We start from the raw sequence: 72,089 nt of genomic DNA, 5'->3' as shown, positions 1-72,089 counted from the left end.
ACTCCTTTTGGAGGAACTAATTTCTACTTCAGAGTAGGGTCTAAACCAGCACTATAGGAACTACCAGTAACGTTAGTGTTCGCTGATTGGCCGAACACACACAAAACACCAGCACCCGCCATTTTTTAAAAAGGCTGTGAAAACACACAGATTATAGCCTATATATTTACTCCAGAAACTAACTCTACGAACATGGAAAACAGTGATAGATGGACCTCTTAACCTTTACACTGAGGAGAAAATCTAACGCGACTTTGAGGGGACCAAGCCAAACATGATTATGTATTTCTGCACAGCAACACTGGACATCTACCACACGACATATGCTACTAACTTTTCATTACTGTCTACTTTCGATGTATACCATTTCTATCTAATAACGTATTAGACAGGACTTTTAGACAGATCGTAAACTAATGAACACGGAGAATGCGAGCACTGTGTTCAGGCTGGTGTTCAGTGCCGTCAAAAACAAGGTCCGCCGCTCCATCAAAATATAAGTCACAACAACAAGCGTGGCTTACGTCACTTCAGAGTTCCTACTGGCGGTGCGAATGCAACTAGGAAAACGTTCCTAAGGGAACCTTTAGTTCTCAGGGAACCACCCTCGTGGCTAGTTCCTAGAACTACCCGGTGCGAAAGCCCTTTATGTATTCAATCCAGATATTTTCAAAGCGTTCACAAACGTATTTTCCACATAAATAAAAATAGTCTCACATCAGACTTGTCTAGAGTGTCGTCGGTGTAATAAAAAATCTTTTGCCATCACAATTAAATTGTCTGTGAAGGTGATTTTTGAAAGTGCTCCTTTTTCTGCACTTTCTTTTCAGAATGAGTTTGCAAATGACATTTCAGTTCTGCTCGATATGTGAAACTCTTCTCACACTGAAGACACATGAAAGGCTTCTCTCCAGTGTGAGATCTTATGTGCGTCTTAAGGCTTTGTTTAACAGTGAAACTCTTTCCACACTGAGGACAGGTGAAAGGCTTCTCTCCAGTGTGAACTTTCACGTGAACATTAAGGTTTGATTTGTTTGAGCAAGTTTTTCCACAATGATGACACATAAAAGGGTTTTCTCCAGTGTGAGTTTTTACATGATTCTTAAGGTGATTGCTGTCTTTGAAACTCATTCCACACTGATGACAAATAAAACAATCCCCTCTTGAGTGAATCCTCCTGTGGGAATTAAGGGCGACTCTTTGTCTGAAACTCTTTCCACACTGATCACAATTGAAAGGCCTCTCTCCAGTGTGAATCCTCATATGGGATTTAATTGTTGCTATATGTGAAAAACACTTTCCACATTGAGGGCATGTGAAAGGCTTCTCTCCAGTGTGAATTCTCATATGGATTTTAAGGCTTGCTTTTCTAATGAAAAATTTTCCACACTCTTGGCAGGTGAAAAGGTTCTCTCCAGTGTGAACTCTCATGTGGGCTTTAAGTCTGTATTTTTGAGTAAAACTTTTTTCGCACTGTTGGCAGGGGAAAGGGTCCTCTACATCGTGAACTCTCTTATGTTTATTAAGGTTTCCTTTTTCAGCAAAACTTTTTCCACACTGTAGGCAGGAGAAAGGCTTCTCTCCAGTGTGAATTCTCATGTGGACTTTTAGGTTTACATGTTGATTGAAACTCTTTCCACATTCTTGGCAGGTGAAATTACTTCTAGCTCTCGAATTTTGTGAGGAAGTATTTTCAGTCTGTGAGCAACTAAAAGATTTTTTTCCAGTTATGAAATTAGGATTTTTATACTGATCTTTCTCTTCCTTTTCATTCAGTTCTTGACTCTCTTCATTCAGGGCCATCAGGTCTAGGGTGAAAAAAGACAAATGAATGTGTTTAATGGCTCAAAGCAACAGACATCAAAACATTTAGACATTTAAAGCATTAAAACCAACAGAAAGCAACCAAACCTACAATATGTATGCTAAATCCTATACCAACTAAGCTACCAGAAGAGGTGTTATCTGAAATCTCAGAACGACTTTATATACACATATACCTCTGAATCAAATAAAATCGTATCATGTTTTACACTGTTTTACATGTTTTGAGGTATATATAAATACTGAATCACTGGCTATTAGAATCAATGTTGGATTGTATCATGTGATTTACACCTCTAAATTGAATCTATGCCCCCCTTGGTGCCGGCCCTGTGCTTATGTCACGGTTAAAGCAGTTCCTGTTTCCTCTAAAATGTTTTAAAAAAGTTTTTTTGTGCTCAATGTAATTTATTTGATATGATGTAAGTTCTATATTGCATTGTGGATACCTTATATCTGTAATTTGAGTGAAAATAACAAATCATTCAAATATAAATAAGAGTTTTAGTGCAAACAAGCCATTAGATTGCAAAATAATATACCGAATGTAATAATAACTAACACCGCATGCTTGCTAGATAGCCATGGAAGAATACATTTGACGTAATCTTCTTTTTCAGAACCCTAAACCGAGTGCAACATTGGGAGACTTGGATTCTTGGGTCCTAAACAACATACTTGGCTGGCTGAATTTTTTTTTTACTCAAAAGAGCATCTAAAAGATACGGAGCCCCCGAGGGGACCTTTGCAAAAAAAAACAGACTTTCACGTGCTCACAAGAAAGTTTCGCATGCACAAGAGAAAACTATCGCATGCTCATGCGTTACAATTTCCAGTTTGCGTTATAGTGTCATTACTACAAATGTGGGAAAAGGGATGAGATGAGAGTATATGGATACAATTGGATGCATAAAAGCCACTATTAGACAAGCCTGCAACCTTCAGCCAAAAAAAGGAAAGGAGACCAGAGTCTGTTTTTGTTTTTTTAATGGATATCTGTGGAGATGGAGAAGAGGCTTCACAGAACCGTTTTTGTGAGGAAATAGCTTATTTAATGAATCGACTGCCTGTCCACTAATCTTCAACACGTTTTGCGCTAAACAATACTTTTGTTGGGAATGATAGGCTATGTAGATTTTACTATGATAATGCAAAGAAGGGAATGTCGTGACAGGAAGGATCCATTTGCGACATTACCATAGTATTTAATAGTAGCCTAATATTGAGTGATATTGTATATGGTCTAAAAAAGAAAGTATAAAATACAGATGTTTTCTTTCTTTCACTTTCAGGTTTTACCAGTTATGATAAGACTTGAATTGTAACTGATGTATGCATATGACACTGATATTATGCATTTTAATGAATAAAGACAACATGAATTTAATTATAAATATTTGTATGTTGTTTAATTAAAATAAAACATTAAGTTTTGTGTCAACTGCTGTGTGCTTAATGATGATGATATAATGCTTAGTCATGAATGATGGTATACAAATATTTGTAATGAATTAAATATGTATTAAATTACAATTACATTTTTAGTGTAATCTTAAATGTAGTTTTTTTGTGGCCTGCAATGATTTGTACTTTGCTTTACTGTAGGAAAAAAAGCATGAATATCTCTGTTAGCTGCACAGTCCAAAAACAGTGCAGTCCTACTGTACCTTTACTAGCGATATAACACCAAATTTATTCACAAGACCAACGCGCTAATATTCCACAAGAAACTGACTGTCATAAAACTTTGAACTGCGTGCACTGACGTCACTGCCATTACATATAGGCTGAGGTGCCTTGTTTATTTGTTTATTTGTTTATTTAAAAGGATCCCCATTAGCTGACGCCAAGACGACAGCTAGTCTTCCTGGGGTCCAAACAATACATACAAAACCCAATAATTACAATCACAATTACTTCCAAATATATCATATATAAATACACATAAAAGAACAAGAAAAAAATAACAATACAAAAAGTACTAATTAAAATAATAATAAAATAATGAAAAACAACATAGCACATGATACAACCTCGCTCAACCCATCCAGACGATATTATGATGTTGAAAACAAATACAGTCTTAGTCTTTTTTTAAAACCAGTTTTTCCCTTGATTTCACGAACCCCAACTGGAAGATTGTTCCAAAACACAATTGACCTATAAAACACGGTCCTCTTCATAGAATCAGATTTAGGTAGGGGTAAAGAAATCGGTCGACTATTCGCCCCTCTTGTGTAATGTGAATGCATATCTGAATAGTAAATTATATTATCATAAAGAAATTTAGGAGTCCTAGTGTTAATAATTCTATGAAAGTATGTGTGGATATATTGTGTGATCCATGTAAGCAGAACGCTTTCTCCGATGGTAAGAGACACCCTCTCATTAGAGCTAGATTCTCTGCCCGAGCCCGAACTTGACCCTCGGGCCGGGTCGGGCCGATATTTCCCGCCACTATCCTCTGGCTGGGCCGGGCCAGGCCCTTGATCAAGCATTTGTGTTACAAAATGCAACACGTCACGTGTCATCTGCAGCATTTCATCCACTCGGGGCCCGGGATAATAGGCTTTAAAAATATTTATTTTGTTTAAAAAATATTCTATATTCTAAAACCTTGTTGAATTATATTAGAGTAGTAGCCTAGGCCTACTCCTCCTAGGCCATCCAAAGTTCATTCTTGTTCATTTTCTGTGTTCCTCATTGTTCACTTTTTTTTTCAAAGAATGTTTCTTCATTCGGATCCATTTGCGATCCATTCCATTCTGAATAAACAAACAACGCAGTTTACATGCTTCATCCTTGTTGCATTATTCATTAAGATAATAGGCCTAATTAATAAATGTACGCACAATTATCCGTGAACTTGATAAATGTTGCAGATATGCACAAACAAATGCCTTTCAACTTATGTGTGCAAAATTCAGAATTAAATGAATGTGCATGCAGCAATTTGTACAAATAGAGAGTCTGTAGGCCTACTATACGTGTTGTAGCCATTAAATAAGCGCATTTAGTTTCATATTTGTTAAAATATTATAATGTTATTTTTTTCCATCTATGTTGAATATGAAAAGTTAACAGCACGAGTAAGATAGGATGCGCAATATATCGAGAGACATGGAGTGGGTCAGACATGATTTTGACCACATCATTAAGTTTTGTTTTGTAGAAAACCTTTCTTTAAAGTGAATTTCGTTTGGTATAAATTGTATCTTAATTTTAATAAATTTTTCATCAACCAATTGCCTGTATTTAATAAATAAGAAGTAAATATAGCAGATAATATAATCATAGAGGCGCCGGCGCACCGCGATCACTTGCATTGCATTGCATTGCACGTGAACTGGAGCGCATCTCATGATAAATTAACCAAAACTCAGTGTATGCCTCACAGACATGAGAAATACATCTGAAGAAAGCTTGAAATGTCTTTAAACGAAACAATTCAAAACGAAAAGAAATAGGCTACTCTCTGATTATGTAATCCATGATGTGGGACCTGATATTCATTTATGTTATATTCATGCTTTTTTTCCTACAGTAAAGCACAGTCCACAAACAATCTCAAATGCAAACTCCCTATAATAAGACAAATCTCTGGAGGCATGCTCCAAGCACACTCTCATCTCATCCCTTTTCCCACATTTGTAGTAATGACACTATAACGCAAACTGGAAATTGTAACGCGTGAGCACGCGATAGTTTTCTCGTGCTCAAGCAAAAGTTTCTCGTGAGCACGCAATAGTTTCTCGTGAGCACGCGAAAGTCTGTATTTTTGTTTTGTTGCAAAGGTCCCCTCAGGGGCTCCGTAAAAAGAATTCCATTTACTTTTCTTTATTTTTTTATTTCAAAGTTGATAAAGAATTGATAAATGTTTGGTAAATGAGATCTCTGATTGTAGTCATTTTATTCCTTAAAGCAGGGGTCGGCATGTAACTTTGGCCGCGGGCCAATATTTTTTTTAGCCAGTAGATGGCGGGCCAGCTACACAGAGTTGGCCTATGGATACAAATTAAATATTCTTATATAGGCCTATAATCGCGGAATATGATGGGTCCTTCACCGTCCGTGGACCATTCGTTCAATCGTTTTTTCAAATTAAAACCAAAAATAAAAAGATGAAAAACGACTTGTTTTTTCATTATTTATTTCCTGAACTAAAATGAAAAAACTAATAACGACGGGTTTTCTGATTTTCTGATTGTGCTCAGATCAAAAATAGAAAAAAATGATTACTGGATTAGACAAATTTTTATTTTGATTTTTAATTTTTAATTTAACACCTTAGGCATATATCAAGGAAATATCAAGGAAAATACAGACCAAGTAGGCTACTCAACAGTATTTTAAGCGGTTGCTGAATAGAACCTATTTCCATAATCTCACATTCAAATATCTCTAACGAAAAGAAGGAGATTAAGTTGCCTATAATACATTTACATTTACATTTATTCATTTAGCTGACGCTTCTATCCAAAGCGACTTACAATTGCTATATATGTCAGAGGTCGCACGCCTCTGGAGCAACTAGGGGTTAAGTGTCTTGCTCAGGGACACATTGGTGTCTCACAGTGGATTCGAACTCGGGTCTCTCACACCAAAGGCATGTGTCTTATCCATTGCGCCACCACCCCTATAATATATAGGGGTAATAATAATTATAAATGCTATACAAAAAACTGTTCGTGTCAATATTAGGCTATTTTAACATTGTAGCCTACTGTCAGCAGAGAAAAAAAATGCCACAGAAAAGAATTATGAAATATGAATAACATAAATTAAATAGGACAAAGCCTATCACTCAAATTTCTAAGCAACATAAACGAAAATCATATTGCCCTACTGACAAATGAAGCAGGCTATTTTCTGCCGAACTATTTCAAACATCCTTGCAAAAAAAGAATGTTGTTGACTGACAATGGTTTCCAAACAGCTCCTCAGAGATAGGTGTACAGGTGGTCAGAATTAAGTGCGGATACGCTGTCAAAAGATGTCGGGAGTGGGCTATTGTCAGTCAGACCGCCCGCTCCGTCCAAAGTACACCAGAGTTCTGACCGCTAACGTCTTTTGACGCGCGAATGGATACAAAGTGGTCAAGCGTATAACTAGACGCGGCAGGCGCGAATTTGACGCGCTATTCGCGTCCGGTGTGAACGCACCGTTATACTTTAAAATGTAATCCCGCGCCGCATGATTCCCTAAGGGCGTTTCACACAGTGAGTATGCGGCGGTGAAATCGCCGCGCGACTATGGCTTTTCTCAAGTAGTGGAAGAGTTTTGTGCAGCATTTAGGACTACCAAAATAATCCGGCGGGCCAGAAAATATTGCTGGCGGGCCAGTTTTGGCCCGCGGGCCGCCAGTTGTCATTCCCTGCCTTAAAGTCATTTATACATTATTTTGTTATACAGTATCTGTACGAACCCTGGTTTGAGCTAAATTCTGCCGTTCCTCTGGATTTGAGGAACCCTGTTCAACCACTGATGGTTACCAAACAGAAAAGATTGGATTCTAAAGTTAGAATCTTTCTAAAATTTGTAGGCCAAAACCTGGAAATGAGTTACCATTTTAGCACTTCCATTTCCATCGTACCAAAGTTAAAGGTGCATTGCGCAAGTCTCTGAGTTTTTGCAGAACTATGCCCCCTCTGGCGGCAAGCGAAACTGCAACAACAAAAGTTTTCCTTTTTTTTTTTATCTTACGTGGAGTTTGCGTTGGTGTTTGAAATGAACTACAAGCCGGTCTCTTAGAATCCATCTTCTACGGAGAATGGCGGCGAATACACAAACCTGCCAGACATAAGCCCCGTTCACACTGCCAGCGACACGCAGCGACAAAGCGACATGATCCCATTCATTTCAATGGAGCGCTGGCGACTTCCGGCGACAGTGACCGTTGGCGACAGAATGTGGGCGTGTCAAGCGACACGAGACGCGCGACAAAAGTTCAGAAATTTCAACTTTATGCAAATGAGAAGCGATTTTCGCGAGCGACAACCAATAGGAAAGAAGACTTTCAGAGGAGCTCAGCTCACGTCACCGTCTCGAGTGCAGGCAAGACAGAAGAGTTCGAGGGCGATTTCACTGTTTTATATGATTTGACTGTAACCACATACATGGATATAATAAAATGATGCATGGAAAAGAAACTGTCGACAGTCTCAGTGAGTTTAATTCACACATTTAGTTCGAGTGTTGTAATTATGATGCAAGTTTAGCACTGCTGCAGATCATTTTACAGTTTCCCCTGCATTATGTTGACTATTAGGGACAAGAAAATTGATTATTTGTCAAATTCGAATGACGTTTTAGTAATTTATGACAGTATGAGTTAATCTGTTGATTGATCGATCGTTAATCCAGTAGGCTAAATTATTTAATCCACTGAACACTGCTGTGGTAATATAAAAACACTCTCCCAACAGCATACTGTTTCTTTTGAGCCTAAATCCTAGTCAAATTAAAATGATATAGTTGTATATATCACTTGTGATGGTATTTTGTATAGATATGGCCAGACGTGCCGTCTACCAGTCATATTAGAGCGACAGCACTATGAACGCCCACAAGCGACTTCACAGTACAGAGACTAGCGACATACAGCGACAAAATCGCTGGCAGTGTGAACGGGGCTATAGCCAGGTGAGCGTGCCGTGAACGCGCTTGACGTCACGCCCAGTCTCAAATTCTGACCCGAATCCCTCTTATTTATTTTACTGTACAGGATTATAGAGACAATCGCAGTGATCAGAGAAGGGCTCATTCAGCCCATCAGGCAATTGTTTAAGCATGTATGGGTTAGAAAACGGGTATTTTTAACATGAAAAGTTGCGCAATGCACCTTTAATGGGTTTTTGTTTATATGACTGAAAAAAGCTGTGGTAACACAAGCTCAAGATATCTTAAAATACATAAAATACATCAGTATTACCCCGGAAAGGTTGTTGGAAACTTAGTGATGGTTGAAGTCGTTGGACCGTGGTGTAGTTCGTTTATAGCCCACCTTTAGCTTTTTACTTCTGGCGACTGTATTTAGGCTTCAAATTTCATAAAAGTCGTGTTCATCTGTGATTCTTAATGGACAAAACGTGCAAGTATCATAAACTTTTGTTGATCACAGAGGTTTTTGTCGAGGGAACCAGTTTGATGCAAACTGCCGGTCGGCCTACAAATGTACCTTTTACCTGCACCACTCTATAGAGCTAATCATTTAAACCACACACCACTGACCATTTATCTGCTCTGCCCAGAATATAAGTTTCATGCGATTACTTTTCGTCATGGTAACAGTTCAGTAGTAGTATTCAGATATTTTAGTCAGGTATCATTTCAAAGTCATAATTTTGGCATCGTAACAACATTAATGTAAAAAGTATGATTTTGTTAAATACTGATGCATAATTAAAGGCATACTCCACTTTAAAATGAAAATTCTGTCATCATATACTCACCCTCATGTTGTTTCAAACCTGTATGAATTTCTTTCTTCTGCTGAACAAAAAGTAAGATATTTAGAAGAATGTCAGTAACCAGACCGTTTCTGGTACCATTGACTTCCATAGTAGGAAAAAATATATACTATCTAAGTCAATGTTACCAGAAACTGTCTAGTTACTGACATTCTTCTAAATATCTTACTTTCTGTTCAGCAGAAGAAAGAAATTCATACAGGTTTGAAACAACATGAGGGTGAGTATATGATGACAGAATTTTCATTTTAAAGTGGAGTATCCCTTTAAGAAATGAATGGTTTTCATTAAAGTAATTGTGTTTAAAGACACACAAATACTAATTTTGTTTAGGCTGCTACCATATTTTTCCAACTTGAATGAGTGAATGTATGTTCCCAACTTGGAGTAAGGAGCTTCTCAAGTGCACTTGAAGCAAGGTGTTTAGCTGGTCATGTGATCTCAACATGCCTCAACATTATTATTCCAAAGAGCTCAAAAATATTATTAATGAGGATCAAATGACTGAGTTCCGCTTTGAGAATGAAACCAACCTGTGTGTTTCTCTGTATCTTCTTGTTTCACTCTGAATGTATCTTCAATCTTCCTTTCGTCACTCTTCTCTTTAATAATCACCATCATTGTTTGTTCCTCAGTATCTTCTTGTTTTACTCTGAATCTTTCTTCAATCTTCATGTCTTCACTCTCCTCTTTAATAAAAGCCATCTTTATAGTGTGTCACGTGGACCTCAGTCGCTTCACCAGATTTTCTTTTTGTGTGTTTGGACAACCTGTCATGATTAAGATGAGAATAAATAACAGAAAGAAAAATAAATCCAAACGAAATCTCTGGATGTGTCTCAATCAGCTCTAGTTCAGTAGTCAGTGCACTGGCAAGAAAAAACACGCAAACAAGCCCTTCAAATTATTAAAAGAACACAAATTATAGACACTTATGGTGTTATGATTTATAATAGCTACATAATGGTGTTAAATAATGTTTCATAGATTACACGTTAATCAAAACATTTGCTAATTGTGTTTGTGTTCTTGTTGTATTTCTGTTTTGACCAGCAGGTCTCGTCTGAATGCGGCGATTCGAATCACTGAATCATTTTGCGTAGTAATTGATTCAGTTGACTCCTGAGTTTCAAAAAGATCCGTTTCTCCATCTCTACTTGTCAGTGATCGAATTCGTGTTCATGATTATTCATTCATATTCATTCACTATGTAAGAGGCGAAATGAGACGCACCTTTTCTGTTTCTCACGTGTGGATGCGCTATAATCACGAAACAATAACGTTCATAAATGTTAAATAACGCATTTAAAATTTACATTCAATAATTAAACATTAGTTTAAAAATATTAAACTATAAAACTATCTGAACGGTTTTTAAATAAACATTTTAAATACATACCTTTCTCCAGCCGAATCTCAGACGCAGGAGCGCGGCGCAGCTTTGTGACGTCACATCACCCCTACAAAATAAAAGTCCTGTTCACGCGCTAAACTCAGATATGTGTATAGGAAATTCACATACAAATAATACAACATATATCAGAGGCATTCGGAGTTGAATTATTGGTGAAATATATATTTAAATGCATGTTGGTTGATAATGTGCTGAGAATAACTACCAATTAAAAACCCTTTGAACCTCATATATGAGATTCTGTCTAAATGGCTAAACACTAGTGTTTGTATGCAGAAACCATTTATACAAGTGATCAGGAACTTTTTTCAGTAACAAACTAATTTTTGTTCAAAGCAAATTTTTTTTTGAGAACTTAATTTTTTACTATTTTACAGTAAACAAGGGTTGTCAATACAATGAAACCTTTATTAGGGCCACAGACAAAAAACAAACAAACAAACAAAAATAAATATTCAACAATCAATAGGTAACAGTTTGCAATTTAAATGTTAATTTAAGGTCTGCCATCACAACGCAGTAATTTCCATACACATAGTTGATCACAATTTGTGGGCTTCTGCTTGTCCACTAGCCTTTTGAGGTCTGATGAACACAGGTTCTCTATAGCAGGGTTTCCCAACCACGATCCACGTTCTAGTTTTCAGACGTATTGCTGTTTTTTTCTTTCCCTGTGTGGGGATGTATTCAGATTCGTGATCTGTAAATTTAGTAAATTCTTTCGCTTCCTTCTTTCGTTAAGAGTCCTCATTTTTACTTTTGTCCCTATAGTGTTTATAGTGTTCATTTAGTTTCTTTATTGTGGCAGTTGAGTGGTCCTTTTTCTGAAAATATTGTATATACTTAATAGGGGTTATGTGCAACTTCTGTATTCACATTTCACATTTAGATATTTAAATAGAATGAAACGCCAATAATAAAGTGAACTGTTAGTTTAGCTGATTACCTTAAAAGTCCATAGATATCGGTGTCAGTTCATACTGCTGTTAACACTTTCTCTGACAAGTGGATGCCATGAGACCAGGGTTCCGGTTTGGTCATGAAATGTTTGACTTATACCCTATACTGACGCGGTAGGGGTCAATATAGGGTATAAGGGTATAACAATGTACAGTATAGGGTATAACAATGGTTGTGTGCCATTTTGTTTTTTGTATATATCTTTTCTCTTGTGTTTGATTTAGCCAGGGAGTTAGGTGACACCACTGTTTTTTTTTTTTTGTTTTTTTTTACAGGGTTTATTATTCAGTGTCCGTTTTGTATTGTTTCTGCCTTGCCCAACCTTGAAGACTTTTCTTTATTTTTGATGAAACTGAAAGAAAAAGAAACGCTTCAGAATGCAGTTTCCCTTTTTTCACCAGCAGAAAAAAATGTATAGCCTAAAACATTTAACTTGCAATATTGTTACATCCAAGGTTCACCCTTAATTGGTCATATTCAAGACGTACCCCCGGGATTGGCGGACTGGAGTGGAGCGTCCTTTGAAATATGCTGTGGATGGTGATGTGGAAGAGATGATTTTGTTGGCGTGTTGTACTGAGAGTATTACAGTGGTGTTTTTTTGTGATCAGTGATCTGTAAATTTTGTATATTCTTTCACTTGCTAATAATAATAATAATACTAATAATACTACTAATAATTTAAGCATATTCTTCACATTCTTTCAGCTTAAATTCAAATCAACTCAAACTCAACTTCAAATCAAATTTCATGCATAACCCTTTCAATTCTTCTCAAAATATCTTACATTGGGTGTCTTTGCCAAACTCTTTTGGAAAAATAATATACCATGGTATTTCATGACACTTGCCACTAGATGGTCTTATAGCTCTATATAGAGTAAATGAGCCATTTCCCATGGGTCCTAAAGTCAGTTCTTTTCGGTATGCATTCAGATACACATGTAGACATTATGAAATACATTTTTTTGGTAAAGTTTTAGCATTTTTAGTTTGAAATTTGAGCATTTTTAGTTTTTTCTATGTGTACTGAAGCATTTCTCGCATTCCATTCATTCCTTTGGGGGTCAAATTGAACTGCGAGGGAAGGATTTGTTACTGTTTTAAATTTCAACCACAAAACTCTTCTAAGTCCATTTTTTTTCTGTGTGTATTCATAGTTAAACAATTTTTTTTCTTTTTTTTTTTACAAAATTAATTTCAGCCCAAAATGACCCGAGTCAAGTCAAGTCACATTTATTTATATAGCGCTTTTTACAATACAGATTGTTTTAAAGCAGCTTTACAGAGATAACAGGAAAATAATGCAAAAAAGTTTGTTTCCAGAAGAAAATACAGTCACAGTCCAGCTTAAGTAAATTCAATGATGTTTCATTTTTGTTTTAAAAAAGTTATTATATATATATATATATATATATATATATATATATATATTGCTTAAGTAAATTCAATGATGTTTCATTTTTGTTTTAAAAAAGTTATTATATATATATATATATATATATATATATATATATATATATATATATATATATAGCCGCTCTGGAGTAAACCGTGATGTCATCGTCCAGCTCAGTTCAGTTCTTGTATAATAGTGTCAATGAAGGCAGATCAATATTATTTAATGTGGTCATGTCTAGGCGCAGGTCCACCATCTGATCTGGATCCGGCTGATTACAGTGAACCTCGGAATAAGCAGAAAGACTAACATTAGCATAGATGCCATTCTTCTTATGATGTAACGAGTACATCGGGTGTTATAGGAAGTGTTCCCTGTTCCGGCTGACCTAATTTATGCAGCCTAATAATCATTTAACTGATTTGAATAATAGGAATGTATCATTGTCGATGTGTATGCCAGGTTATAGAGATGTGTTTTTAGTCTAGATTTAAACTGACCGAGTGTATCTGCATCCCGGACAATGTTAGGAAGACTGTTCCAGAGTTTAGGTGCTAAATAGGAGAAGGATCTACCGCCAGCAGTCGATTTTTGATACTCTAGGTATTATCAACTGGCCAGAGTTTTGAGATTGCAATAGACGTGAAGGACTATGAGGGTTAAATGCAGTTGCCAAAAAGAAGAGTGATGTTGCTGGAACTGGATGAGGGCCACCACCAGCACCCTTTACACCTGCAGAGAAGCTGGCCTTGGAGCTGAACAAGGGGAGGCCAATCATTGAGGGAATAGAAGGGGGAACATCTGAATCCATGCAGTATCTTTTTGCATATTCTTGACCAACTCTTTGCTCTAACATGTTTTGTGTCATAGTGATGGCAAATTCTGTGTGCTTGTTGGAGCCACCAGACATCTTGTTGAACCCTTTGAGAATATGAGACTTTAAACGTAACTTATCTTGTAAATAGTTGTAAAAAGTACTGTAAGTAAAAATGTATAGAACAATGTTACGTGTCGGAACGCATGTTCTGTGTTTCATATTGTTCAGAGTGTTTGCCCATGTGTGGTGCCTTTTCTTTCTCTCTCTCTCGCTCTCTTTCTGTCGCTCGACGCTCATTTGAGTGTAACAGGTGCAGCTGTTTTAATGGGCGGGGCTGCGAGTCAACGCGTGGATATAAGCAGTGTGGAACGCTTACTCGTTGAGTTCTCCCTCCTGCGTCCTTGTGTGATAGAGCGCGTGTGTGCACAAGCTTTTACCAAAACTGTGGTATGTTGTCTAGCCGGTTGGCGAGTTGTGTCTCCAATCATGTGTAAGCTCCTTGTGAGCGGTTCGAATTGTTAGCGGTATAGGCCGGTAACTGTAGTAGCTTAGTGTGCAATTTTCATTGAGACTGTGAGAGGTTGGAGGCCCTTTTATTTTATACTATTTTCTCCTGTTTATTGGTCAGCAGGGAGGTAAGAATTGTATCTTTGTTTGTTATTTAATTCCAGGAAAGACGACCTAAAATTAGTTAGAAAACCCCTTTTGTTTGTTGTTTTGGCCGACTATACCTCAACCTAAGTTACTAATTTACCTTTCTTTTGAAAGAAAATCTTACCCCTATGTAAAATAAAAAATTTACTATCTGACTACTTGTGTTGTTATAGTATTTGTGGGAGCAGGAGACGGAACTCCGGGCGACACCTATTTCGGGTGTCGCTCTCTGTGTTTGTGCGTGTGGCGCGTAATAACAATTTATTTTGTATAAAATGTACAAATTAATTGACATGACAAAAATAAATGTACAGAATAATTTATTTATTACATTTACAAGTTATAACTTGCATTACAAAAATAAACAATACACAGAAATATTTTTTCAAACAAAACATACAAACAATGTATACGATTGTTTCATTTACAAATATTAATTCACATAACCAAAAGTTTATTTCTCTACCAATCTGTCAAGAAGAGAAAACAATCTGTCCATTCTCTCCCTGCTCTGTCTCTCTGAAACTTCATGTCCTTCCTAAATATATCAATCAGCTCATCCTCTCGGTCTCGTTTCTCTTGGCTGGTGCTGCTGTTTCTCGTTCTATCATTTGCGGTCCGGGAAAAGAAGGATGATAGGAGGGTTGCCAGGTCTGTAGAACAAAAGTAGCCCAAAAAGCCCATCGGCTCTTCTCCATCGGGCGGCCGAATTCTCCAAACCAGCGGAAAAAAAATGTTTACCCGCGTCAACAACTTAAAAGTAGCCCAATTCCGTGGGAAAAACCTTGGACTTGGCAACACTGACGGTAGGCCGCATTAGAAGGATCCTTCGACTTGGGACAGCCTTCGTCGCACCGCTGTGACGCAATCGGCCTTCGGAGGATGCAGCCCCTGAATTGGGACACAGCTAGTATGTCACTTTCATGGAGGAGCTGAACTGAAAGTTTGGATTGAGTTTGGGTTGCAGGGTGAAACAGGTGGCACTTTATGAGGGGGAGTTTCACCATTAAATGGACACAGAGTCTACATTAAAGGAAGAGGAGTTGTCAGCTTTGCTGTCCAGTCGGGCGATGATTGGGCCGTTTTTGGATTTCAGGAGTGAACCTGTTTTTTTTGTTTTGCTTGTTTAACAGGGACAATACACTAAGCATTGATACACACAGACAACCGATGCCGTGTACATAGGGCATATAGTATAAAACTAATTTGCAGCCCTTAGCCCTGGTTAGGCTTTTACAAAAAACAAAACATCCAAAATAAAAAACAAACACCATCATCACAAGGAACAAAACAAATGCAAATACACCCCATAAGAAAGTTTACCATGATAAACTATAATACATACCATGGTATACCATAGTAGTACCATGGTACCTTACATATAACCATGGTACATACTATACAGTACATTCTGCCATACCTCAGATACAGTAAGTATTACCACATTTCCTCAAATATAACAATGGAATCATGATAATTACTCCCATGCCCCATGTGTAACAAGTGGATTGTTAGTTTTCCTGTCATGTTCCCAAGGGGACAGATTTGAGTGACGCACGGACGGATTTGAGTGACGTACAGACAGAGAGCTAGGCTATGACACTTGTAATGCTGTTATGCACATGTGATAAATAAAGTAAGCAATGATACTGCTTTAATCGTTCATTCTGTATAGTTTGATAAAACAGAACAGTATGAAACATGGTGGCAGCGGTCGTGAATTCAGCCGAAGTTAGTACCGAGCCGTGAAGAGTGAAAAGTGCCGCTAGCTTGTTGTAGTTAGCCTAGCCCGCGAGCTCGAGCAAGGGACTACCCAGTGTTTACGGAGCCGAAGCCGGAGCAGAAAAGAGCGCCAGATGTCGCGATGGATGGTCTCAAGCCGCCTCCAATACTTTGTTTGGATTCAGCCAACTTAGCGAAAACTTGGAAAAGTTGGAAGGAGGAGTTTACGCTGTATACGGACCTCACTATGCCCGATGCAGAGGAGACAACTAAAGTTAAGTTGTTTAATTACCTCCTCGGAGAGAGAGGGAGGGAACTTTTAGAAACGCTGACAAGCGGTGATACATCTACGAGGAGGACAGTGAGTACAATGATGACGCAGTTTGATAAACATTGCAATCCGCAACTGAATGAGACTGTTGAGCGATATAAGTTTTTTGTTAGAGACCAAGGACAAGACGAAAATATTGACAGATATGTCACAGATTTGAGAGTATTGGCCAGCACATGCAATTTTGGTGACATCAAGGACTCACTAATAAGAGACCGCATTGTGTGTGGTACACAGAGCCCTGCTATGAGGGAAAGACTGTTAAGGGAAGAAAACTTAACGCTGGATAAGTGCATGCAAATATGCAGAGCAGATGAACTGTCAAAAGAGAACAGCAAAACCATACAAGGTAAAACGGTGGAAGAAATACACGCAATGAAGAAGAATCCAAGAAGAGACAAAAAGGAGGAGATTAACTGTAACTTTTGTGGCAACACACATGAGAAAAATAAACACAAATGTCCAGCCTATGGAAAGAAGTGTAAGAAGTGTGGAAAAGAGAACCACTTTGCTGCAAAATGCAAGTCCAAGTTTGAGAAAAACAAGAAAGGCAGACCGGTACACACAATTTCAGAGTCAAGTGAATCGTGTGAGGACATCATGACAATAACAGACATCAGAGAAAACCAAGAGACAATAAATCAAGTGAAAGAAACACACAGCAAAAGTCAACATCTCTTCGCAGGTATGTTGTTGGACAAAAAGCTAGTTAACTTTCAGATAGACTGTGGTGCTACTTGTAATGTTATCCCAATGCAACTGCTGAACCCAAGTATACAATTGGATCACACAGAGAAAGTACTTGTCATGTACAACAAAAGCAGATTACGCCCACTTGGAAAATGTAAAGTCAAACTCCGAAATCCGAGAAATGATAAATTATACAGAGTTTCAAGTGGTGGAAAAGGAGGACAGGATCCCGCTACTGGGAAGAAAGGCTAGTGAAGCCATGAAGTTGATCACAGTGCAGTATGAGAACACACTGGCGATTGACAGTATAGTGAAAACACAATGTACAGACAAAACGACTGACAACAGTGTGCAGCTGACAAATATGGAGAAAATAAAGACAGAGTTCGGAGATGTTTTCACAGGCGTTGGCTGCCTAGAAGGCGAGTACAACATTGAAATAAACAAAAGTGTACCACCAGTAAAACTGCCTAAACGCAGAGTGCCTGTTGCAATGATGACCCCACTTAAATAAGAACTAAAGAATCTTGAAAGCCAAGAAATCATTGCACCTGTGGAGCGTAGCACTGACTGGATAAGCAGTATGGTGTCAGTGACAAAACCAAATGGAAAGCCAAGGATCTGTATAGACCCCAAACCACTGAATAGAGCACTGAAAAGGAGCCATTTTCCTCTTCCGACCATTGATGATGTCCTGCCAGGACTCTCAAAATCCAAGGTATTCACTGTTTGTGATGTGAAGCATGGATTTTGGCACGTCAAGCTGGACGAAGAGTCCAGTTACCTCACCACGTTTGCAACCCCATTCGGACGGTATCGTTGGCTCAGGATACCAATAGGTATAAGCCCAGCTCCGGAGGTCTTCCAAAGGAAACTCATGCAAGCACTAGAGGGCTTACCGGGTTTGTATATCATTGCGGATGATATACTGATCACGGGGAGGGTGACACACAAGAGGAAGCAGACAAGGATCATGAGAAAAACTTGAGATGTTTTCTAATGAGGTGCAGACAAAGAGACATTAAACTCAATGCAGACAAGTTTAAACTGAGGAGAGAGTCTGTACCCTACATTGGACACTTGCTGACAGCAGAAGGCCTCCGCATTGACCTGGAGAAAGTGCGGGCAGTGCGGGAGTTGCCGAGACCTACAGATGTTAAGGGGGTACAGAGACTTGTAGGTATGCTGAACTACCTTTCAAAGTTTTGTGATCATCTTTCTGATGACTGTGAAGTCTTGAGACAACTTACACAAAAGGACAACATGTGGGAATGGACTGAGGTGCAAGAGACAGCTTTTAAAAAATTGAAAGACAAAATAACAAACGCACCACTGCTTAAGTACTATGACCAAAATGAGGAGTTAACCCTGCAATGTGATGCCTCAGAGACAGGGCTAGGAGCAGCCCTGACACAGAAAGGTAAACCTGTGGCATTTGCGAGCAGAGCGCTGACACCCACAGAACGGGGTTATGCGCAGATAGAAAAAGAATGTTTGGCCATAGTGTTCGGAATGGAAAAGTTCCATCAATATACTTATGGTAGAAAAGTGACTGTTCAAAGTGACCATAAGCCACTAGAGAATATTGTGAGAAAACCGCTACTTAGTGCACCAAAGAGACTGCAGAGAATGTTACTCAGACTGCAGAAATACGACATTAATGTGATCTATGTGCCTGGGCGAGACATGCTACTAGCTGACACACTAAGCAGAGCTTATTTACCTGACAGCAATCAGGGAGACACAGAGGCAGATCTAGAGACTGTTAACATGATTAACTACTTACCTATCTCTGCAGAAAGACTATCAGCCATTCGCAATGCAACAAAGGAGGACACAAAGTTGCAGGGAGTGATTAAGTTAATTCTTACAGGATTGCCTCAGAACAAAAAAGACATTGAGCAAAACATTCAACACTATTTTGCTTTTCAGGACGAGCTGAGCTTTCAGAATGGCATAGTGTTCAGGGGAGAAAGAGCAGTTATTCCTGACACACTAAGAGCTGACCTGACCAGCCGCATACACTCAACACATCTGGGAGTGGAAGGTTGCCTCAGACGAGCACGCGAGTGTGTGTACTGGCAGGGGATGAATGAGCAAATAAAGACGTTTATTTCCAAATGTGCCATCTGCAGGTCAGTTGACCCCAAGCAACAAAAAGAGACATTACATCCCCATGATATTGCCTACAGACCTTGGGCTAAGGTAGGAACTGATTTGTTTTCTTGGCACAATAAAGACTACCTAGTAACCGTGGACTATTATTCAAATTTTTGGGAGGTTGATTATTTGCCGGACACCAAAAGTATTACAGTGATTCACAAACTGAAAGCACACTTTGCTCGTCAGGGGATTCCAGATGTGCTCATCTATGATAACGGACTCAGTACTCATCACACGACTTTAAAATGTTCAGCCAAAAGTGGGAATTTGTGCACAGAACATCGTCACCCGGGTACCCACAAAGCAATGGAAAGGCTGAGTCAGCTGTCAAAACAGCAAAACGTCTTATTGTAACGATCACCAGCTGGAGTGCCTCTGAGGGCGCTTTCACACTGGCAGTTTAGTGCGGACCGGGGCACGGTTCGCATGAAAAATCGCTAATGTGAACGCTGTCATCGGACCCGGGTGCGCACTAGAGTACCGAACCCGAGACTACCTGGAGGAGGTGGTCTGAGATCGGTTGCTCCCGAACTGTGGTGCGGTTCGCGTTAATGTGCAAGCAACACGGACTCGGGTGCGCACTTGTTCAGGAAGTATAGTATCCCGCGCATGCGTATCACTGTCGATATCATTGTTTGATTGCGTTTGCGATGACGTAAGATCACTGCAAACGCACCTGGTTTCGATACAACTAATTGAGTGTGAAACCAGACCAACGCTGCGGGGGGCGCCGGGAACTAGCGCACTCGGGTTCGGACCGCAGCAAACGAACCCAGTGGAAAAACGCCCTGAGAGTCACCAAAGGGCACTCCACACCAGACTGATCACATCACAAACTCAACTTCCCATCATGCCGCTTACCTGGGACTGATTGCACATACACCTGCAGCTCATCCACACTCATCTCATACACCTGCAGCTCATTCACATACACCCATATAAACCTCTGTCACTCTTCAGTTCACTGCGAAGTATTGCATTGCTATGGCCTGTAATCACTGAGCGTTTTCCCCCTATTCTACTGATCTGTTTATTGACCTCGGATTGTTATCTCGTTTCTGCCTGTTTGCTGCCTGTCTCGACTTGGACTGCTCTTGGATTATTGTCTCTTGCTGCCTGCCCTGAACTTCTGCCTGTGACCTGACTACTCTCTGTGTTTGTTCTCTGATCACCCTGTTTTGCTGTTGCCTGACCCTTGCCTGTTTTGACGTTCCTTGATTAAAAGCTGCAAGTGGATCCTACTGAGTCTTCCAATTCATAACACTTATGCAGAAAGCTGCAGCTGCTGGACAGGTCCCCTACTGGACCATCGCAACACACCGAGCCAAGGTCTCACCACCAGTCCAGCACAGAGACTTCTCAGCAGGAGGACCCGGACCCTTCTTCCTACTAAGGAGACACTGTTGGAGCCGAAAGTGTCAAACAACAAACAGGGACTGATTAACAACAGACAAAGACAGGAGAAATACTACAACCGTACAGCAAAAGACTTGGACTGTTTCACATCAGGGGACAGTGTTCGAGTCCAACCATTTGAGCCTTGTAAAACCTGGAAAACAGCTAGAGTGATTAGACCAGTGAGTCCCAGATCTTATGAGGTTGAGTTGGAGTCGGGTAGTGTTCTGAGGAGAAACCGTCGCCATCTCAGGCACAACCAGTGTTCGAATTGAGGGGGGGCTGGGGGGGTCCGGGACCCCCCATAAGCATCAAGGGACCCCCCATAAGGCCCCAAAAAATGACCTTGGGGGGTTCCCTGGTTTTTCATAAAAATTAAAATAGAAACAATATTTGACATAGCCCTATCTATTTTTTTATCAAAGTATTGCGCTGCCGCTCCCATAAAAAGCTACTTAAAATTAGATGTGCGTCTGAAAATACGCTCAAGTGCGCCACACGCTGTTTTTTGAAGGAATTTACAGACTGCGGGCGCGACGTCGCTGTGTGATTGGCTGGCAGAGTGATCCTTCCTCATTATTTTACTTCACGATGACGGTAAGATAATATTTCTTTGTTTTATGATTGTTTGGTACACCTAATTTACTGCTACTGAATAAGTGTTTAGCTTAGAATCGGACAGTCACTTTTATTATAATCTTGGTCTGTCAATAGTTGTTTTTTTATCTTATGATGCTAGCTCATTATCGGATTGTTAGTTGTAATTAGCCATCTAACGTAATTCTGAGAAAAATAGGATCTTGTTTGGAGCTAGCATTGCACCCATTCTGAATTAAACAAATAATTTAAAATCTAGTAACCTTAACTGCTCAAAAACAGTGTTAATTTGATTAAGGACATTATTACTGATGAAAATGTTCATCAGGTTAAGGCTTTTTTTGTGTCAACGATGACAAAGCAGGGTTGCTAACTGATTATTACGCCGAAGACAAACATGCAGATCAACCGTTTTTGTTATGAATTGTATCCTATTTTCCATTATTATGTGTAGCCTAATACAATTAGGCCCGGTTTCACAGACAGGGCTTAGACTAAGCCAGGATTAGACCATAGATCAATTAGGACATTTAAGTAATTTTTATAAACATGCTTAGAAAAAAACATTACCGATGTGCATCTTAAAACTAAAAAGGCACTGATATATTTTTAAGATCAGTCAGTGCAAGTTTATTTCAGTGGAAACAGCTCAGACTTACATTTTAGTCTAGGACTAGTCTTAAGCCCTGTCTGTGAAACCAGGGGATAGTGTAGTATTTAAGGTTAAATGTAGAAAAGGGTTTTAAATTCAATGCAAAAAGGCAAATTAAAGTCATTTTGTGGCCAGAAAAATAATAATTTCCATTTGCAATGCCATTGTTTACCCACTCTAATAAATATACATGTATCTAGTCTAGTTGCTCAAAAGAGTATTGCAGGTCATAACTGCTTACTTATTTTTAGGTTTTGTATTTGAATAAATATTTAGACATGATCAAACACTAGATTTTCAAATGATACATTTTAAAAAGATACTCGTATAAGCACACACAAGTGAATATTAATTAATGCAAGAAAATACTGAATTTAACCCTAGAAAAGTAAGTACAGTAGGCCTATTCATGTGAATTGATAGTGAATCAAGAGATCGAAATTGATTAATGGTCATCAGCATCGTAATCGTATCAAATTCTTTCTATTTTTTCCCTCTTGTAAACACTATTGTGACAAAACATATATTTAATGTAGTCTCTCATTCACCACTATAGAAGTTTACCCAACTATGACAACTTCCGCTTGAAAATATGAAAGGGTTATGTAACTACATTCAAGATAAATTTGTTTTTTTAATGAAATAAAATGCCTACATGTGCACTGTTCAAAGTATATCACCATTAATAACCTTAATAAGTAGCATGATTAACATGGAGTGCTTTCTTAAATATGTTCAAAGTAACGACAACAAATATAATATTACAACTTACATCTTACATTCTTTTCTCAGATATGGACAAGGGAAAGAAGAGAAGAGCCATCACTGACTTTTTTGAAGGGTAAGCCTGTTTATTATTATTATTGTTTTAATTTCAAGATTCTTCTGGATTTTTTTATTTATTTATGCTCTTTAAAAGTGACTTGGTGTGTCCCAGGCTTAAGACACTTAATCAGAAAAAAATATGTAAGGAAAACACTTTGAAACATCAGATTGGTATGTAATATTTATTTCTTGTAGCATACAGCCTAAGAGGAGCCTTATCAGTAAAACGCATAACCAGGACACTCAACCCGCACAGCACTTACATGTATCGCCCAGGCTACAAGAAAAACAAACAGACCCGCCCCAATACAAACCCCAATACAGACAGACCAGCCCCAATCAGAGCAGACCAGACAGACCAACTCCAATCCAGGACAACATTAGTCAGCACATCCACGACAAACTGTGCACATCCAGCCCAGTCCATGAGCACAGCTTTGTCCCTGCTTACTAGTACAGACAGGGTTATACACTTCAGCAAGCAACAGCTTGAGGCATGGACACAGCAGTACTCCCCTTGGCTATACATAAATGGAAATAACTTAGGATGCACATTCTGCAAATATGCCAAGCGCCTTTTTGGAGTCCAAAAGGGAGTACAGGTGGCAGAGGAGTGGGCTTCTGGAGAGGTCACAGCAAAAGATGTCAGGGCCATGAGAAAGAAAATCTACAAACACAGAGAGAGCTTATCTCATAAGGCATCAACAGATATTCAACAGCAGAAAGAGGTGTTGCCCACCTTGACAGAAACTTTGAATGCTAAAGTTCTGTTGGAGACAGTGCACTCATTTAGAACAGCATATTTTGTTGCAAAGGAGAAGTTAGCCTTCTCAAAAATGAATGGATTGGTTGAGTTACAAGAAATGAATGGAGTAAAAAACGGCTCTTGTCACAAATCTGATCACTCTTGCATTAATATAATAACACACATTGCCAATAAAATGAGAAAAAAAATTGTCTCAACAATTAAAAGTGCTGGTTCTTGGATCTGTCTTACAGTAGATGAAAGCACTGCATTTGGGAGAAGCTACCTCATCCTATACCTCAGAGGAGATGTGACAGGGGAAGGTGAGACAGAAAACATTTTTTTGGATTTGATTGAGCTGGAGGAAGGAACAACTGCTGATGCCATATACAAAGCTCTCAAAAAGAGTCTCCTGGAAGCTGACCTGGATGATGCATACCTCAAGTCTCATCTGATTTGCATAACAACAGATGGGGCATCTGTGATGACTGGAGGACAGAGTGGTCTTATCACAAGGCTGAAAAAAGACTATCCTTTGCTTGAGAGTATCCACTGTCTTGCTCACAGGCTTGAGTTATCAGTAAGTGATGCACTAAAGTCAGTCACAGGTTGCAATCACTTTGAGATATTTATTTCAAAGCTGTATACACTGTACCATCAATCCCCAAAGAATGCCAGACAACTTTCAGAGGCAGCTTCTCAAGTTAACATCTGCCTACTTAAGATTGGTAAAATTTTTACCATCCGCTGGGTAGCAAGTAGTTTTGTGACTTTACAAGCTGTTTGGAGAGACTTCCCTGCTCTGGTTGCACAAATGAAAAAAGGAGCTGAAGATGGATCTCGCTCTGATGTAGAAAGAAAAAAATTCAGTGGCCTTCTGAATCACCTCACATGCACTGGCTTTGTTAATGACCTGGCAACCATTAAAGATGTGCTACGTGAACTTCAGAGTCTATCACTAAAACTTCAGGTAGGTACAGTGTTTTTCTTCAAATTTAGTGTGAACAAGACAATTACATTGAGGAATATGTCAAAAATCTATCTATCTATCTATCTATCTATCTATCTATCTATCTATCTATCTATCTATCTATCTATCTATCTATCTATCTCTGTCTATCTATCTATCTATCTATCTCTATCTATCTATATCTATCAGTCTGTCTGTCTGTCTGTCTGTCTGTCTGTCTGTCTGTCTGTCTCTCTATCTGTCTATCTATCTATCTATCCATCCATCCATCTATCTCTGTCTGTCTATCTGTCTATCTATCTATCTCTGTCTATCTATCTATCTATCTATCTATCTATCTATCACTATCTATCTCTATCTATCTGTCTGTCTGTCTCTCTATCTGTCTATCTATCTATCTATCTATCTATCTATCTATCTATCTATCTATCCATCCATCCATCTCTGTCTGTCTATCTGTCTGTCTCTCTATCTCTATCTATATATCCATCCATCTATCTCTGTCTGTCTATCTATCTATCCATCCATCCATCTATCTCTGTCTCTCTATCTATCTATTTCTGTCTATCTCTCTCTCTCTCTCTCTATCTATAGCTATCTGTCTGTCTGTCTCTCTATCTGTCTGTCTATCTCTCTATCTATCTATTTCTATCTATCTATCTATCTATCTATTTCTGTCTATCTCTCTCTCTCTATCTCTATCTATCTGTCTGTCTGTCTCTCTATCTGTCTGTCTATCTCTCTATCTATCTATTTCTGTCTATCTATCTATCTATCTATCTATCTATCTATCTATATCTGTCTGTCTCTCTGTCTGTCTATCTATCTATCTATCTATCTATCTATCTATCTATCTATCTGTCTATCTGTCTATCTGTCTGTCTAAATACTTCAAACTTTTTCAACCAACTTCAAAGTTTATCTAGTTTAGAGTTGTCTTTTTTAATTTTTCAGAACAGAAGCACTTCTCTTATGGACGCCACACGAGAAATAAAGATGACAATTGAGGTGTTGAAGGCTTTCAAGATCACCCCAGGGAAGTCAATGGAGAAAGCAGAGGAAGCTCTTAAAGTAGGAGAATTCAAACGAGTGCCCTTGCATTCAAGCAAGGAAAATGTAAATAGATTGCAATTCCTCCAAGCCATCATCGACAGTCTCTCTTCACGAATGCCTTACACAAAGCTTACAAAGATTATAACACCACTGGATCCCCTCAGCTGGCCAAAATCCAGAGAGTCTCTTATTCTCTTTGGGGAGAAAGAGATCCACGACCTGGCAAAGATGCTTGAAGTACCAAGTAGGGAGGCAGTTGAGGACTTCAGAAATTGGAAGCTCAACAATGATCAGAATGGGAAGGTCCTCAAAAAGTTGTTGACTGCTAGCAAAACATACCTGGCAAGTTCTTCTGAATGTGAAAGAGGCTTCTCTGTCCTCAATGCCACTGCCACAGATGCAAGGAATCGCCTTCGAGTCAGGAGCCCCTCTGCAGTACTTTTCATTGACATTAATGGCCCCCCTCTCAAGATGTTTGACGCTTACCCATATATTCAGTCTTGGCTTAGGGAGAAACATTGTCTCTCAACTGCCAGTAAAACAGGGAGACGAGACAAATCTGCTGAGAAAGCTGCTGTGTGGTGGGGGGACCCCCCAAGAGCTTTGACACAATTCGAACACTGGGCACTGCCCACCCTCAACATCTGAACAAACAGGGGTTTTGACAAACACACAAACTGTAGCTGCTGAACGTGGTCAGGGTAGGGATCAAAGCACTGTTACTACGAGATCTGGTCGTCAGGTTAAAATGCCTACCTATTTGAGGGATTATACTACGTGAGATTATTATATGACATGTTTGGTCATTTTCTAGGTATGGTTGTGAGTTGCGGTTGCACTGTAAAAGAGAGGGGAAAAGGGTAAATGAGTTATTGATTGCACAGTTAATTTGCAAGGAATTTATTGTCAAGAATAAGTTTACAAAATATGCACTTGAAGTTAATGTCCTAAGAGGACATATTATAAGTTTGGTTTTGAATTTAGGTAAGATAATTACATGCATTTTTCTGAAGCATTAATGTGTACATCTGAAGGCACTGAGAAGAAAATGTTAATTTTGTTTACAAAGAAAATGTATAACTTGTGAAAAAAAAAGAAAAAAAAAAGAGAAAGGATGTAACAAGTGGATTGTTAGTTTTCCTGTCATGTTCCCAAGGGGACAGATTTGAGTGACGCACGGACGGATTTGAGTGATGTACAGACAGAGAGCTAGGCTATGACACTTGTAATGCTGTTATGCACATGTGATAAATAAAGTAAGCAATGATACTGCTTTAATCGTTCATTCTGTATAGTTTGATAAAACAGAACAGTATGAAACACCATGGTACCAATATGGTAACGTCTGAGGTGCCAGGGTACACACCACGGTACACTGGCGTGTACCATCTTAGTACCAGTGTAAATCATTTTGACAAACTGGGTGTCTTTTTGAGGAATGTTCTTCCTTTGTTTTAGTAATATTTTTTGTTTACCAAACAGTATGCCATCATTTTGTCTTTCTGTTATTTATTTTATTTATTATTTGTGCTCCATCCAATGATTATGGTCCTAAGCAAATAAATAAATAATATAAAACAAATCACACTGAGTATTCTGAAATACAAAAACACTGTACCCACACAAGTACTATAGTAACTGATTGAAGAGGGCTCAAGCAACATCTAGCATGACCCATTGTGCTACTTAACAAGTAGTTTTACAAGTAGTTTTACTTTTGATACTGTTTTACTAACAAAGCTTGTGCACTTATGTAAAAATTTGAAAGAAGGCCATATAGCTTTAGGTTAGTATTTTGCAACTTTTAGTAGTTTTAGTTAGTTTCACTTCTAGTAAAATATTTTATTTCTCAACACGTTTGCAAAAGAAAATCCTCCTAGTCAATGAATTACACTTGATATTCTCATATGAGATAAATATGTTCTCAATGTTTTTGAATGAGACAACTCAGTTCATACAGCACTACAATGTGTTTACTTAAATATTTAGCAATATCCATACAGAAACACCCAAACCCCAACTTGCATGCACAAATTCATTAGGAATACAGTGTAAAAGCTTTCCCAATTATCAGTGAGTTTAGCTACCAACATAGGAATACAGAATTTGGTTGGCCTACACAATATAAAATGTATACAATGCACAAATAGTTGTCTTGTCATGTTCACTTGTTCCTACAATGCAACTGGTACTGTATCCGATTAATACAATAATCATATAAAAAAAGAACAATATTGCAATAAAGAAGGCTTGCTTATCTTGCTTAACTGTTTAGCGGAATTAGTATAGACACATAAATACACACATTTATATCATCATACATACCGTTGTTTTCCCCAACCTACTGTGTGGATGTGACCCTGTTTGGAGACAAATTGCATTTTTGAGGCTGGTGTTAGCCTGTATTAATTCAACTCTGCTCAAACACAGGCATTTTCATCACATATGACTGACCCTCATGTTCAATTGCAATACACTTAGCTACTATGTCCTCACATGTCATTGCACACATTTCATTTGAGATCCTTACTTTCACAAGAAATTTTGATATGTTTGTATTGATATCTGCATCATAGATAGCTGGATGTCTGTGTTCCCGCTTTAGTTGCTTATAGAAAATAAGAAGTTCTCTACAAGAGCAGTTAGACCCTCTTTCACAGTTACAGGGTTTTGGTAGCCTGGTAATACCAAACTCTGCTACTTCGCTTTGCTTCGTAGACAGAGTCTGGAATGGCATAATAGAGAAGTGTTTTCTCTCTCGCGGGGGGGGGGCTTGTCTGAAGTTTAAAATCATTGGTTACCCGTAAGCGTTTGGTTATGGCGTGTGTTATGCGCATGCTCAGCCGCATCTAACTTCCACTGTAAACACATGTATGATGCGAAAACAAAACCATCGAGCGAAATACTGGAGTGAACATGGCTGTGAACGACTTTTGCAGATTATGTGAAGTAAATCTACGCATCCACAGTACAATCAGCGTCTACGTCACGGCTCTCAGCCCGCCCTCTGTTCGTTGATTGGCCCGGCTGTTTTCAGGCCGGAGGAAAACGGAAAGCTATGACGCTGTCTCAGACTGAGTACAGAAGCGAAATGAAATTGAGCGGAAGTACGAAGTCTGACGTAGTCAGGCTAGGGTTTTGGTACAACAACCAAGGATTCTACCATACCAAAGCAATTAGCTGTTTCTATTACAGAGTTGTTTCTTTTGAAATTGACACTGTAATCTCTGGTGGTGTAATGATAAACAGGGTGGAAGCAATTGCAAGTAAAATGTTTATTTCAGTAAAGAAATACTCAGAAGTCAAACAGCATGAAAACATTCAGCGTCGTCGGAAGTCCTCTCTCTCGCTTTCACTCTCGGGCAAACAGGAACACAGACAGCAGGAGAGGTGACGCAGGGACTGAGACGGGCAGTGAAGAGTGCTGAAGACGGCTGGTGAGTGGTGAGATCGGTGGTGATGTAGTCCAGGATCCGGTGCACACGAAACACGAGGAACAGGGAACGAGCACGCGAACAGGATGCATCAAACAACGATCTGACAAACATGAGGCGAAAGACAGGGCATTAAATAAAGGCTGATGATGGCAAACAGCTGTCACTGATCAGGATGATCAGCGACAACGTCCACATGAAACAAGGAACGTAGCGAGACACACCCACCCAACACAAACACATGAGACTAGAATGAGACAGTGGATCTGACAACCGTGACAGGTGGTGACTAACATACCATTATACACGCAACGCTTATATACAGTTGAACTGTTCTCATGTTGGTACTCTGTGAGTGTAGAACTGTTTTGCAGTGCAGCAATTTCTCTGGCAGTTAACAGTCTGTGAGAGCCACACCCCAAAGTCACTAAATGTTCTCTAATGTAACATGAAGACTTCGTAACAATGTTGCCACTTGTCATGGAAAAGAAAAAATCTTGCTGTGGCGAGGGGGGCGTGGTTTTGCGAAGTCTTGCATTTCTCTGCTTGAATCCTGAAGTACAGCATTTCCTTTCTTTACAACCTTCTGATATGAAAAGAAATGCTTAAAGATCTGTGACGAAACTGACTGTGTGCCAGAATACAGCTGCAAGAGTTTGCCATTCATGTCTTCAAAAACAAATGCTGAATTGGTCCATAGAAGACCCCAGTCCCTGGCACTCTGGGTAAGATGCGTCAACAAATGGCAGTTATATGAACAATGCTCGAGACCATAAAGAGCTGGCATTTTTGCTACAAACTGAACTAGACATAACTCTGCACAATTGAGCTCATCCTGTGTGGCAAACTGGGAGAGGAGGATGTGAAGTGCACATGCAAGAAGCATCCAGTGTTTGTAGTACAGCCCTGGTAAAACATTCCTAAGTATTACATGAGAATAGAGGAGAGCAAATGCCCTCCACTCAGAAGCTTTCCAATATATTCTCTTAAGCGCCTAGGATTTCTTCTAATTTCATTTGGTGGCCTAATTTTACACAAACCTTTGTCTAGGTCATTCAACTGGCGAGGAGTCAAGTGGAAGTTCTTGTTAGCATAATGAGGGTCAAACCAAAGATTGACAAATTGACGGACTACACCAAGACAAAAACAATGCATGTAATCTGGAATAAACCCCTTGATAATGTCAAATGATGGCAACAGGATCAGTGGACTTGGACCTTTAACACCCCTTTGAGATTGGTCATTACCATTTTCCATCACTAACTCAGCAAGTTGCACTGTTTCAGCCATTATGTCTCAGGTCGCACCCAACTATCTGTACAGGATAAACTCTAGTAAAACCTCTGCCTGTTTGTACCATCTCCCCTTTGTGGTAGCAAACACCACATCCAAATTCTCCATTGAACTGTTTAAAGTTCTGCACCATTGCCCTTGCAACTGCATCACAAATACATATTTTAGCTGTTACTTTGGTGTGATGTTCTGACCCAGTTTCATCTTTCCAACAGTATCCTGTGTCCCCTAGTTTTTGAAGTTCACGGATGAATGGGGTGAAGAAACTTTGAACATGGGGTTTTCCTTTGCCGAACCATAACGTATGCAATAGAACATTTTTACATCGATCCACAAACGGAAGTTCATTGATAGTACACAGAATGGGCCAAATTGAAGTCTTTGATGAGTTGAACACAGGGGAGCCATCACAGTTGAAGGTTAGCGTAATACTGTCAGTGTGTACTCCCTGTGTCTCGCGCGTCTGTATTCCGTTCTAGTGTTGATATCAGAAACACAGGCATCTCTTGTGAAATGTTTACGTAGCTTTGATTGTTCATGGGCCAGGGTATTTCTTAGCTGAACCTTAAGTGGCTTGACAAGGAAATAGTATGCCTTCTCAAGTAGACCTTTTTTGTTGAAGCTCTGCTGGCACACTCCACACTTATTACCGGGTTCAACACCAAGGTAGTTTGAACAGCTAGGACAGTAAAAATGAAGCTCTGTCTTGTCATTGTAATCAAGAAAGTGTTTCTTTAAAAACCAAACTGACTTTGGCACACATCCAGGTACCACAAAGTTTAGGAGCTCCAGGAGGTCTTTGGTCGCTGCTTTTGACAGGCCATGCTTCAGGATGAATGCCAAGAGAAGAAGAAAGAGAGCCCCCATTGTAACTGAAGAACCAGAGTAAATGTTCTTTTCATCATTGAAGTTAGGGTCAAAACCATGCTCCTAATAAAGGGTTACAAAGGAAAATATATGTATTACAATCCAATCATAATATATCAATACCAAACAAAATAAATAATTAAGACAATGGACTACAATTGCTGCATATGAATATGAATATATGAATATCTACATTTAAGTCTGACAAAAATCTTTTGTACATCTTTCTCAAGTTTTATCCCGTTTTTGATAATGAAAATCAACTACAGTCTACTGCGGAGAACGGAGCGAAGGGCCGTATCTGAGGGCATTAGTGCGCATGTGTGTTGGCAACCTTCGCACTCGCGCTTCCCGCTTCTCTTGTTGCCTAGGATACAGACCGCAGTAGGAATTTTACACAGTCTTTTTGGAAATATGTACGCTCTTTATGAATTTAGTAACCGTACAGTTGAAGTTGGCCAGTTGAACCTTATTGAGGGTGATTATGAACCTGATGTGGACAAAGAATATGTGGTATGGTGGTCCAAAAACGGAAAAACGACTGCTTGGACGTCACTGCCAAGATATTGGCAACTGATGGTAAATTTAGCTATAACGTTAAGTTATAGTTTCACTCACCAAGCTAGCATAACGTTAGATATTCTCAGGCAAATCTAACATTACATTCGTTATATATATAGCTAAATAGAGATGAATAAAAAATTATTATATAATATGTAAGGGATGTAGAGTGAGGCGGTTGTTATAGCGAATACACCCCCCGACAGGCTGACCTCGACGCGAAGCGGAAGGGGTTGTATTCGCTATAACAACCGCCTCACTCTACATGGTCCCGCTTATTACATGGCTACCTACCAAATAAATCAATAATTTGACACAAAATATTGATTTAAAAAGGAGTTTATTGATTTAAAAACGATTGTATTGCTTCCGCTAAAGAACACCGTGTCCATGGCAACGCTCTGTTTTTCATGGCAACGGTGTGTTATCCTTAGCAGCGGTCTGTAGATACAGTACTAGGGACCACTAAGGCCTATATCAAAGCCTACAAAAGGAAGCATGTCATGGGACCTTTAACGTTAAAGGGTACCTTGTTAACGCACCATAAAACACATTTCATGTGCACACGGCTCCCTCTTGGTTGTTGTCGGCGACAGCCTCCAGCAAAAACCACCACGCTGCAGCAGAAAGATTCCGTTTCTGCTGGCATCGGAGAGTAATGAATCAGCAAAGACACCACCAGTCGGTGTTTGCTCTCTGTAGCCTCACGTGTTTAATGCATAGACTGTAAAAAATGGCGTTTACGTTTGGCATCCAAAAAGTCGTCGTCTTCTTCTTCTTCTTCTTCAAGTTTATTAGCGGTTGGCAAACAAGGAGTTATGTGAATTACCGCCACCATGGCGTGTGAATCAGAATAGTTATTACAGTATTTACAATATTTAAAATAAATTAAAATAACACAACATAATTATCAATATATAAATCAAAAAATTTAACTAATATTTTTCCAATTATATAAATATTTTTTGACAATATAATATAACATGATCTACTGTATCACGTCTACCTGCATTATGCTGACCTATTTTGAACTGAACATAAACATGAAGCGTGATTATAGTAGTTTATTTTAACGAATATCTTGATCCTTTTGATAGAAGACAAAGGTGCACTCATTCAAATGAGGAACCGGCTGGTGGACAGTAAAGATGGAGATGAACAGGAAAAGCACATGGGAAAGGGCAAGAGAGGAAAAAAAACATTGTCTGTTGTCAGGAGAGGCCAAGCAAAAAGAGTAAGCCGGCGATGTCCTCTTCTTCCTCTGATATTATAAAAAAATACAAGGACCTTCAGAAGGTATCTGTTTTAAGAAATACTAAATCCGATGTACAGTGACTTTGCTTAACATGTTAAGAAAGCCATACTATCCATTTAACAGTGGTGAAAGAACTACTCAGAGTAAAGGTAGCAAAACCACAGTGTAGAAATATTCTGTTTCAAGTGAGCCTTGTGTTCAAATTCTTACTTGTACTACTAAAAGTACATACATATCAGGATCATTATATTTGTTAACGTACCAGAAGAAACATTACCCACTATATAGTGGGCCAAAAAAAATAAAAATCCTTTTTCCTTTAAACCCTCACTTATCGGGCTTATGCTACTCTGAACAATGCCTGAACTTCGTATTTTGAGCACTTCTTGCGTCGTTTCTTGCCTCTTCACATTGACTCGCTTAATTTAGTCCTAATTTGTAAGTCGCTTTGGACAAAAGCGTCTGCTAAATGACTAAATGTAAATGTAAATATAGAATGGCCCATTTCTGAATAAAATACAGTATATTATGTCATTGGATAACAAATTATTAATGCATTACTGTGTAATGTGTAATCATACATTTTAATGGTACAGCTGGTAAAGGTGGGGCTACTTTCAGTTATTTCCAAGCAGGTTCATCTGTAATAGAACATGATTATTTAGCTCTGGATTGTGTTTTTTTATTAATAATGTGTATCTGTTAAGTAACAAGTAACAAAAGCTTTAAATGTAGTGGAGCAAAAGTCACACTATAGCCCTCTAAAATGTATAAAAAAAAAAAAAAAAAGAAAGTACAGGGACCTCAAAACTTTATATATATATATACGGTATATATATATATATATATATATTTATTTATTTATTTATTTTCATCTGCTACTGTGTGTCTTTATGTCTGATATATGTTACAATGTTTAAAAAATATTTTTATTTTATAAACACACTCAATTGAAAGGGATAGTTAGGATGTGTTCTTATCAATAGTCAGTGTTTTACAAACAGTACTGTCGGTACACAACCAGTTTGGAGAAACAACTGGCTAAGCAATGTACTGCTGTGGACGGGGGCAGCAGCTAAACCTATTTTAGACACCAAACAAATCAATATCAGTTTAAGTGTATGTTATATTTAGAATATTTTCACAGCTTTACCTTGCTGTCAGACAGCCCTTTACGGTGGGGAACTGAAGCCTTAATCTATGCTCTAGTTAAAGCCACCAGACTACTTTGACAAAAAAAGTCATTTTTCCTAAGGGTTAGGAACTAATAAAACTAACCAACCAAAGCAGCGGTAGACCAGGAACTTCTGTGAGGTAAAACTTTTTGTCAATGGAACCTAGTGGCTTTAAAGAGAGCAGAGAAAACGGTTTTGGAGAAAATAGTCTAAATATAGCATACACTTAAACTGATATTAATTGATCTAAAATACTTTAAGCAGCTGCCTCCGTCCACAGCAGTACATCTTCTGTGTCGGTAGTCCTGTTAGCTTTTCCAATCCAGTATATTATAAAGTTGAACCAGGGAACTTCTGCAAATAGAAATCTGAGATAAATAGGAAGATTAACGAAATTATTTTAGTTGTCCCTTTTGAACCCCAATACTGCTATTTCATAACAAGCTTTGGTAATATGACCCAATGTGATACCAATTTATGTTCTTAGGATATCCCACAGGCAATCAGGGACCGCTGCAACAAGGTTACAGCAGCTAAATACACCAATGATTTGATGCATGGTCTGTACACCACTGCATTCATGGCAGCTCACAGCCCAGCTAACAAGGGACGTCCCCCGGACGTTCCGAACGTCCACTTACGTCCGCATTTGGTCCGCTTTGTAACGTGCGCTGGTTTAAATTGTGGTTCCTTAAAAATCCCTTTAAAGCTATTTTGATAATGGATTTTATGCAGAAACCACGTTCTTAAGTATCTTACGTAAGATGGGAAAACATATTGATTTTCTTAATATTGGGTTACTACTCAATGTGCTGTTAAAAATGGCCTTTTAAATGATTTTTTACTGATTATATTACAAAGAGCCAACTAAACCAGTTTATATTTATACTATAACATTTTTATTGTTTTAAAAATGAATAAAAATATCCGAAACCATGTAATTGTTTACATTAAAGGTATAGCGGAGGATGTTTTACTTCCTGGTGGGTAGTCTAAACTATTGGTCCTCCTAATTGTCAATCATTCTGGTGAATCAATCAAACTTTTCAAAAAGTGGAGAGGGCGGGTCTTATCTAAAATTTGGAAAGATCCTCCGCTATACCTTTAAATCATTCCCCCCACCATTACTATGATTTTTAAATACTGTCAATTTAATGTGTGCTTCATAATGTAAATCACAGTGCACATATTCATGCAATAGTTAAAAGAATCCACCATTGTGCAGTTATTTTTGTAACCGATTAAACATTTGAATAAATGTATGACAATGCTTATTAACGGTTCTTTTTCATGCCTCTGCATATATATATATATATATATATATATATATATATATATATATATATATATATATATATATATATATATATATATATATATATCTTTGCATCCTCCTCCCATATATGAAGTGCTGTGAAAAATAATTGTCACACAGCAAATCTCCACACAAGCACATTAAATCAAGGTAAAACAAACTTGACTGTACAACTACAACCAAAATGGAAAACACTTTTATTATTGCTAAGGGTTCAAAATGTAAGCAGAGTAATGCAAACAGAAATGCAGATCGACAGTCGCTGAATCAGATGAAAGCAATGACTTCAAATGCAGGAGGCGCCAAAAAGGATGGAAACGAGTCCAATTGCTGAAAGAAAAAGAAAAAAGGAAAAAAAGATGCAGGTAAGACATACATTCTCATGTAATCTTGGGCTATATCACATTCTACAACCATAATTTACATTTAAACTGACAAACTGTTGGTCAGGCTGCAAAAGGTTTGTTGCTTGTAATGTTTTTCCCCCTCTTTGTTATTGATAGCCTATTTAAAATTCTTAACATGTAATTGTATTAATTTAGTTTTTTAATGTGTAATTATTTTTAAAATAAGCCGTACTGAAGGAACTCGTTATTAAAGATTTTAAGAACTCTATAAAAACTCCATAGTAACCATATTTGACAACTACCAACCACCTAGTAACACCATAGCAACTACCAAAAATACCTTAGCAACCACCCTGAACACCCTAGCAACGTCTAGAAATGCTCTAGTAATCACCAAAAAACTCTAGCAACCACCCAGAACACCCTAGCAACTGCCTAGCAACCACCCAGAACACCTAGCAACTGCCTAGTAACCACCCAGAACGCCTAGCAACCACCCAGAACACCCTAGCAACTGCCTAGCAACACCATAGCAACCACCTACTTATAAATACATATGTAATGAAATAAATATTTTAACTTTTATTAAAATGTATAATTAATTAATTAATAAGAAAACAAAGTTGATCGGCTCATGAGGTGCCTAAAAATTCCCATCCATATTTTACAATGATTTATTGCTCGTCTTTGTTGAATAATAGAAATGATAAAGAGCTTAAAAAATAATTGCATATTAAATCGCAATATTGGTAAAAATAATTATTTTCCAAAATCGTTCAGCCCTAGATATAACTGAGAAGGGTCTGGTGTTAAAGGGATACTTCACCTCTGGAAAAGATTAATGCGTATTTAAAATGGGTCATTTATGTAGTTGTTACGTACGTGTACGTATTTAGAGTGTTGTAATAGGGATATGTGGGTAGTTTGTTGTTGTTGTTGTGTGTGTGTGTTTCAGATACTCATTGGATCAATCTACAGCCTGTCAATTTTCCTGAAGGATGATGACGTCTCGGTTCACTGATCCAATCACATTTCACCACCTTCCTCAAATACCCGTATCTCTTCCACGTCCCCAGCTTTTGGCTCACTTTGACTATTTGCATTTGTTTGGCTCGCTGGTGTTTTCTGTGTGTCTATCGTTTGCATTAATCAATTGTCATAGTGGTTGTGAAGTGTTTTTGTTTGTTTTACTGTTCATCCTTGTTCAGTCATCACGGTGCATGTGAGGCTGGGAAGGAGGGAGCAGGTTAGTAAGTCGAGCGACATACATTGCGCACCACGTAGGACAATTTTGGATTGTATTAGACACACTAGTTTAGGAGAGTGCCACACCCTGTAAGTTTTGTTATATTGTAGTTAGTGTAGTTTTGTTAGGACGTCTTGACGCCGAAGACTTTTCTTTTCTACATTTTTCGTTTGGTAGTTAGTTTAGTTGCATTCATCTTCTAGGTAGTTTGTTCTGTTTTAGAACTGTTTGTTGTTCTGAAATAAAATGATTTATTTCATTTGGCATCTCTCGAGCTCGCCTTCTCACCTTTGTTTTTGTTTAGTATTGTTAATTGTCGTTTTTCTCATTGTTTGTAAATATTGTAAATATTATTTTCTCTTCATTCTTTCACTTTTGGGTTCTGTAAAATAAATACTTTTGAGCGGAGTTTTTGAGTTGATCTTTTTCCTTTTATTGCCCGGTCCTTCATATTAAGTTATACGCACATCTTTATTTAAATGTTATACTCCCTTGCCCCTATCTTAAATCTAAAAGGGACGTAACAGTAGTAGAAATGTGACATTTTTGAATGTGTAGCCTTCTAGACTGAGAAAAGCCAGAAGATGTATTTTTAGCTTATGTGGATGAAAAACGGCTAACATTAGGCATTCTCAAATGCTCTGCTTAGAAAGACAGTCACTTCAGAGGAGGGCATTCATTGTGGAGGAAAACTATGGCACCAAAATTGTGGTATAAAAACAACATTGAAAAAACATAATTTAAGCATGAGGTTAGAGAAAGTAGCCAATAATTGTCTATTAATAGGTAATTGTGTACATTAAATTTGTGTATTGCAAGCTGAACTTACAGAGTTATCTGAATTTTACTTACAGGTTTATCTCCGCTACGTAGTATTCAATTTCATTGAGCAAAATGAGGTCGAGGTGGCACCATCCTCGTGGCTAGAGTGGAAAGATGGGGTAAGATTTAGATAATATTAGCCTGGGAAAACCCAGACTACTTCCGGCGAATTTTAATTCTCTCTCCAGGAGAGTCTGGAGAAGAGCCCATTCAAACTCATTTCTGTGCCGCCGAAATCGCGGCACCAATCAGAAACGTTTGGGGAGGGATTTACATGATGACGACAGCGCAGCGACGCTGAAGGAGATTTCATTACAAAGATGGATGCCGCCGTGGAACATCACTCGTTCGAATCATAGACAGTATATAAACGAATCAGTTATCGCGTCTGTTTTGAGCGATTTAAACTTACCGTTTTTGTTAAAACCGGAGCAAAGAACAACACTCGAAGAATACGTCATCTCCTTCATCGATCTGATTGGTTTTATGACTATCCAATTGCGCCCAGAGGAATTTGAGCTACGTCGGTTGGTGACGCCCCTTTGGAAATGATTTGTTTACATAGCTTCGCCAGACCCTACACTCAGTTTCAACTGAGAAGGGTCTGGTTTTAACCAGGCTAAGATAATATATATCTTTTTATAATACATAAATGATAAACATTAAAACAAGGTCAACTGTATACAGAAAACATTAAGCAAACATCCTTGTTTCTGTCTGTAAGGTACTGTTTTGCTATCGGCCCAATTCAAATGTTGGGACCAAGGTCAAAAAATTTGCCATTCGAGACGAACACCTCTGGACAAAATATGCAGTCAGAGTTTTTTCTGACACAGGTAAAGTATAAAAAACAAGGCTATCTTCAAGCTCAGCAAATACTGGCAACCATTCATAAAATATAAATTGTTTATATAATGTATATTAAGCAAAAGTTGTGCTATTTTGAGAACAGACAGTTACAACCTGGCAAGATACCGGGTCCAAAAAGCACTGGAAACCTCTCATGTTGAGGACTCTGATGAAAACAGTGTACGAAAGATCATCCCACCAAGACGATTTAGAGCTATTAGATCTGTGCTAACACTGTAAATAAATTAAGGTTGGTCACATTGAAAGACAATTTCAGTTATAACTTTGTTTCTTGCAGAAGAAGAAATCCAGCCCAGAAGAGCACAACAGACACAACACTGTAAGTATACATACAGCATAAAACAAATGAAGTTGAATTGATCAAGGAAAGTCAAGTGCATGTTGTCTATACATATTTTCTTTAAATGATCATTTTGTTTTACAGTTCAGGAGGACAGTGAATCATCACAAGGTGAAATCAGTATGTTACTGTCATTGCATCCATTGTTAAATATAGTTAAATGGATAAAAGATGATAAAGGATTTAGAACAGAGACATTTTGCATCTGTTTCTAATTTATAAGAAAAACTTCTTTCTTGCCCTAAAGCTTTTGATTCTGAAGATGAGATGTCCAGCTTGAGAGCAAAGAAAACCAAAAAACGGTCAAGATCGACAGCAATTAGACCTAAGTGTAAGTAGAGGGTTACAAAAATGTAACTGTGGAATATTTGATTATAATAATGTTAGATGATAATCTAAAGAGTACAGAGAAGTCCCTTTCTATGTTGTGCAAAAATGACTCAATTTAAGAAGGCCTACACATTTAGAAATATATATAAAAAAAAACTTTCAAAGACTGTTAATGTTGTTGTTGTTTAGCTGAGGAGCCTGATGAAGGTAAAATCACTCGGATTTACTTTGATATGTTTATTCTATTATTATTTTTCTACTCACTGTTTTTTTCCCTTATGTTAGATGAGGAAGAACCTATAACAAAAAATACAAAAAGATCTATGTTGCCTGAAGCACCTCGCTGTGAGTGCATTTAAATGTTTTCAGTCATATAGTTGTACTTCCATTGAATTAAAGGAATATTCCAGTATTTGTACTTGTTTTAAGTATTTCGTTATTTCAGGTTAGAAGCCAACAGGAAGAATTTCCATCGGAGTAACCCCGGCCACAGCTGACAACCAGATCCAGACCCAGACCATGCAGACCCCTCCCCAACAGACAGACAGACACACACACACACACACACACACACACACACACACACACACACACACACACACACACACACACACACACACACACACACACACACACACACACATTCAGGCTACAATTGTTCAGTTAAAATAAATGTACTTTGTTCCTTATAATTTCTCACGTGTCTTCTTTGGCTGTTTTCTTTGGTAAAAAGTCAAATAAAAGTAAAATAAAACGAATTAAGCACAAGTCCCCTAAATGTCCCGAATGACCGCTGGTGGTCCTGTGAACGTCCTCTTGACCGTCAGGAGGACGTCTTCGCGAACGTCCGCGGGACATCAAGCGGACCCTACACGGGGACGTTCGCACAGGCCATTTAGGGGACGTTCTGGGGACCTTTTTTTGTTAGCTGGGAGTGTGACTGGGCTTGGGTCATCAAGCAAGGGGGAGACACGACCATCACTCCCTCCTGAAGATGTTAAAAAGATTGTTTGTAAGTATTTCTTCTTCAGTGGCAGTCAGTAATGTGCCGTCCGTAAAGAGTGCCAGGAGTGCCTGCCGCACTGTGTAGTGTTGTATCATTTCATAACATTAGAAAACATTGAGTGAGCCATACAGACTTAAGAAATTGTTAAGGTAACCAGGTATTTTGCAAAGCAGGCGCGGGTGTGTGTTGCCCTTACTGTAACTCTTTCACTCTCAATAGTTTGTCATTGTATCTGTAATATCTGTGTCTGTGTCTCTGTACCTGTTTGTATGTCTGATGTATCTATCTGTAACTTGTCTGTTCTCCTTTCCTTTACTTCTTTTCTCTCTTTAGGTGAAGTTAAATCTGTCTTCCCAGAAAAGAATGATGACGATCACCAAGATCGTGAAAAGAAAATCCTGCTAAATCTATGGAAAAAAATAATAATTGTGAGTTACTGTGTTTTTTTTGTTTTTTTTTGCCTGAGCTAAATATTTTTATTTTATTTTTATATATCATACTGTGTACCATGATACTGTCAGAAAATACCGTGGTACTAGTACCATGGTAAAATTTCTTATGGGTCGTGTAGATAACTATGTGTGTCGCCTATATGTACCTAAACAATCAAACAATGGAATATTGACATACCTAAGCATATACGTTCACATCGCTGTAAATATTGAAATCTTTGTATATTGTACGTTTTGTGGAGAAAACTGAGTTCTGATTGCAAATTTAAACCACTGAAAAGGTTGCACATCATTAGACAGAGTGTATTTAAATATGCATTTCTCCAAGGATTCAAATATGAATACCATATTTATTTCTTATTATTTTACTGTGTGTGTGTTTTTGCATGTAAACTTCTATGCCCGTTTGTGATTATTGCAGCGTGTGAATGGGACTTGTTTTTAGGTGTGAGAGACGACGTGAGGTCATAAGTCTGCGTCGCGACCCCCTGTCTGTTGTGATTCGGCTTAAGAAGGTTTGCTATTTTAAGCATTTATAGTGTTTAAATCAATACATATCTTTCAGTCAATTTTAGTTTTTAGAGTCGATCAAAAAAAATATTGATCACTTAATGAACAAATGTTGGCATATTGCTTTATCTAACATTAATTAACGTTATTTTTGTATGTAAAGTGTATCCACACATGAGTAACAGGAAAGGTGCGTCTCATTTCGCTTCCAACATCGGGAATCAGTTTATTATAAACACGAATTCGGTTACTGGAAAAAGTTATGATGGCAGAAACGGAGTTTTTTTAATACTCCGAGTCAATTGAATCAAATGCTTCGCAAATGATTCAGTGATTCGAAGAGCTCGATTCATCACACGCCGACGAGACATGCTGTTCAAAACAGTGTAAAGGCAACAGAAACACAAACGTGTGAAATGATTTTTTTTATAACCCAACTGCAAATTTATTTATTTTTATTAAAGTGGAATCTGTTAAATCTATTTAATATCATTAAAATTATAAACTCATAACTGAGTAGTATATGTATAATTTGTGTTCTTTTATAAATTTTTCCTGCTAGTTGAGTTAGTTTTTTTAGCTGATCAGGTCATCCAGATCCAGGTAAGTCCATTAACTTTCACTCTGACTGACTCACTGAACTACTGAACTAGAGCTGATTGAGACGCAACCCAGAGATTTAGTTTGGATTTATTTTTCTTTCTGTTAATTATTCTCATCTTAATCATGACTGTGTCCAAACTCGCAGAAAAACTCCTGGTGAAGCAGCTGAGATCCACGTGACACTATTATGAAGATGGCGTTTATTAAAGTAGAGAATGAAGACGTGAAGGTTGAAGAAACATTCAGAGTAAAACAAGAAGATACTGAGGAACAAACAGGTTGGTTTCATTCTCAAATCTGAACTCAGTCATTTGATCCTTATTAAAATGTCCAGCTCTACAGAAATTAATATTTTCTGAAGAATGTCATATGAAGTGTCCTAATTAAAGTGCTATTATTTGACATGGAGCGGGTCGCCTCATTTGGACAGACATGTTGAGATCACATGACCAGATTATAACACTGCCTTTTAAGTGGAAATATAGCAGTCAGTCAAGTTAACATTATATAATAAATGGGTTTCTACTCTAATCAAAAAATATATAACAAAAATGCTGTGGAAATAACCAGTGTGTTTATCGTCTGCAAGAGGGGTTTCAGCTCTTTGCATTTACCAGTGTTTTTAACACTGTCAGTGACTACGTTTACATGCAGCCAATAACCCGTTCAAAACCGGAATATTAGCAATAACCCGGTCGCGCACGGCCATGTAAACACCGGCAAAAACCCGGATATGCTCATATCCCGGTTTTTAAAAACCCGGATATGATCCCTGGGGTACCCCTTTTCTAACCCGAATATTTGGTCATGTAAACGCGTATCGGCATATCCCCATCAAAAGGAACATTGATTTGTGTTCTGCGCATGTTCTATTCGCAAGGAATCTTGGTCTTTTGAGTAGGGACGGCGCATACAGAAACCCGCGTGCAGTATACCGGAAGTAAACAAGAAGTAGAGGTAAACATGGCGAGACGCAGCACAGCACCACACTTTTGGAGCGAGGAGGAAAGCGCAAACAAAGGCGATCGCTATCTGCCCCGAACTATTCATTATCCGCGTGCTGCTGCTGTTGTTGTTGCCTTTGGATACAGGAAGAAGAATCGGAAATGACGCATATTGCGTCTTAAGGTTGTCCGTACGTCCAGACGCTAACCGTGCGTCGCCGTTTACATCGGGATATTGGCAATTGATTACAAATTCCATGTATACAGGAGTAACTCATTCTGCTCACACATGTAAACGGGTTATTCCGAATGTTTCAGAAACCTAGATAGTGACCTTAACCCGACCATAACCCGAATATTGACAGCTTGTAAACGTAGTCAATGTATTCCCTCATGCCTCTCTGAATTTCCTTGCTATTGTGAAGCTGGAAAAGTGAGCCGAGTTCTTGTACTTCATTCTCATCATAATGAACATCCCACTCTTCTGGCCAGCTAAAGGGATCCAGTTTTGTTTTGGATCAATTGAGGCATCTGAAAAGTGTTTGTGAAGTGCTGGGTACTGTTGCCATCCAGCTTTGATGGTTCTTTAACTAGAGGCTATCCATCTAGTGCCAAGAATCCTCCCTATATTCAGACACTGGCTGCATCTGAAACCGCATAGTTTGTATTATCTGTTGAACTTCATTTCAGTGAGAACTTAACAAGACTAAAAACACTATATCGGTACTATATAGCCTGATCATGTTTAAAAATATCAATGCGATCCGGACATCATCCGCCATGTTGATGTTATCATGTTACCTACAACGTTATCACAAGGGCAAAAACTAGTTTGAGCGGCAGGTGCACTAACCCCTGATTTCATCAGTAACTCGACAACCATACATACCTATTACAGTTTTCTTCAACATCAGCAAAATGTTTGCAAAGTTTGCACAAAGGAGACGTCGGGCAGCTGCTCGAAGATCTCGCCTTAGGAGAAGACTATTGATTTCATACTCTAAATATGTATATACAAATTCTTAAAAATGAACATTAGCCCAGAATGACTTGCATTGCTAGCTCACCCCAACACTTATGCACTAGAATAATGATAAATGCTGACCAATACTTAACTATATTACATATTTTCTTATCGAAAATGATCTATTGTAGTAAAACAAGCAAACTGTAATTTAAAGGTACAATATGCAAGAATTTTTGCCGCTAGAGGGCGCTACATTCCAAACAACAACAACGGCGTAGCTTGATGACGATGTGAAGGAGCGTGGAATGATGGGAACTGTCGTTTTAAACTCCACCGTGGATGTAAATCAGTCAGACGGGAATCGAAAAATCATGTTCATGGATGAGGCTAAGTTCTATTTTTATAAATGTTGCGTTTAATGACATGCTTTTTGTAGCGAGGGGGGCGTGGTTCAGCGCGGTCTGTGATGGGAGAGAAAAGAGACGAGCAAGTAGGTCAAGTGCAAATGCACCTGTGTCTTATTGCAGTGATCGGCGTGGAGAGACCGCTTATAAGCCGCGCTGGAACGAGAGAGAGACTGGAGAGAAAATTGGACGCAGAGGAAGAAAACCGGTGGATCCGAGCTCTCATTTTTGAACTGTTTTGTGCCGTCGCGGTTGCCACGGTGAATGCGCGTTGTGCGCGGCTTTTGTTTGTTTTGCTTTATTTTAATAAAGTACGAGTCCCAGTCACGACGACGCGTCTTCTTCCTTCCTGACTCTTAAACCTCATCACACTTTTATTTCATTAAAATGAATTAACCGCAAGAAAAGTAAGGTTTAATACTTCATAGATGTTACTGTATTTGTTGAATTCATTGTTGTGATAACGCTGCGCAGTTTTACATGTTCTAAACAATTGTTGTAAAAGTACATTCGAACATGCCCACATCATTTGCCAAAATACTGATTAATCTTTATGTATAACACATGCTATGTTTATTTACATGGCCATAAACACCAGACGTGATAAACAATGTCAATAAACTAAACACAAATCTAAAGCAATAATACTTTCCTTACATAAACATAACTATTACCGAATGCTACATTTGGAAAATATAAAATTAAGCATGCTTTGTCGACAGAACCAGCTGCAATCGGTAAAGAATAATTGTGTCCCATAACGACTGCAAGAAACAAGCTAAAGTTTGTAGCTTGATAGACGCTACAACTACAACTTTCGCATTTGTCCAGGACTCCACGCAGTATGAGCGGAAACCGAGGGTAACGCGGATATGACGCAATTGACTGGCGACTCCCAGCTCACCCCTGCTCTAACGCCCCGTTTCCTTGGTTAAAATCGCAATTTTCTCACGATTTAAAAATAGTTGGAAACATTTGGGATATTGTAAGTAATCAACTTAACAAAATATATAACACTGGCCTTGAGATTTTGGGATATTTTAATGCAAAATTCTTACATATTGTACCTTTAAGTGTATTGTCATATGACATAGCTATGAATACACACTAGACCAGAGGTCACCAATAGGCGGACCGCGGTCCGGATCCGGACCCAGCCGCCGTTCTCTCCGGACCCGGACCAATAACCCATAAATTATTGAGAATTATTGACTTTTGACGGAGCGTTTCTATTTTAACCCGCGCAGCTTTTCTAGCATCTATGGTACTGGTTTAGCGCGGCCCAGGAAACTCACAGACCAATAGCATGCGTTGTAAATCATGTCATGTGATGCTACTCGAGTCAGACAGCGAGATACACACACACACACACACACACACACAGAGGGAGAGACGAGACGAAAGAGAGACAACGTTTCACATGGCGTGCTCTAAAAAAAGAAAAGTGGACAGCGAAAACAGAGCTTTTAATCAAGAATGGACAGATTCTTACATGTTCATTCTTCCCACGGGCAGTTCAAAACCGGTATGTCTCATATGTTCAGAGACTGTCGCGATTATTAAAAGCGGCAATGTGAAGCGCCACTATGAGACAAAGCACAAATCTTTTGACCAAACATACCCACTTAAATCCGCACTGAGGGCGCAGAAAATAAACGATCTAAAAGCCCAATATGATCGATCCAGCAGAATCCTAACACATTCATTCACTGCCCAACAACGTGCTAACGAATGTTCCCTTAAAGTTGCTTGGATTTTGGGCAAACATAAAAAACCATTTACTGATGGAGGGGTTGTCAAGGAGTGCATGAGTGCGGTAGCTGAAACCTTATTTGAGGGAAAACAAAAAGAAGACATGTGTGTAAAAATCAAGCAAATACCTATGTCAGCATCATCAGCCACAAAGAAAACAGAAATATTAACCCATGATGTGCTAGCTCAGCTGGATGAAGCAATTCACAAGGCACCATGCATAGGCTTAGCTGTAGATGAGTCCACTGATGTGTCTGACAATGCTCAACTCTTAGTTTTTGTGAGGTTCTTCAACAAGGACAAGGAAGAGTTCTGTGAAGACCTGTTAGGTGTCACACCCCTTCAGACCAGTACAAGAGGAGAGGACATCTACCTGGCCATAAAGGAGATGTTAAAGAAGAGGGCAATAGAGCTGAAGCAAGTGGTTTCAATAACCACAGATGGAGCCCCTGCCATGGTAGGGAGAGAGAGAGGAGCTGTGGCCAGAATGAAAGATGACAATCCTCAACTCATCTCTTACCATTGCATAATTCATCAGTCAGTCCTGTGCTCCACCCTGTCAGACGAGTATGCTGAGGTGATGAACACAATGATGAGAATGATAAACTTTCTCAGAGCTTCCTCTTCCCTTCAGCATCGCATGCTCAGGGAATTCCTCAGAGAAGTTGATGCAAATGCTGATGACCTTCTGCTACACAACAATGTAAGATGGCTCAGCAAAGGTAGGGTGTTGGAGCGCTTTTGGTCCATCCGAGGGGAAATCGCAGCTTTCTTAGCACAGCTGAAGAGCCAGAAGGCAACAACATTTTCTCTCTTTTTGGAGGATGACAAGAAGATGGATATTGTGGCTTTTTTGGTTGATATCACTTCACACCTGAATGAACTGAATTTAAAGCTACAGGGCAAGGACAATTCAGTTTGTGATCTGATGACAGCTGTCCGCTCCTTTCAGAGGAAACTTGTGTTGTTTAGGGAAGACCTGTTGGCAGACTGTGCACACTTTCCAACTGTGAAGGAACAGGTTCAGGGTGAGAGAGATGTGTCTTCTTTTGTTGACTTTGTTGACAAGCTGATTGTAAACTTCAGCAAGCGTTTTGACAGCTTCAGCCTTGGACAGCAGCTCACCCTGTTCATTCAGAACCCATTCCTCATCACAGATGTCAGGGAGTTCTCAAAGGAAGTCACACTGCTCTTCAAGTGGGAAAATGCTGGGCCTCTCCAGATGCAACTGGTCGATCTCCAAGCAGATGTGGCCTTGAAAGAGCATTTTGGAAAAACTGATCCTGCCACTTTCTGGCTTCAAATAGTTTCAGAGACCGCTTTCCCAGGTCTGAGGAAAGTAGCCTTGTACATCTTTACCATGTTTGGCTCCACATACAACTGTGAGGCAGCTTTCTCCACAATGAACATTATTAAAAGCAAATATCGATCCAGGCTCACCAATGAGCACCTACACATGTGTTTGAGAATGGCCCTGACACCATTCCAGCCCAGATTTAAAATCCTGGCAGGACAAGCAAGGGCTCACTTTTCTCACTAAGCAAGAGAAAGTGTGGAAGTGGGATATAAAAGGGAAGGAAAGAGAAAAGGAGGTGTTAAAGCTGTTCAATTGTTAATGTGTTGAGATTGTTGATTTTAAAATGTGTTTAAACTTAAGATGTGAAAGGGAGTTAACTAAAAAGTAAAAGGGAAACTCAAGCTATACTTTTTATTTCATTTTTCTAAAAATTAAGCACTTTATTTTGAGATGCACATTTTTCAAAAGCTCTCTGTTGTGTTTTATTTATTTATTTAAAAAAATGTAAATGCAGCCTTTATTTTATTTAAATTGATCATTTATTATTAGAGTACTTATTATTTTTATGATCCCTACAGCTCAATATAAAAAACTGACAATAAATATTGTTGACATATTATTAAATTTGTACTTTCATTTTATTTGACAGTCGTCTGTTGACTAGGCTACTTACATATTTTCATACAACTACTAGGCTGTGGCACTGAATGATAACGCAAGTTAGTCATTGTGATGTTGCGGACCTTTGGTTGCTGACATTTTTTCTAACTGGACCTCTTAGAATTTTAATTGAATACCCCTGCACTAGACAAATGCAGCTGATGTGAATACATACATTTTCTGTCAAGAAATGAATTAATGCATGAATTAATTAAATTATTATACTTTACTGACAACAATAGGAAACATGAACAATATATATATTAAAAGTTTGTTCTTTACGTAAACCCAAATGTGCAAATGATCATAAGATGCTTTAGTCTTATAATAATTTTTTTGCAAGAATTTCAAAGAGGGAAAGGAGTCTTTCATCCCTTTCTGTTATCTCCCTCTCTCCTTTCCTCTTTCTCACTTGCTTCCCGGGACCATCTCTCTTCTCTTTCTCTTTCTTCTATTTCTTGTCTTTCAAGAACAGATGAACAATTTTTTGCTGCAACACTACTTTTTACTTCCAATCATGACAGAGTAAGCAAAGCTTCATCTGAAGCAAAACAGCTTTCAGAACAGCTTCTGTGAAACCATGGTGCGTGAGGTTTTCCATACTTGATAAATTTCCTCTGCATTTGTAGCTCCAAGTTCCACTAAATCTAAAAATAATGTTAGTGGCTCTTCATTTCCATCTAAAGGCCAATTTATACTTCTGCTGTTTTTTAGGCTACTGGAACCAGGACCGTAACTGAAACGCGCTGCATGTTATCTGTCAATACAGGAGCAGAAGCACTGGTTCTGATTTTATTGTTTATTATAAAAATAATTCAGCTGGAGCAGGGATGTTTAGAAGGAAATCCCTGTCCCCCCTGGCAAATCGCAACTTGCTTACACCCATGTTTTTAAAAACTCTCTGTGTATAGGGAACCCCATCATTTTTTTTTCTTTTTTTTAACAGAACTGCTTTTGAAATTATGATTGGAATTTATACAAATGTGAATTCAGTCATTCTGTTGGATAATATTTGTTCCTTAGTGTAAAATGGAAATGCATGGTCCTTTTATTTTATAAATATAAGCAAAAAAAAACCTATATGGTGTAACAGAGTTTTAGAACTAGACAAATCTCTCTCCATTAATAATAATGGAAAAATTACAGAAGCCCATGTTTGTTCGGGATTTGAACCCGTGTCATCTAAATTATTGAAACCTAAGTTATACCACTCGACCACAAACTTAGAAAGCCCAGAAGTTAGTGTGTTCGCTCACACGAGAGAGAAGCGCTCTTCATTCGTCTCATTCCTCAAAGAATAGTAAAAATAATCAGCGTCATCGCACCCAAATTTTTGGTTTTGTGGTGTATTTTTTGTTCCACGATGCTCCCCCGAGGAATAGGCTTCAATATAGGTTATATTATTGTCGTCTCTATTTTTAACTTTTGATTCTATTTTTCTGTTCTAAAAGTTTGTTCTATTCTGTTTAAAATGTACTTTTACATATTGAATTTTTGCTTTCATTAAATTGAACCAATTCTGTTGTAGCCTAATAGGCATATAAAAAAAAAAAATTTGTTGTTGTTGTTTTTTACATATGTAATCAGTCTCATTCTTGTTGAAATAACGAAAAAAGTGTTTTTTTTTAGAAGATCTTGTGTTGTGTTTTAAAATAAATAAATAAACAGATAGCCTACAAACAGAGATATATTATAGTTCACTGTTTGTTCAAATAATAGTCTATATTTATGTATTGTTTGTTTAAACAACATTAACCAAATTTTCTTTCTTTATTTAATAATAATTTTTAATGATTTACAAATTAATCATGCAGTTTCAACTCCACCAAATCTTAGGTTGTTTCATTATTGTACAGCAAATGTCAATAGCTCTTTTTTTATTTTCCATGTTTGTTGTAGGCTTATTTGGAAATTACCATTGTAGTATTTCATCCTTACTGTTAATTGACATTAGCTCCACTTAGGTTTCAAAATGCGGCAATTGCTGCTGTTTTGCAAAATGTCCCTTTGCGCCACCTGGCGGTCCTTTCGCGAAAGACTTTGAAATGTGACTTCCACGGTAGATTGCGCGGCGGTAATAGGCATTCTGGTTGACTACCTACTGTAGTAACACCGTGTTCTAACCAGACATGACGCGACGCTGCCACACACGATAAAATACATCTTTTCCATATTAATCAGAGTTGTTGTCCTAACCAGCCGCGACGGCGATACGTGATGATTCTATTTAGAAACTGTCTCTATTTCTGCTACATCACGGCTGGAACAACAACAGAAAGTATGATAATTTCAGGTACTGTTTATGTGCTTTATTTAATGTTAAATAAACATTATTCAAACTGTGTGAGTTTGAATATAATTTTGTGTGTATTTTATAGCCGGAAAGCCACAATTCACCTCAGATCTTCTAAATAAATACTAGTGAACGTTCAAACTGTCAACTCATTGTTAACAGACAAGTGTATTCTATGACAACGATTGTTTCAGTAAGTGATTTGAACCAATTACTTTATGTGGGAATCACTGGAACAAAACATATTTAAAGATTGACACTTAACTCTTTAAATAATAACCACCTCCAATTAAATTTTTTGTTCAAACCTGACCTTATAACTCAAAAAAATTAACTAAAATATTTGTGCTTGGAACTGTGTTGCGGGCATTTTAATGGGATACATGTGCATGCTTTTGCGAGCACAGCCTCTTGTTACGGAGGTAGATTGAGGATAGTGCAACTCGTAGATTTGTTTTTCATGTATGCCAGGGATGAGAACGCTAGCTCCATCTTTGCCCTATCCTGTCAAAATGCGTGAAATATAAAATTGAGCGTGCACCAGTACAAAGGGCGTGATTTAAACTTTAAATATGAATTAAATATCAGTGTTTTTTCGCTTATTTATTTTCGTTTGGACATGCTCATATGTTGGTGGTTTGATAAGTGTTTTAAATATATGCTGTAAAAAGTTATTACATGGTACGATAGTTGTTGTAGGCTGTTTAAATTGGAAAAAAGCTGAGATTCTGTGACACCCCTAGCCAGTTGTCACACGGCACCCACTTTGGGAACTAGTGGACTAGAGACACACACACACACACATGTCAGGGGAATGTCTTTAAACACAGTAGGAATCAAAGAAATATCATACCTTCGGTTCTCTTCTTTTTAAAGAATAAAAGTTGCGCTTGAACTGTTCTCTTGGCCATTTTGAAAGGTGCGAAGATGCTGCAAAAGACTTCGGTCAAACATGTCTGTTTACATAGAAAAACAATAAAAAAAAAACCTGCTGTAGAATGGGGGAAAATGAACTAGACACTCGTAACTGTAAAACGGCCTTGACATTAGCCGTGAGTGTGCACTATTTCACGCTGTGACGTTTATAAATATATGTAGGGTGATATCATCTAAATTGGGCCACTTTTTGGTAAATCGTTTGGGACAATAATACAATACCATATATGCCTTTTCCTTTTTTTAAATTATTTTTTTATTTACTTTTTCTCATGTAAACATTACACTTCAATCAGATGTACATCAGATACTATATCGGATATCTTCATATCAAAAACATACTAACACAACGTACAAATGCATTCATATGCCCATACATACACCATACAGTCGTGTTTTCCGTACATCTTTTCATCAGAAATGTACTTTTTTTTTTTTTTTTTTTTTTTTAAACAAAGCAACAACAAAAAAGAGGAAAAGAACTATGTACATGTAGGGAGTAGTCTTTCTGGGAATTCTAAATATTACCTAGAAAATGAAATCAGGTCTTTGAGATGTTGCATATTTGGTCAATTTTTCCCAACACAAAGCAAATTGTTCCAGATTATGGTTTAAAAATGCTGTCATCTTCTCCAAATTGTAAATGTCCATTATAATTTCCATCCAGGCATTTAGGTTAGGGCTCTCATGTGACAACCATTTTTTGGTAAAGCTCTTTTTTACAGCCACCAGCAATATATTCATTAAATATTTATCTCTTTTTAACCATTCTTGAGGTATATATCCAAAATATAAGGTTTTACTATCAAATGATATTACACATTTAAAAATATCTTGTAAAGCATTATGTATTCCTCTCCAATAATCCTTAATAGCAGAGCAATCCCAGAAAACATGGTAATGGTTTGCATTTTGGTTTCCACAGTTTCTCCAGCATATAGAGGCATTACTACCATGATATGATTTCTGAGAGGGTGTAATAAAATATCTTATCAAATTTTTCCAACCGAACTCCCTCCATTTCTGCGACCTGGAGCATTTCCATTGATACCTCCATATTATTGTCCATTCTTCCTCAGATATACTTATTCCTCCTTCCTTCTCCCATTTTGTTTTAATATAAGAAGTCTAGTGCGTTTTAAGATTTAACAGACATTTATATATGCATGAAATAATTCTACCAAACGAATCTGAGTTGTATGCTTTTCTGAACAATTCTATTATAACTTTCCCTGTCCCCGCCACATTCTTCATCTTCATATTAACAAAATGTCGCATCTGTAAATATCGGTGGAAGTCTTGTGTTTCTAATGAGTATTTCTCTTTGAGTGTTTCAAAACTAGTTATTGTGTCACCTTTTATTATATTACATAAAACTGTTAATCCTTTATCCGTCCAGTCCTTAAATCTTGTATCTAATCTGTTTGGCGTAAACTCTGATTCGTATGCACACCATTTAAGAGGCACAATATCCTTCTTTAATTTATATTCTAGAATAATAGTTTTCCATACATTAAGAGTGCATTTTACCCATGGGTTATCAATAACATTTATGTGACCTTGTAAATTGCTATCAGCAAGGGTTGCCTGTATAGGGATGGACGATATTTTCTCCTCTATATTTTTCCATTGAGCTTCATAGGATGGGTTGCACCAACATATCATGGCTCTCATCTGTGCTGCAAAATAATAATCTCTTAAAGAAGGTAATCCCCAACCCCCCTTTTCTTTAGCTAGCTGTAACGTTTTAAAACGAACCCTTGGTCTTTTACCCTGCCATATATATCTTGATAACATCTTTTCCCATTCATTAAATTGATTTCGATTAATCATTATTGGTAGGGTCTGGAATAGGTATAATAATCTAGGCAAAATATTCATTTTAATAGATTCAATCCTTGAACTGAGACTAAAGAAAGGAATTAGGTTCCATCTTCCTATATCTTCCTTAATTTTTTTACATATAGGTAAATAATTACATTCAAATAGTTTCACGAGATCCTTTGGCATATTGATGCCGAGATACTTAAAAGATTCAGTTTGCCATACCAAGGGGTATCTGTTTTTAATTTCGTTAGGTACTCTATAGTTATACGAGAGCAACCGTGTTTTACCAACATTAATCTTATATCCTGATAATTGGCCATATGTTTCAAGTGACTGCATCAGTATTGGTAATGAATATGTTGGCTGCCCTAAATATATCAGAATATCATCTGCATAACAAGCGAGTTTGTGTTCTGTTCCTTTAATGTTAATTCCCCTGATATCCTCATTCTGTCTAATGTATTGAGCTAATGGTTCCAAATATAGTGCGAAAAGTAATGGTGACCATGCACAACCCTGCCTAGAACCCCTTTCTAGGGTAAAACTATTTGATAAGTATCCATTGATTTTAATCCTAGCTGTGGGTTTATCATATAGAGACTGTATAGTTTTTATAATTGTATCGTGTAATCCAAATCTGTGTAAAACTCTGTAGAGAAAAGTCCAATTAACTGAATCAAATGCTTTTTCAGCATCTATGCTTATCACTATTGCTTCCATATTCTTTTTTAATATATGATTCATGATGTGTAGTGTCCTTCGTATATTATCTTGTGTCTGACGTTGTCGTATGAAACCTGTCTGATCATTATGTATCAATTTAGGTAAAAATTCTTCTAATCGTTTGGCCATGATAGAGGTGAATAATCTATAGTCCACGTTAAGAACTGATATTGGTCTAAAGGATCCACATTCTAATTTATCCTTGCCTTCTTTTGGTATGGCTGATATTATCGCCTCCTTCCAGCTAGGTGGTGTTTGTGCTTTTTTCAGAACCCAGTTAAATGTAGGGAGCATAACCGGAATTAATTCATTTTTAAACTCCTTATACCACTCTGCCGTGTAACCATCTGATCCCGGTGACTTGTTTAATTTTAGTCTACTAATTGCAATCTTTAATTCATCTTCAGATATGTCAGCGGTCATCTTTCTATTTTGCTCTTCATTTAAAGTGGGTAGCTCTAATGAATTCAGGAAAGTGTCAATTTGAGTTACATTTCTCCCTGGAACTTTTGAGTATAAAGTTTTATAGAAAACCTCGAAAGATTCCTGAATTTCCTTTAGCTTACTTTTTATCACTTTTGTTCTTGGGTCCCTAATTCTATGAATTGTATTTTCTGCGGTTTTCTTCCTCAGTTTCCATGCCAATATTCTCATTGCATTAGATCCCCCTTCATAATATCTCTGTTTTAGAAACATTAGATTCTTCTTTACTTCTTGTGTAGCTAAGTTGTTAATCTTGTCCCTAATTTTTTTTATTTCCTCTAGTGTATCGTTCGCTAAACTTAATTTGTGTCTTTTTTCTAGTTCCTTTAAATTATTTTGTAGTTCATCTAATGTTTTATTTCTCATTTTTTTCTTATATGAAGATATTGATATGATTTTACCTCTTAAGACAGCCTTCAAAGTATCCCATAGGATGGGGGGGTGAAACCTCACCATTGTCATTAAATTCTAGATAGAGATTCATTTCTTTTTTAATTTGTTCCTTAAAACAAGGATCATTAAATAGACTTGAGTTTAATTTCCATGTATTGTTTTTGGGTTGTAGGTCAAAATCAATGGATAAATCTATTGGTGCATGGTCACTTATATCTATTGTCCCGATTCCACAAGAATGTATCTTATCTTTATCTTTTCCAAATGTTATAAAATAATCTATTCTGGTATATAGAGAATGGGGGGCAGAGTAATGAGTATTGTCTCTTTTGTTAGGAAAGAAATCTCTCCATATATCAATTAGACCAACATCTTCAAAAAGTGCATTAACTTTCTTATGTAGAGACCTCTTCTCATAGTTGTTTCCACTAGAGGAGTCTAATTTTGGTTTTAAATGTATATTTAAATCTCCGCCACAAATCAATTTCCATTGTCATGATACTAGTAATTCTCTGGAAGAAGCTAATATCACTTCCTGGGGGCGCATATATATTTAACAGAGTAACTAGGTTCTCATATATTTTACCCTTTACTAGGATATATCTGCCCTCCTTGTCTCTCAATTCAGATATTTTTTCAAAATTTAGTTTGTTTGAAATAAGAATAGCGACTCCCCTTCTATGACCCAATTTACATCAGAAAAGCCCGTTCTCCTCAGTTTTTCATGCTCTTTATCATTCAGATGTGTTTCCTGTAAATACACTATATGGGCTTGTTCTTTCTTCATTTTAGATAAAATCTTACTGCGTTTAACTGGATTCAACATCCCGTTGACATTAAAGGAAATTATTTTAACTTTGTCCCTAACCATATTTATCTAAAGGCAATGTATTAACCAACTCAGCTAAACAGAACTTAATTAATCTACTCCCTGAATAAACAAGAACAAAAAAACATACATAACAAAAGAAAAAGAAACAATGGTATGATTCCAAGGTTGGGGTCTCTATTAGATGACCCTGAACTGAGCTAGACAGAACTTCTAGCTGTGGGGGAAAATCTCTGTCCCATGTGGGTCGAGGGCCCCCATTGCAGCATTCACAAAAATAAATGGAAAGTTCGGTGTACATTTTCACCAAAAAAACTTGTATATTCCTCCCTTCTATATATTTTCATTTAAATTGGGGAGAGGGATGTCCACAATATAAATAATAAATGACTTGGAATAAAATAAAAATTAGGCAATGGAAAATTTAACATTATACTACAGGGCCGTTGAATGCTTGAATCTGATTGGTTGACGAACGTTCTAAGGTGTGCATTATTTTCAGGGAAACGCACGGCTAAAGTAGTTCCAGGCAGGTCTTGACCGCATTACAGTTCCATATCACTTCGCGTAGTCAACTGTAATAACGGAAAATCGGATACAAATCATAACAAGAAAAAGCATTTCGCCCCATGCGCTTGATCTGCAATTTTCAATGTCTAGCATCACAATCAATAGAAACATGCAGTTTAATTTGAATAAATAAACTATAAAGTCCTATCTATAATCAATAGAAAATTAAACTGAATATAGGCTAAATAAATGGATAGTCCTGCAGCACGGATTTTTATTGCAGATAATTTAACAAATAAATAATTATTGATAGGACTACTTGTTAAAAGGGCTTTGGGTTTCATTTATTTGGCTAGTCTACTGTCATCTGTCAATAATAGAAAGAAAAAAAGATTTAACGAATTCATTAAAACGAATTGAATTAATTAATAAATAATAATATTGACGCACATGCTTTTCTGTCTCATTATTGCAACATCTCTCTCTAATAACTGCATTAATAACTGCATAAAGCCGGGAACACACTTTAAGGCCGGTTATGAATGTAATTTGATACTTATATGACTGATCATGCCCAAACGCGTGTTCAGCGCGTTCAGTCTGTGTTCAAAGTCGGTGTTTAAAATCTGCTGCAGTCGATGAAAACAGTCAGAGAATGTGTCAGCTAGTCGTGTGTCCAGCATTAGTCTGCTATCAGCGGCTCAAACCTCCGTTACTAACTCTGAAATGACGTTTTGGAATTAGCAACGGAGGCATGGGATTAGATGCGTAAGAAATTAGTCCTACATACAAGAGCGTTTTAATGACAAAAACTTTACAAACGTCTTGAAATACATAATCTGAACAATGCTTCGAGGTGTGGTAACTGTAGTATAAGCGGAATAATTGACTTCAGGCCGTTGAATTATTAGAAAAATAATGCACACCCGAGGTGTAACGGCCACTCCGCTTCGCGTCGTGACCGCATTACCACCTCGGGTGTGCATTATTTTTCTAATAATTCAACGGCCTGTCGTCAATTATTCCTTACTTACCGCATCTCTCTCAAAGTGAATATTGCTCCATCTTTTTCAGGTTTACGTAGCTCACCAGCAGTTTGAAATTAGTCCAAATTTAAAGTTCCTCTGGAGGGGACAGGGGCCTTCTTCTGAAAACTTGCAGTCTCTCCCTTATATTCTTCTCTCGCTCTTCTTCCGCTCCCTGTGGTCTCGGGCCTCTAGCCATTTCCCAGACGGTGCGGGATAGCTGCTCCGCTAAGCTCTCCCTCGGGGTGATTACACTGACGGGCAGACCCCTATCTTTCATGTCTGCGGTTGCCTCCTCTGCCGACTGGTACAATCGCGTCCCGTCATCATAAAACACGCGTAGTTTAGCGGGGAACGGGGTCTGAAACCGGATCTGTTTCTGTTTTAATACTCGTTTAGCTTCAGAGTATTCCTTACGTTTCTGAAGAATTGCCAGGGGGTAGTCTTGGTCAAAGTATATTGGTCTCTCATTCAAAAACACCTTCTTTTTTGCCCAGGCTTTGCGCAGAATCTCTTCTTTAATTTTGTAGCGGTGGAATTTGATTATAATTGACCGTGGTTTATCTCCCCGTTGCCGGAGGGTTTTGGGGCGAGCGCGCGGTGAGCTCTCTCGATGCCAAGGTCCGTGGTCGGAGGGATCTCCAGTGTATCTCGCAGTAACTTTTCCACAAACATCGCCATTGACGTGCCCTCTGATCCTTTGGGAACGTTGTAGAGCCTTATGTTCTCCCTTCTAGATCTCCCTTCTTGGTCGAGTAATTTGTTTTCTTGTTGATTGATGACTTTTATCATCTTGCTCATCACCTGCTCCACATTCTGAACGCGATCTTCTACTCTTTCAATTTGCGTTTCTGCCTCCGCCAATTTTTCATTAACACTGGTGATTTCTGAGATAATTTCGGTTAGTTGTTGTTTTGTGTCTTTGCGAAAGTCCCTTATCTCTTCCAGAACTTTTGTCAAACTTGCCGCCTCACTCGGTTGATGGCTCGCGTTAGCTTCGCCATCTTGTACCTGCGTAGGAGAACTGTTCCCTGTGTTTTCTTCGTTCACAGGTTCTCCAGCGGTGCATTTTTTGTTTCCATCTCTTCTTCCCATTCTTGCCCCACTTTTCGAGCTGAATAGAATTTAAGAAAGTTATATCTAATAATTTAACGGGGCAGTTAATTGGTTTTCCCGGAGGAGCTGTTGTTTAAGCTGCCATTCAGAGTGATGACGTCACCGGAACCCCCCATATATGCCTTTTCCATGTGTTTTTATGATTAATAATGACTGTTTTTGATCATTTTGTGTTGAAATTATGTAATAGAATATAATTATTTAGGCCCTACAGTTCTTGAAACATCAGCTGTGCCAACTTTTTTTGCATGAGCAGTTTCAGGTAAAATGGGCCAGTCAAACTGCAAAGGGAAATAGTAATTTATCATCAATTTTAATTTTAAAACACAATTGCTTATACAGCCACATAACATTTAACCTGCATTAAACAAACATATTCATATGTGCCATTAAAATTAAAATTTTGGGTGCAAACCCACATATTCAAATGTGCAATTAAAAAAGTCAATTTTGGAACAGCATAGATCAGTGAACTGATGTGTGTGTGTGTGTGTGTGTGTGTGTGTGTGTGTGTGTGTGTGTGTGTGTGTGTGTGTGTGAACAACACATTTAGAACGAAATATGCAAATTACAAAAATTCACATTCAAAATTGATAACTGATATGTGTGTGTGTGATGAAAACATTTTTCAAACACAGTCTTTGCAAATGAAACCATCGTCATCACAGATACCATTCTCTTCACCACAGCTCTCATGAAACCAGGCAGAACATGGATCACATTTTACCCATTCCTCAGTAGCCTTAGGGTTATTTGGGTCACCATAGTGGGTGTTGCAGACTTTGCAAGGTGATTTGCTTCTCTTGCCCTGCTTTTTTTCCCCTTTTGGTTGCTTGCTGCCCGGGTACTTGCTAGCTTGCTTGGCTGGTTGGTTGCTGGATGACTTTTTTGTTTTAACCCATTTAATCCCACATTTTTCCCAGACACAAAAATATCCAAATCATGTGTCATTAGTATCGCTTTGAAACAATCAATCATAATTTTTTTGAAATGTTCATTGAAAAGTGTGTTTTATGATTGGTCACAATTGTGAACGGTGGGATACTGTGTTGTATCAACCATTGGACAGACTCTATGTCCGACTGCATTCTCATGTCTTTCCTGTCTTTCCTGTTTTTCTTCTACACTCCATGGTACAGCTTGAAGCACTCAATGTGCAGTGGTACTTTGCATTTCTCACATGCATAGGTAGTGCGTTTCTCACAATGGCGACATCTCTGGAACCGGTGCATCGTGTTAATTGGCCAGTGGGAAGCTTTGTCAGATCTTGCCTGATCTTCAACGGTAGCACTCAGTAGAGATCTCCTTCCATGGCTCAGTGGTTTCGTTCCAAACCTTTGCAGAAGAGACTGTGAGACTATCCGTGAGAAGGTGAGCAGGTCGATGGTCCCTCCAATAACATCTCTGTAAAAGAGATAGCCATTTACAAGAGCACTGTTGATAGACCATGCAAAGATTGGCCACCACCAGTTCTTTGACCTGATTGAGATATGGTATCGTGAAACCTGTAGGTCGTGAAGGTCTACACCACCCATGTGCTCATTGTATCGGCTGATGCATTTTGGTTGTTGGACGTTGTCAAAGCCACGTCGATGCCTGTTCCATCTCTTGACAGAGGTCTCAGTATATTTTTCATCCATGTTTGTTGCCACTGTGACAATGTTATTGTCTTTCCAACGGACCAGCAGCTTCTCTCCTTGGCACAGAACCTCAGAGGTTCCCCTGGGTAACTTCATGAAGGCATTCAGTGGTGTGAATGGGACATCAAACAGGCGGTTCTGCCTCATGGTTCCAGAGCTCCCATATCCTCTTTTTGTCATCTCATCCATGAGTGAAAGAGTGGTAAAGAGGTTGTCATGGAAGAACTTGCAACCTTGAGGCACCTGAGCTTGCTCTGCCAAACCTATGATAACGCTGGGTCCCTGACCCAACCCTGTCTCTGGGAGGAGAGTGTGCGATCCACAATATGGCTCCATGTGGTACAAGTATCCACTGGATGAGGCGAGGCTCCATACCTTGTAACCAAAGCGAATTGGTTTGCCTTGGTGTGTGTGCGTGTGTGTGTGGAAAGTTAGGTAGAATTAGTTAGCTAGTCTTTGTGTGTGTGTGTGTGTGTGTGTGTGTGTGTGTGTGTGTGTGTGTGTGTGTGTGTGTGTGTGTGCGTGCGCGTGCGTGTGTGTGCGCGTGTGTAAAATTAGGTAGAAAGTAAGGTAGAACAGTTAGCCTATGTGTATTAGCATGTAGATACAATGGGTTATCCCACCGGTCACTATTGTTGCCGCTGACATGTTTGAGTTCTATAACCACATTAAACAAAGTTGAGTAATTGCAAATGCATATATCAATACTAGACACCTTAAACATGATGTGTACCAAAAATCTATGTCCTATCTTTGTTAACATACTTTACTAACCTTTTCATTGGGAGCTTTCTTGCTGCCATCCTCTTCTCTTTGCGCAAACAGGAAGTAAACAGCTCTGGTCATGTGACAATTTACAGTAAACATGCGACACTGCACATATTTCATTGAGACCCTTTATTATTTCAGTGTCTGCATGCATTGATAGATCATTCAGTAAAATTTTTATAGCCTTAGAAAAAAAAAAAATGTACGGTCACTATTGTGACCGGTGGGATTAATATATCCAATGTGTTGCTCACTTGTGAGGTTATATGATGGTGGCTTCACTCTCCTTCTGATGGCCCTATCCCTTTGCGGCACTGAGATCAAGTCAGTCTTTTCTCTCTTTCTGTCTCCTCTCATTTCCTCAGCATTCCTTTCTCCTCACCTGTTCTCTCACTTCCTGTCTCCTCTGCTTGTCTCCTCTCTCATCCTTCCTCCTCCTCTCACTTCCTCTCTCGCGTGCACACATACACACTCTCTCTCTCACACACACACACACACACACACACACACACACACACACACACACACACACACACACACACACACACACACACACACACACACACACACACACACACACACACGTGTATGTGTGTTTGTGAGTGACACAGATGATGGCCCATTTTAGCTGAAACCATGTGGCCCATTTTACCTCAGTGGGTTAAGGTAAACTGGGCCGCCAAGAAAAACATCACTTTTTCAAAAAATATGTTCATATACCAAATTAACAACATTATTTCTGATTGATGCCATCAAGACAGATATTATGCATAGTTTTTTATGTGCATGTTTGTTTTTTTATAGATTTATCATCCTTATAATAGTTTATAATTAATTATAATAAATAGATTTGGTATGCCAGGCTACTCACCATGCAGCTTTCTGGTGCAGTCTTGATTTGAATTATTGCCCCGCCCACCATAGCAACCATAAACCAATCAAATCACCTGTTACTTGTCAAGCACAGCTATGACAACAGTTTGAAATACTTTGCAGTCATTGGCTCTAAATTCCAGAGGGGCTGGGACCCCCAAACCTTAAATGGCCCATTTTACCTGATATCACCCTACCGGAACAGTGGATTGCGGCTTTAAATTTGGATTTATTTTTCCAAACTGTCTGTAGTTGTCAGAAAAAAACTCTAACGCCTCAATTGACACCTTCTTTTCACCTGTCAATGTCCGCTCTGTTGAATAAAAAAAAAAAAGCTGCCTGAGCCCCGCTTTCGGCTCTGACACAGAGAGCAGACGAGATGACAGCGTGAACAGCAAAATGTAAACATAATGTATAATGTAATATATCACGTCACCAAAAAATATCGAGGTCATATGCATATATGTGACCCTGCCTGTGAAAACATTTTTTTTTTGTGATTCGCTATTTTCTACATAAAATCATCCTACATAATGTAAAAAACATTCTGTGAAAATATAACCTTGATATCTTTAATATTGATTAAGGCTATGTCAAAGATTTGCTGAATTTCGGGTTCCATAATTATCCTGCATATGTGCCATATAACACATTATAGCTGAGATTCTCCCATTTTCAGTGATATATAACACATTTAAGGGAAAATTCTTAAAGTTTTGTAAAACAGCCCTATTTATTATGATGTGCATGTCCAAAAAGCTAAAAGCATAAAAACATTGAAACGAATGGGGGTACCACAAGTGCTTGATTGTAGCAACAATTACCAAGTCAATTCAGTGGAATGATTTGTATAACTTTATTAGTAAAATGAAATATCAGTGAAAAAATTGTCATTAATACATCAATTAATTAACAAAACATTTCGGAATAAAATCTCCTTCTCTCACTGTGTTACATAAAAAAATTCCAACTATTTTGGGATAGTTCACCCAAAAATTACAATTCTGTCATCATTTACTCACCCTCATGTTGTCTTAAACCTGTATGAGTGTCTTTCTTCTGCTGAACACAAAATGTATATATATTTTTTAAATGTTGGTAACCAGACAGTTGATGGCACCCATTGACTTCCTGTCACGATACACACACGGGGAAAAAGTAAGATCCAATCGCAAGTTTAATAGGGTAATCATAAGTCATCCAGGCAAAGGGTCAAAAATCCATACAAAGGCAGTCCAAAACAAGAAACAAAACAGGCAAACGATCTCTGAAGTGCAGGTGACATAAAACAAGGAATCCACAACAATCACAGAAACAGACAGGGTATATATAACAAGAACTAACAATGAATAACAGGGAACAGCTGGGTACAATGATGACGGGGAACAGCTGAGTGCAATGAACAGTGATTGGTACAGACAAGGATTGTGGGGAATGCAGTTCATGAACAGGATGTCACCATGGAGACGAGGACCTCTAGTGGACACCAGTGATACACAAACAGACACTGTGACATAACCTCCCCTCTACGGAGCGGCTACCAGACGCTCCAAGACGTGACAGACAAAACAAGAGTCCAGGCGTGAGGTGGAGGATCAGGGGGAGGGATGGGGGGCCAGGTCCATGGAGGAAAATGGGGACAGGGAGTGACAGTTCATCTGGTGGCCAGGGCGGAGACGACAGTCCATTGGGCGGCCAGGGCGGAGACTCTCTCTCGGGCAGCCAGGGCGGAGACGACCCCTCGGGCGGCCAGGGCGGAGACGACCCCTCGGGCTCTACAGCCCGGCGCGAGGTTCACCCTCGCCCGCGCCCACCTAATCTGTCATTTATTTTTGTTTTGATAATAAATGGAGCCAGCCTCCAAAAGTGAAACCTGTCCTGTGATTTTTTAAAAAGTTTTAATACACTAAATTGTGTTTGTTGTCTTTACATTAGAATAATAATGTTTCATATAACGTTAATCTAGAATAGATATGGAATAAATAGCATTCAATACAAAATGAGTATCTCTCATATATTGAAATCGAGTTTTTATGTGAAAGATTGGCTTTGCACACCAAGCATTTTAGTCATATTACAAAATAATTTATCAAGGCCAAACATAAAATAACATTATAAACTGTCACTTCACCACGTGACAGCAGCAAGCAGGCTCCTGATTGGTTAACGCGGCGCGAATTGACGCAGAAGTTCAGATTTTTCAACTCGGGCGGCAGACGCGAATTCGCGTCAAACGCGAGAATGCACAAAAAGCACTACATAAAACATTTGCGCTTAACGCGCCAGACGCTCAATTCGCGCGAACTTGACGCGCGAATGAGGCGTATTCGCGTCTACCGCGCCGCGCTCTACGCCTCATTCGCGCCGCAGGAATTTTTTGCGCGCGTAACGCGTCTTTGCATTGACTTAACACTGAAATCACTCGCGCCTGACGCGCTATTCGCGTCCGGTGTGAACGCACCATACAGACTGGCTTGTAAGTAGATGTAGGTGAAGTCTATTTAGCTGTGTAGCTGGAAGTAGCAGCAGTTCAGAGGTGGGCAAACTTTTTAGACCAGAGGGCCACATCAAGTTTTGCTAACCAATTGAAGGGCCGCATACTAAATCCATGATGAAAGAACTTTTATTTACACTGGAGGTATGCATGGAAAATATATTATCTGACAGAAATATTTGTCACTTTAAACAACAATTCTTATTTAATATCTATTATTGAGTCAAATTTACAACAGATATAATCTCATGTGCACTGCTATTACTATGTACATATCAATCATCATAAAACTACTATATGTCTGAGTAAAACTGAGGGGAGAACCTTAGTCTTTGTCTTGCCAAGACATGGTTATTAAAGTGTTAATGTGAACAATGAGCCTGGTCTCCTTGCAAGGGTGCAAAGTCTGGAGTGATCATTCTTTGGGCATGCTTTTTAATGTTTGGGATTTTATTTTTTATCCAGTGAGGCATAAAACTGGTTAACTGGTGCTTTCTGAAACTTCTCCTTCAAAGTATTGTCACACTGGATGTCAATGAGTTCCAGTTGTGTGTCTGGTGGTGCCTTCTCACTGTCAAAAGATAGGGGGCATGAGACAAGTTCAAGCTCAGTCTCAATTTTTGCAAAGTCTACAAAGCGACGGGAAAATTCTGCATGCAGGTCGATCAAAGTGCTGCTGTACCTGTCAATGCGAGACTGTGTTATTGGTGTGTTCAGTCCGGCCAGTGTAGGAAAATGATCAAAATCTCAGCTGAAATAAGTGCATGAAACCCATACTGATTATTTCTTCACAAGACTTTTGAAAATTGTATCACGTAGCCTAGAATATTTGCTCCAAAACTATGTGAAAATCATCCTGCCTACTCATTCAGATAAAACAATATATTGATTTAAAATTTGTAAGACATTGTGTAAGAAAGCTTTATGCGAGGAGGGCGTGAATCATCCTGAATATTAATGTTTCACACCTGAGAAAGAAAAAGACCCTCCCATAATGGCCCTATTAGGTGTTATCAGGCCCTATCATTATGAGGAACCTTGCACAAAGAATGAGGAGAGACTTAAAAAAGAATGGCTTTTTGATTGTTTGGATTTATTTACAACACAACATAATCCAAAGATACACAACAAATGACAAAAAAAAACCACAGTATTGAACACACAGATCTAAAGACAATGGGCCCTATCTTGCACCCAGCGCAATTGACTTTGTACAACGACACATGTATCATTTCTATTTTGCACCTGACGCACAGCGGACTTTTCCCTCCACAGACGCACGTCGGTAAATTAGGGAATAAACTTGCGCTCCCGGGGGCGGTTCAGCGAAAAAAGGAGGCGCGTTCCGGCGCAAACGTTCCCTGGTGCTATTTTGCAGTTCCAGATACAATTCCGCCACAAACCAGGAAAAACCTAGTCTAAAGTCAGTGGTGCTTTTTTCAGATGCTATTTTAAGAGCGCATGCTTGGCCATAATGTAGCGTGTGCACAACGCGCATACACTTTGCTTATCTACTCTACACAGACGCAGCAGTTGCCATTTTTGCAAACCATACATAATTACAAGGAAAAATATTCCACATGAGGGAAATCATTGTGATGTCCATGAAGATGTGAAAAAATAGGCATAATTCTAGCTTACACATTTACCCAAATTATTATACGCCTGTTTAACCGAAGCTAATTTGGGTGGGTTTCTCCATCCCCATACAATGTCACTTCTCTGTCTTTTACGGCCCTGACGAGAACGTCGGTCTTCTCGGCTGTGAACCGCTCCTGGCGTGCGCCTGGCAAATCCGCCGTTATAATAGCAATCCGCCGTTATAATAGCATCTGCCATGGAACAAGCACGCCTGCTTTTAAAGGGAATGTGAGATGACGCTCTGATTGGTTTATTTCACTTTACGCCCAAACCACATCTGTGAGTAATGTAGCTACTTCAGACCAACCCATTTTAGATTTGCGTCGGGTGCAAGACTTATTTATCCGCCGGTATAATAGCAACAGCGCGAGATCCGCCCTCAAAGTTACTTGCGTTTCGCGTTTGATACTTGCGTTTCAGATCGTTAAAATAGGGCCCAGAGACTTGAACAGTCACACACCTTTGTGCCATTCCTGAAATATAGTACATACCTGTCATTTCCAAGGTGTTTGATGTACAGAGTGAATGTTTGATTGGAGTAAAACCTTGAAGCCTAATGTTTGGCGCGTTTTGCTTTTCAAATGCACAGTGCGACTGACTCAAACTCAGTGCGTGCTGAGAACATTTACTGAAGCGATCGAGCCGCTCCAAACTATGAAACATTGTTACCATATTATACATATCTACGTTTGAGCAGATATCCTCAAACACAGTATTTAACAGTAAACACGGGTCTAAACATTATAATATTCACCATATTAGAGTAAACACTCATTCTAGCCTACTTTTATCATGCTGTTTTATTATCTAACATAAAAACATCCTTGTGTCGTACATGTATATAAATTAAACATTGAAAGGTTGCCTACCAGTCTAGTTCACATTTCAACAAGTTTCTATATATAGATACATATACATGTACGACATTAGGCTTCGTGTTTTTACTCCAATCTCATTTCATAACGTACATTTGAGTCTGGCACCAGTTTAACATATCTTACCTTAAAAATCTTGGACACACACATGGACTATTTGCATGTCAATCGCTCGTGCGCGCGTGGCTGTGGTCACATTAGAGTTAATGAGGACCTGTCTGAGAAACTGTACATGTCGTTGCTTTCATACGGATTACTTAAACAGAGAATATTTGTTTTTGATATAAAGAGACTTTGTAAAGACATACTTCTCAACTCTGTGTGACAAACATTCGCTGAGTTACAGGTCATTTTCTGTCGCTTTTCAGAATGAACTTCACATTGAGAGAGATGGCAGAACGCGCATCATGTTTATTTTCTTTATTTGACGAAAAACACAACATTTTGTTTTTATTATGTACACAAGAGTGTAGAGTGTACACAAATAAAAGAAGACATTTAACAGTTTTGAATGATGCGAAGGGCCACTGTCCTGCAAAACTTCAGCTCCAACCCCAATTAAACACACCTGAACCAGCCAATCAAGGGCTTATTAGGTATACTACAAACTCCCAGGCAGGTGTGTTGAGGCAAGCTGGAGCTAAACTCTGCATGATAGTGGCCCTCCAGGACTGAGTTTGGACATCCCTGGATTAGTTGATTCAACTTTACCATCAATAATACACTACTGTATTTTTTAGGTTGTGAGGAAATATAAAACTGAGTATCGTCAGCATAACAGTAAAATCGTTACAAAAGTAATTGTAATGTCTCTCAGGGGAAGCGTATGCAAGGAGAAACGCAGAGGACCTAATACTGAGCCCTATGGCACACAATACTTTTGCTTAATTAGACCTCTCTTCTTTTACACAAGCAAAATGGTAGTAGTTAGATAGATATGACTGCTTGTCCACAAAGGCCAACATAATTCTCATGCTGGCCAAGCAAATGTTGTGGTCTGTGTTGTTAAAAGGTGTAACTTTAATAAGGACAGTTTCTGTGCAAAGATAGAGCTTAAATCCATCTTAAATTCCATTTCTTTGCAAAACTAAACATTGCTATTGGTCTATAATAAACCAATTATCCTGGGTCAAATGATAAGGTGTTTGATAATTGGCAGCTTTATTGGACTGCAAATTTTTAGTGATTAACAATGTTGAGAAGAGATTCTGAGATTATAGATTTTGAAACAACTCCTTTTTCACAAACTTAGTGCATATAGGATCTAGCAAGCATATAGTTGGTTTTGATGCTTTAATGCTTTTAGGTTAGTTTTGATGTGTCTTGCTTTGTGGAACTAAACTGGTGTTCATTTTTTTTATTTGTCTTTTTTTCATTTTAGACCTGATGCTGCTGAAAGAGGAAAGTGAAGTACTAGATGAAATGCAAGAGAAATATCAATATGAGAAACATCATGGATTCATAACATCCAGAGAGACTAAAAATACTTCCTCACGAAACAGAGCTCAGAAGACCAAAACTAACAGTTACCTCACCTGCCATCAGTGTGGAAACAGTTTCACTCATAAACAAAGCCTTGAAATCCACATGAGAGTTCACACTGGAGAGAAGCCTTTCACCTGCCAACATTGTGGAAAAAGTTTCACTCAAAAACAAAACCTTACAGTCCACATGAGAGTTCACACTGGGGAGAAACCTTACACATGCCATCAGTGTGGACAGAGTTTCACACATAAAAAAAACCTTAATACCCACACGAGACATCACACTGGAGAGACTGCTTTCACTTGCAAACTATGTGGCAAAGACTTCACACGAAAAGAAATTCTTAATTCCCACATGAGAATTCACACTGGAGAGAAGCCATTCATTTGTGCTCAGTGTGGACAGAGTTTCACACACAGAAAAAACCTTAATACCCACTTGAAAATTCACACTGGAGAAAGTCCTTACACCTGCCAACAGTGTGGAAAGAGTTTTACTCAAAAAGGAAGCCTTAAAAGCCACTTGAGGATTCACACTGGAGAGAAGCCTTTCACATGCCCTCAATGTGGAAAGAGTTTTACACATAAAGGAACCCTTAATGCACACATGAGAAGTCATACTGGAGAGAAGCATTTCACATGCCCTCGATGTAGAAAGAGTTTTACACATAAAGGAACCCTATATAACCACATGAGAATTCACTCTGGAGAGAAGCCTTTCACATGCCCTCAATGTGGAAAGAGTTTTACTCATAAAGGAACCCTAAATAGCCACATAAGAATTCACACAGGAGAGAACTGCTTACGCTGTTTTTGAGGAACACCCCTGCACATTCACAATGGAGGGGATTAAATTGTGATCAGTGTAAAATAAAATAAAAATTTGCCTTCACACTTACAGACACAGGAAAAGGCATGCTTATGTGAGACCCTGGCCAAAGGAGAACTTGCACCCCAATTTAGCTTAGAATCTCCCATGGATGTTTTCTCTATTTCTGTCACAGATGAAGTTTGGATTCCTTGCCACTGCAAATATGTTCAAAGAAGGCTGTGAAAATAAATATGTATTGTTTATCCTTTTTGATCTTTCATTTAAAAAAAATGAAGAAAAAAAAGTTATAACCTTTAAACAAGTAGGACAAATGAAAGTGTGCATCATGCCTGACACCTACATGAACACTTTACAGTTGGTTTTATGACTAAGTCATTCTCTTCAAATGCTATTGAAGTTAGAAACGTGTATACCAATGTCATATGTAACTTTAGAGATGGTCCCTAAATGCGCGAATATCGAACATTCAATGTCATTGTCAAGCCAACTATGCTAATATATCACTGGGAAACACTAAGCGTGAGACTTTGCAGGTTACGTTCATATTCTGAGTCTGCTTGCCTGTAGCCTAAATATACCCTATATCCCAATAAGGTGCAAGTTTGGTCTTTTATATCACTGTATTTAGTCCGTTAAGCGTCCCGACAGCAGGGGAATCCTGGAGTATGACATATTGAGGGAACTCACAGTACTGCAGCACAGCGTTGCGATATAAAGTTAAAGGGATACTTCACCTCTGGAAAGATGAATGTGTATTTAAAATAGGTCATTTATGTAGAAGAAATGTGAAGACATTTTTGAATTTGGAGCTTTCTAGACTGAGAAAAGCCGAAAATGTATTTTTGGCTTATGTGGATGAAAGACAACAACTCCCAGAATGCACTTGCTTCGCTGCTCTACGAGGCCACTCCCAAGCCACGCCTCCCGGTTAGAGAGAGCAGTTGAAAACAAGGTTAGGCTACTAGTGAGTCTCCGTGACGAGTCTGCCCGGGATATCGAGATCGCCCAAAATGTCCGGGATTCGGCTTTTGCGTTCTACAGTCGCCATTCATCATGTTTACTGTGGCGAGCAGGACGAGGCTGAGGGGCGCAGGAGAACGGCGCGACGCCGGTGGCGTCATTACTGAGACGCATCGGTCTCCTATCTCTCACGGAGGAGTGGGAATTTTCTTAGCAATGTTAAAACGCACATCAACCGATCACTTGTTTAGCGTTCATGTAAACACTACATTCAGATTCACCTATCGGAATGAATTCAGTTAGATTGAAACAAAAGGTGTGCATGTAAACAATGAATGGCGACTGCAGAAAGCAAAAGCCGAATCCCGGACATTTTGGACGATCGTGATGGCCGGACATGTCCGGGAAAAAGAGGATGGTAACCCCTAATACTCAGCTTTCTCCGCCTACTCAGCTTTCTCCACAGAACAAGAGCCTGCTAGCTTAGCTTCCAAAGAAAGACAGCTGAAACTATGTGTACATTCTGTGAGTGAGATCCCACCCTCTATGGGCGGGTTGAAAACATGCGGGACAGCCCCTCCTACTGGCTGTAGTCTTTAGCCTCTGGCCAGAAAATCCTCTGATGACGCAAAATGACGATTTTTGCGTCATCTGAGGATTTTTTCCAGACAGAAAATACATAAATCTCTCATCTCAGGGGGATGGAAAGCACGGTAATTCGAAAATACTACAGGTTTTCTACTAATACAAAGCTTAATGTTAAATCCTGAAGTATCCCTTTAAGGAAACGAAACAACTGAGAGAAATATGTCTACCTCATATGTAACGTTTGATCTGTACATCAGCATCGGGGAATAAAATAATCTCGTTCACGGTAGAGAAAGCTACTTACATGTACTAAGTAACCGTGAAGACTTAAAGGGATAGTTCACTCAAAAATGAAAATTGTGTCATCACTTACTCAACCTCGTGTTGTTCTAAACCTGTATGGGTTTCTCTGTTCTGTTGAACACAAAAGAAGATATTTTGAAGAATGTCGGTAACCAAACAGTTGATGGACCCCATTGACTTCCATAGTATATTTTTTTCCCACTATGGAAGTCAATGGGGTCCATCAACTGTTTGGTTACCGACATTCTTCAAAATATCTTCTTTTGTGTTCAACAGAACAGAAACCCATAAAGGTTTAGAACAACATGAGGTTGAGTAAGTGATGACACAATTTTCATTTTTGAGTGAACTATCCCTTTAAATGTAAACACAGCTTTTGTATCTTTATCAGCTTTTCCATGTATATTGTAGCAAATTAGCTCTAAAGAAATACTAATAATTAATCATAACTTGTTATAATTGATTATGAATATTTGGATCAGTTAATAGAATTAACTTAATGTAGTAAAAATTAATATTACAATCAACCCACCTGTTCGTCCCGTGAACACTCAGCGTTAATTGTTTATTAATTCTAAGAAATATTCATTTCTGGGGGAGGGAAATGTCTGTCTTAATGTACAGTATTACTAAGAGCCTGTAGTCAAAATCTAAATCGTAACGTAAACTTTGTTGCAAGCAGAGAATCAGAAACAAATATGTATTGTGCACAAGTTTTATTAACTAAATCACAAACATAACTAATCTAAACACACATGCATACATGCATAGGTAAAATGGTGAGTGACAGAATGAAACTGGAAGGAGGAAATGGAACTATGGAAAAGATCCATTTAACTATGAAAAGAACCATCAGCTTATCATTTTCAGAGCACCTCATTAAATGTATACTTGCATGGCCTTTGCAGTGGAAATCCTGGGCCGGAGAGGCCACGCAGGCAACCAAGGAGTGAGGAAGTCGGAAGAGTTGACGGTTGCCCATTCAGTGATGGGAAAGTTGCAGTTTTCTTCTGAGTTGGGTTGAAGAAAATACAGTCTGACTCTGTTGGGAGAGTGAAGGCATAGCAGGCTGTGACCGGGGCCATCCCCACAGACATCAACCCGAAGAAGCAGCTGTAGAGGCCTGAAGAAGAGAGAGTGGGTCACTGTGAATTTGTCTCTATAAAGCCTGAGAAAAGCCCCACCTCTCTGGGTTTGCTTGATCAATGAGAAGGGTGGAATTTCCAAGCAGGAAAATTCCTCTGTTGTTGATTTATGGATCTTTGTTTTAAGCGTGCTCATTTGCTTGTGCAGCTGGATTGGTTGCTGATGAAGAAACTATAAAAGATTCTTGTAATACTTATATGTTGTGCAGCTATCGACATAT

General features: G+C 38.5%; 1 protein-coding gene and 3 long non-coding RNA genes across 6 annotated transcripts in view; 2 read left to right on the top strand and 2 right to left on the bottom strand.

The window, feature by feature from the left end:
- The window catches only part of LOC309497705, an 11,867-nt gene extending 1,120 nt beyond the window's left edge, over window positions 1-10,747 (bottom strand). The window contains exons 1-4 of one of the 2 annotated variants that reach the window (XR_014205665.1): window positions 10,693-10,737; window positions 10,527-10,553; window positions 9,827-10,063; window positions 1-1,808 (exon numbers count right to left, since the gene is read on the bottom strand). The exon at window positions 1-1,808 is cut by the window's left edge and continues 1,120 nt beyond it. This is a non-coding gene — a long non-coding RNA (uncharacterized lncRNA). Of the gene's footprint in view, window positions 1,809-9,826; window positions 10,064-10,526; window positions 10,554-10,692 lie in introns of both variants that reach the window. The other variant, XR_014205664.1, reaches the window with a different exon arrangement.
- Window positions 10,748-35,758: 25,011 nt separating this feature from the next.
- LOC309497729 lies at window positions 35,759-39,047 on the bottom strand. The gene is made up of 2 exons (XR_014205689.1): window positions 38,959-39,047; window positions 35,759-35,910 (listed from the first exon to the last, which is right to left on the bottom strand). It is a non-coding gene; the product is annotated as an uncharacterized lncRNA (long non-coding RNA).
- Window positions 39,048-39,092: 45 nt separating this feature from the next.
- LOC309497709 lies at window positions 39,093-39,874 on the top strand. Its single transcript, XR_014205669.1, has 3 exons — window positions 39,093-39,184; window positions 39,290-39,316; window positions 39,468-39,874. It is a non-coding gene; the product is annotated as an uncharacterized lncRNA (long non-coding RNA).
- A 1,597-nt stretch (window positions 39,875-41,471) lies between these two features.
- LOC309497676 (uncharacterized protein) lies at window positions 41,472-69,116 on the top strand. Of its 2 annotated transcripts, XM_082167998.1 has the most exons (3): window positions 41,472-41,508; window positions 42,252-42,384; window positions 67,938-69,116. In XM_082167998.1, the coding sequence occupies exons 2-3, from the start codon at window positions 42,294-42,296 to the stop codon at window positions 68,855-68,857; spliced, it is 1,011 nt and encodes a 336-aa protein (XP_082024124.1). In that variant the 5' UTR covers window positions 41,472-41,508; window positions 42,252-42,293; the 3' UTR covers window positions 68,858-69,116. The 2 variants fall into 2 exon arrangements, with proteins under 2 accessions (XP_082024124.1, XP_082024123.1); XM_082167997.1 differs by having other exon boundaries at window positions 41,479-42,384.
- The last annotated feature ends 2,973 nt before the right edge of the window (window positions 69,117-72,089 follow it).

This window comes from Leuciscus leuciscus, assembly GCF_965113295.1.
Source record: "Leuciscus leuciscus genome assembly, chromosome: 4".
In the NCBI taxonomy this organism is placed as follows: domain Eukaryota; kingdom Metazoa; phylum Chordata; class Actinopteri; order Cypriniformes; family Leuciscidae; genus Leuciscus; species Leuciscus leuciscus.
The sequence above is the reverse complement of the archived record's forward strand: the minus strand, read 5'-3'. Positions and strand labels throughout refer to the sequence as shown.

Coding starts and splice junctions, on each gene's coding strand:
- LOC309497676 (XM_082167998.1), top strand. CDS start 42,294: ATGAAGATGGCGTTTATTAAAGTAGAGAATGAAGACGTGAAGGTTGAA. Junction 42,385..67,937: donor AGATACTGAGGAACAAACAG/GTTGGTTTCATT, acceptor TTTTCATTTTAG/ACCTGATGCTGCTGAAAGAG.